A 57,860-nucleotide genomic window follows, 5' to 3' on the forward strand; every position below is an offset into this window, starting at 1 on the left:
GATGGTGGAATTAGTACAGGATTGTTTTTTTACTCAGTTTGTTAACACCCCTACCAGGGGAGATGCCATTCTTGATCTTGTTTTGTCTAATAACCAGGACAGGATTGGTAAATTAGATGTTTTAGAACCACTTGACAGTAGCGATCATAACATGGTTAAATTTGAGGTTAAGTTTAGTGCCCGAAGAGCAAAGTCCAAATCAAAAATATATAATGTTAGGAAGGCTAACTTCAATTGTATGAGATTAAAACTAGAAACCGTGAACTGGATGGAGTTAAATAACAAAACTGTTGAAGAGGCATGGGAATTTTTTAAAAGCACATTATTGCAAGTACAAGAGGACTTCATACCTGTTTCTAGCAAGAATAAATCTAGGAAATTGCAACCTAGGTGGTTTAATAGGGACATAAAGTATAAAGTAAGGAGGAAAAGGGCTTTGTTCCAGAGATGGAAAATAACTGATGATGACATAATAAAGCAAGAGTATCTAAATCTACAGGCTGAATTAAAAAATGACATTAGACGAGCTAAAAGGAATGTCGAAAGGAAGATCGCATTGGAGGCTAAGGATGACGTTAAAAGTTTCTTCCAGTATTTTAACTCTAAAAGAGCTCTAAAAGCTGAAATTACTAATCTGCAGGATAGTAAGGGTCTTATAATTGAAAACGACATTGACATAGTAAATGAGTTCAATGATAGTTTTGCACGGGTATTCACTGTCGAGGACACTAGTAACTTACCAGTTCTTATTACTAATTCAACATCGTCTATAACTAATATATATATAACTGAAGCTGATGTTTTGCAAAGCCTAGCTAAGCTCAAAATAAATAAATCACAGGGCCCTGATGGCATCTTACCTATAGTGTTAAAAGAGATGAGGGATATTATTTGCCGACCCTTAACATTACTGTTTCAAAAATCCTTATCTGAAGGTGTGGTACCTTCTGATTGGAAGCATGCCAACATAACGCCCATTTTCAAAAAAGGGGATAGAAGTAATTTGTCAAACTATAGGCCAATCAGTCTAACTTGTATAACTGGTAAAGTTATGGAGGCTATAATCAAAGAGAAAATGGTAGATTACCTGGACTCAAATAACATTTTGAGGGATAGCCAGCATGGATTTAGGAGAGGTAGATCCTGTTTAACAAATCTGTTGGAGTTTTTTGAGGAAGCTACTCAGGAAGTTGATGATAAGAAGGCCTATGATGTCATCTATTTAGATTTCCAAAAGGCTTTTGATGTTGTTCCCCACAAGAGGCTCTCACTTAAACTCAAAGCGACAGGTATTTTAGGAACTGTAGCGACTTGGATTGATAACTGGTTAACGGATAGGAAGCAGCGAGTAGTTATAAGAGGCTCGATGTCACAGTGGGCCTGCGTTCATAGTGGGGTACCGCAGGGTTCAATTTTAGGACCACTTTTGTTCCTAATTTACATAAATGATATAGACACCAATATATACAGTAAACTGGTGAAATTTGCAGATGACACCAAGGTGGGTGGTGTAGCAGATACTGAACTAGCGGCTCAGCAGCTACAGCGGGATCTTAATTTAATTAGTGACTGGGCTGACACCTGGCAGATGAAATTTAACATAGACAAATGTAAGGTACTCCATGTAGGGAGCAGAAATATAAAGTACAGGTATTTTATGGGACCTACTGAAATAAAGGTAGCTGATTATGAGAAAGACCTTGGTGTGTATGTTGATGCTTCCATGTCTCATTCTCGCCAGTGTGGGGAAGCAATAAAAAAGGCCAATAGGATGTTGGGGTACATCTCCAGGTGTGTGGAGTTTAAGTCAAGGGAGGTAATGCTAAGATTATACAATTCCTTGGTGAGACCTCACCTAGAATATTGTGTACAGGTTTGGTCACCATATCTTAAAAAGGACATAGCGGCCTTAGAAAAGGTGCAGCGTAGGGCCACAAGAATGATTCCTGGTCTTAGAGGAATGTCATACGAGGAAAGGTTATTTGAGCTAAATCTGTTCAGCCTCAAGCAAAGGAGACTGAGGGGGGACATGATCCAGGTCTATAAGATTCTAACAGGTTTGGATGCTGTTCAACCGAATAGTTACTTCAGCATTAGTTCAAATACAAGAACTCGTGGCCATAGGTGGAAATTAGCGGGAGAACATTTCAAACTGGATTTAAGGAAGCACTTCTTTACACAGCGTGTAGTCAGAGTATGGAATAGTCTTCCTGATAACGTAGTGCAAGCTGAATCCTTGGGTTCCTTTAAATCAGAGCTAGATAAGATTTTAACAACTCTGAGCTATTAGTTAAGTTCTCCCCAAGCGAGCTCGATGGGCCGAATGGCCTCCTCTCGTTTGTATAGTTCTTATGTTCTTATGTTCTTATAGCAAACCTGGATGTTTTGGTGGGCAAAAGACACAGGTAAGAGCCAAAGGAGGAGGAGCAGGTGGGAGCATGAAATGCAGAGAGGAACAAGAGTAGCAGGTGGGAGCAGGTGGGAGCAGGAGACACAGGGGGTCGCATTAAACATGCAGCAGTGGGGAGCAGGCTGGGATCCGCAGTAATTAGATGACAAAACGGCAGCAGCTCAGGAGCTCGTAGGAGATGAGAGAGGGTCACGCAAGTCATCCAGACCAGCACGTAATTTGTAAATGTCAATCACAGTGCTGCCAGGAGAGAGGAGGAGGCGGGAGAGTGACGAAAAGGGGACAAGAAGGAGTGAAAGAGCAGCAGAGAAGCAGAGATCCACACTAATGACCAGATTTGGGTGGTGGAGAGAGGTGCTGGAAAGGTGGAGATTAATAAGAGAAGCTTATTATGCTTCTGGACTTTTCCATGGAATTTTCTAGACATTTAGTGTTGCTGGGCTTTTATCATGGAAGGATATTGTGCTGTTTTTATTATAAATTTACAATGTGCTTGGACCTTTATAATGGAGGTGGGAATGTTGGCAGACTCTTTCCCCCCCACCCCCCAAAAACACACACCCTGGCAAAGGTGAGAAGAAGCGCAGATGTGTTTGTAAACAGCTAGGCTTCCGATCAACACCCCCCCCCCCCCCCACCAGAACTGCCGCCCCAGCCACCCATGTGGTCACACCCACGGAACTCACCATGGGGCACTGTGCCACCTCACACCTCCCCCTAATGAAGCCAGGAGCACTCAGCTCGCTGGTGTCGGGGAGCAGCCTGGACAGGCATTGTCTGTGTATCTCTCTGGGAGAACAATGGCCCAGCCGTGCTCCTGCTGAGGCGACAGGATCCAGCAGCATGGCGACATACATTGGCACATATCCCCAAGGCCGCGGACACATGCATCTTCCGGGGACATCATTCAGCAAACACTTCAAACAGCCCCGTTACAGTCCCCAAAAGAAAATGATTCAAGGGAGCAGGCAGGTCAAGTGATGAATATGTGTGGCAAAACTACGGTCAGAAGCAGAATGTTCTGGATACCCACTGGCAAAGAACCACCTTCGGCTTTGCCTGAAAATGCTAAACAAACAAAGCCATAATAAACAAAAATAATATTACAAATAAAAATATCATTCATCTTCTGTTTGAAATGTTTTTCACCTGCCATTAAACATAAAGTCCACTGAATGTGTTCATAGGTTGAAAAGTACAGACATGCAGATCATCTGAAGCACAATGGGATAAATGGGTAAGAAATTGTGTTTCCAAGTAAAACAAGTCAAGGTAACAGCTAAATACTGAAACCCAACAGACACTCAACAAAAAACAGCAAAGACTATTCATGAAATATAAAATAAATAAAATTAAACAATGACATTTTAACATTGAAATAAATAAAATTAAAAAAAAATTACATCACGCATATACAGTACACCAATGAGCTAAAATATCATGCTCATGCCCATGTGTATAACGTGACTATCTTGTAAAAATATTGCATGTCAAGTTCCGGGATATATTGGATGGTAAACTAACATTCAGTTTTTGTAGTTCACATATTGAATGCAGAAGGAACGGGTAGAGATTAAGATCTGAGTGACTTTGATAAGGGCTAAATCATTATGGCCAGATGACTGGGCCAGGGCGTTTCCAAAATGGCAAGGCTTGTGGGATGCTTATGGTCAGCTGTGCTGAATAGCTACTGAGAGAGGGCTGAGGAGGGAAAAACCATGAACCATGAACAGGGGATTCAATGCGGGATGTGTATGAAGGCTGTCCCCTGTGGTAAGAACCAATGGAACGGCTAGTGTGACACAAATGCAAATAATTTTAATGATGGTTGTGGGGGAAATGTGTCATGACAAACAATTGTTTGAGTCCTGTTAGATATGGCTCTCGCTAGCTGTGGTTCAGATTTGTCAGTCCAGCACATGCTTAACATGTACCCAACCGTCCCCATGATGTGACCAGGCAATTTTCTTCCATTTCGCCAAGGTCCACTTCCTGTGCTATTTGTGCACTTTTGTTAGTTCATACAGTACCACGCAGAATAGCCTTTGTACACATTCCACATTAATGAGTCTTGGCCTCCCAATATCCTGTTGGCAGTTCAAGACTTTTCCTTTCTCAGACTTCTCTCAGCTGGAACTCACCACGGCTGTCCATGAGCACCACAGACCTCACCACATCTCACGTTCCCACACAGACATACAGCGCTCTCTGCTACATCACCTTCAGCTCTGCCCATTCCTCCCACTAAATTTGCCCCCAGGTGTATACACTCACATTCCCACACAGACACACAGCACCCTCTGCTACACCACCTTCAGCTCTGCCCTCTTGTCCAAAGAACTGAGAACTCCCTGCACCAGCTTGAACATGAATTCTTGCAAAGGTTAAATTATTTTGCCTTTGACAAAGTGTACAATAAACCAAGAAAAAAATTACCTGAATACACCTACAAGTATAAAATCCTTCATATGGGAGAGATGTGTAACAGCGCTGCAGCACCTGTGTGACCTGAAGCTCTGCTCAGTGTGAGGCTGTTACACGCAGATGCTGTGCTGGGGTGGGACTGGGGGCCTGACTAAAGCCGGCAGGGACACCATGTGAAATCACACTAACAAATTCCTGGCAGAGGCTCCAGCTTTTAATTTCCCTGGGCAAGAACGGCCATGTTTTCCTGCTGTCCTCCTTTTCAGACTGACAAAAACAGCATGGCAGTATGTGTTAGGGGTGGGGAGAGGGGAGATGGAATGTATGTGTACACAGTTCTATTTCGGGAGGACCATTGTCTCTAGGCTTCAGTAAACAGACGTGTCTCCAGGCACCACAAGATGATATGCCACAACACCAGCAACCTCGGCAGTGTCAGGAGCAGAGTGGTCTGCCCGGCCCCCAAACAAAATGCTTCCTGAATGTTTACACCTCAACATCTGGGCAAAGCTGAGAGGCCACCACAGACACTTAAAGAGAGTGGCAGCTAGCATAGCCTAATCTGAAGGTTTTAGGTTCAAGCCCCAGGAGGATGCTGTATGCTCAAGCTAGAAGCATAACCTGAATCTACCTGGTAAATTATCAGACTTAATTAATGGGTCTAATTACACACTATTCATCACTCTGGTTAAGAATTCCATGCTTAACTAAAATAACCACATAATAATGATTTGACAGGTCTATGATGGAAAAGGTGAAACTTCAGAGAAGTAAACAGTACAGAGGAAACAAGAAAGGTGAACGACACTTTGAAAAAGATACTTGTGAAAACAGATTTGCCTTGCATAACTCAGCAAGTCTTTCGAAATCGACAAATACACCATATGTATATTTTTAAGCTTGATACATTAAAGTAATCAAAAACGCCCACACAATTCCTGTAAATTTAATAGAGAGAAAAAAAACAAATAAAAAGAAATGATTTTTATTGCTACCTGAATAATACATACCTACAGAACATTTTATTTAATGAAGTATCACACTGAACAATGTTCAAAATGTCTTTTAATTGGCAGACAATTAAACCCCCAGTGCTCTGCTTTGTTTATCAACTAACCCTAATTAGAAGCTCATTGAATGAAGCGCTTCTCGCTAAACATGTTTTTCAGTTTACATTTTAGCGGCTTGGTTCCACAGTGGACAGGCAGGTGATGGCATTGAAACTTTGAATGCAGACTCTGCTAACTTGTGTTCAACAACTATCTAATGCCTTAACTTTGCAATAATTACTCATCTAGGGAGTGTGCACACAACAATTTGCGTGGTAATTATGTCCTCCAATCTATTATATTAGACGAGCTACAGAGCTCAATCAACTCTTAGTGAAATTAATTAATTGATGATTTAAAGTGCAATTGACAAGCCCCCCGATCCTTACTGCAGCAGCCAGATGCTGAGAGGTAGATTACCTTCTCTTGCACAGCCCAGAGGGTTAATACAGCTTTACCAGCATCTGTCATCTTGGTCATCATTATTCAGGTTTCAGAAATCAGTACAGGCACAACTATGATTACACCCAAAATTAATAACAAATAATAAACAGGAAACTAAACCATAGTTTCCCAAACACCAAATTACATTAAATTTTATTACTACACCTGTTTACTCATTTGCATATCTTGCCTGGTAGCACCAGCCTAGTGGATTCTGTAGTATATATAAAAATCCTGAAACTTATATGACCAATGTACTACACAAAGAATGTAAGACCTATAATAAAAATTACATTAAAATATTTTATAATACATTCAATAGCAGTTCACATGTAATGCCATAGTTTAATTGGCCAGGTAACCAAGTAGCATGTCATTATATGGAATGTGTAAGGAATCAGCCTCATCACTCTGCATTACTACATCCATGTACACATGAACAAACACAGAATTAAATGTAGAGGTACGTGAAGTTAACTGTGGGTTTAACAACTTCAATATATTTAAATTTATTCCTACAAAGTACATCTAGTTTGTCAGCTAGACAAGAAGCAGAATGGCAAGTACCATAGATGTTTGTAACATATAGCTGAACGTACTTGAGGTGAGAGATTTTTTTCAGTTTGGTCTGTCTTATTAAGACAAAACACACATTTCGTGGTAAAACTAACTGGATTACTTGAATACACTTCTAATTTTTAGAAATCGCAGAACTTCATTCCAGTTACTCCAGCTATTGCAGAACTTTATTCCAGTTACTTATTTAATTATACAATGTATGATATTTGTAATCATTCTTTGATTGGTCATGTATACATTACCATTAATATTCATGTAGTGGATTTTTAAATCGTAATGCCAAAAATGCTAGGTGTCTGCACAATTTTGTCCACCAGTGCCAGGGTCAACACCCATCTGTCCCAGCCTTTGGTGAATGAATCTGCTATATTAGCGATTAAAATATTACTTATCTAGTTAATGTTAGCTTGTTTACAATAGCTTGTTGCATAGTGCACTGCAACTAACACGCCAAAGCCGTTTCCCATGCATTGTTTTATTTGTGACGACTTGGCATAATGTTAACTTAACATTAACGGCCACAATTAGCATATTGTTTAGCTGTACATTTACTAAATGAGCACTGTGCTACGTCCGAACTGACCCCACTGTATTTTTTGTATAATCAATTTCTATTATGTATTTAAACAGTCGTTTAAATTGTATTGTATGTTGATGGCTTGACTGTAAACAACATAACAAACAATGCAATAAATAGTTTTGAAGAAAAATCTGCTTTGTCATTGAACCTGAGAAAAACTTTGAAAATAACCATAATGACGCAGTCTCCATGCTACAATAATAATGATAGAAGCAAAGTTTTTCATTGTGGGGACATATCTTTATAAGTACAATTTTATTATTTGTGTCCCCTTCAAAAATTGCTCATGAGAAATTTTATATTTATTGTCCCCCCCTACTGTTAAATGAAATTTACGCCCATGGAGACATAGTCTCTCCAGCGTGTCCTGGGTCTTCCCCGGGGCCTCCTCCCAGTGGAACATGCCCAGAGCACCTGACACCTAAACTGACAGGCCAGGCAAGGAGAGCACTAATCAGAAAATCAGATGGGCCAATCCCTTACCAATTCACTTGGCAACAAAAACACAATGAACTACATATTTTTATCAGTTTTTAAATGACTTGTGGCATTACTAAGACCAAATGAACAAAGGGAAAGAAAAATCAATTTGCATCTACAGCACTTTTCCTAGATTGATCAAACCATGCACACACACACCTGTTGTGGAAGTAAAATTGGTAGGCCTGGGAGGGGAGGCATATTGGGTCTGTTATGTCTTAGTCCTTAGGCAAGAAAAGATTGTTTTAAATACTGTGTGAACTCACCTCGTGATAGCTGCCTGCGGTTAGTTCCACAGACCCTGAAGAAAGATCGGACCTTGGAGAGGCAGACAGCGGAGCAAGGGGGGGAGAAACCACCAGCAGGAAGAGACTCGAAGCTGCCCCAACTGGTGCATAAAGAGATATAGCTTTATAAAATAGTTGCAGTAATATATAATAGGTTACGCGGTAGTGTGCAAATGTATAACTAATCATGTTAATCATACTAATCATATGTTAACCATGTATTTGCAGTGATTCAGTGACAATACGTCAATGTGTTAATCATTAATCAATGTAACACCCAAACATTAACAGTGATTCAATGTCATATAATTAATATCTATATACATATCTCAAGTAGAGTCTAGAAGCCGAGCCAGATTCCAGTAAATTGAGCAAAATGGGTGGAGTTTACCTTGCTACCAAGGTGAACCAATGGAGCAGGAGAATTGTGATTGTTATACGTTTGAGCTTGGTTTGTTGGTGTTTTGTGACCAATCAGGACTTAGAAGTTCTTATTGGGAATTGGGAGTTATGGTTTATCAACTGGTTTCTCTGTGTGCTGAGGGTGACTTGGTACCGAGTGCCAGAGTGTGATGGGAGCACTTTGCTGGAATTGCTGGAATAAAAGAGATTTTCTTTACTCACCAAACTAAGAGGTCCAGACTGTTATTCTAAGTGACTCTCTGTGTTATCAGAGAGGTCGATTTATAATTTGTCTACCACACTGTCAGGCAGAATTGTCTCATACTGTATCACTTGCTGTTAACACTGAACAGGTGTGCTCAGGGCCATGGTAGATTTGAGTAGCATCTGAAAACAGGATCTACAGCATGTGAAATAACTTTTTTCTACCAGAATAGTGTGGAGCTGAGAAAATGTTATTGCATACCGTATCACATTCCATTGGGACTTGTAGTCCTAGTTTGTAAAATGGGTGACTGTAACACAACACTACTTTATTCTATTTCTACTGTTTTAGACCTGAGAGATAATACAACATAGGCAGACCATGGAAGAAGAGCAGGAATCTGCAATATTGAACATGCCATTCAATTGAGTGAATTCCAAATTAGAATTATTGGAGGTCATCATGTTTTTCCAAGGACTGCCCAAATCGGCATCACAACCATGGACTGCACCCTTTAACACAACAGGATGTGAATGAAACCAACCTATCATGTTCCTTATGAAAGAAATGCTGAAAGAATAAAAGATCACTGCATGAACAATATAATTTCAGTACCCATCCATGAATTGCTACCATACCCTGGTGGAGGGGTTTGTGTGTCCCAGTGATCATAGGAGATACCCTAGTATGGTCTCCCAAGGCAAATAGGTCGTAGGTGAGCAGCCAGATTAAGTGCAATTTAAATGACCCGAAGAAGAATAAAAACAAGGAACCAGAAACCTTGACCAGAACAGGGAAGCCAAGGCCCCGTCCTGGAGGTGGAGCTCATTGCAGGCTCAGCCTGAATGAACCATGTGGGACCCAGCGGGTGTTGAACTCTTTATCAATTTTGTTCATAATATTTATGGACAGAATTTTTGGTGTCAAGGAGGGTGTTCCACAAAGCAGGATTTCTTGTTTAGCCAGATAACTTGCTGGATTTTGTTTGGACTAAATTAACCTCACTTATGTGAAATTACATTCACTTATGTTTAGCTTGGACTACTTCCCCAATAATTTTTGGGAAATTTTCCAACAGGAGCAGAGGGAACCAGGGCAGAAAGAACATTCACACCACACTGTCATATGCGTCAGTTTTCACTGTGTTGTCTTGGGTGTATGACTGGTTCACTATCTCTATCACCTCTATCACCCTAGACCTCATTTCTCTGCATCAGAGTGGAAGGTCTATAACTGACATCCATGAGTGAAAGAGCCAAGTGATGGAGGGAGCTTGTGGAGACATCTTACTGGGGCATCACAGTGAAGTCCATCTAGCGGTGGATTAAGTATAAGACTCCCACACTGCTTGGCCAGGGCTAACATAGCAGGTGATGTGGATTAAATTTTATGGCTTGACCCAGTCCAGAGATACTGCATTGGAGAATGAGATCATGTTTATTGCAATTATGTACCAACATTCATTGTGTGATGATTACTGAGTTGCGGAGATTATTGTCCATATGCCTTGTTTCCACTGTGCTTTCATGCCTATCATTGCTTTTTTCTGCTGTATGGAGTTGGGAAATAAGATGATCCAAATGAGTTTTACTGTACTTGCACTGTTGTGAATTGCATGGTTTCACAATACTCTAAGTACAGTAAACACAAAACAGAAACTTTGCACAAAGCAGAAGTCTGGATATATTGCAATAAGAACTTTTTATTGTGGTGTTCTCAACCAATCTTTTCATTGTGTAAGAGGTACTATGGGATGCCCATAGATTCGTTGGATGGTATGTGCCACCCTGAAGGCACACTGTGATTTACATGGAAGTTGATGTGTGTAAGGTATCTCATTTTTTTTCTGATGTGTGGGGTTTGTGTAAACCATTATGTAATTTTGGGTTTGTGCTTAGCATTGAGAAAATGACATATTGTTTCAGGAAATGTTTTAAGCATTTGGGAAAAACTGAAACAACAAACTTTTATTAAAATTGAAAAAATTAAATCATGCCAAACTTATTTGTAAAAAAAAAAAAAAAAGAACATTTTGACAATACACAATGGGCGTATCATGTTGTTCTGTTGTTGAAGTACGGAGTTTCCATGTTATAGCATGATGAACTAGACTGTAGAGTATAAACAAGGGACTACAGAAATTTCCATTTGAATCTAGAGCACAATCTTACAGTGGACTTGTCACACTTTATTAATGTAAACATGTAATAAGCAACTACTTATTCCAACACTTAATCATCTTAAATAAGATTAAATTTCCAAAATATATTTTTGTTTTGTTTGAACAAGCCTACTGCAGCAGTGATTGATGACTGAGGCTTCATATTTCTATAGTGCATGTTATACTGCGAAAAATAAAACAGTAAAATAACAGAAAGTATCATGAGTGGAGGACAATTGTTACCCCAATGCCCTTTTAATCAGAGGACCATCTGTTTTCCTGAATACAGAGCATGACTCCAAAAACTAGGGAAAATATATTGAGAAACTGTTAAATTAAAAAAAAAAACTCTGAAGAAGGATCAGGTTCCTGGATGAGGAAGCGTGTGTGCATGTTCATTCCAAATGCATCAAATTATTATTTTTTAAAAATCAGGTTCAGATATAATAGTTTCGATGACAAAACACTCTGTCACTTAATGGAGATCCCCCCCCCCATGCAGGTTCTCTGTAGACTGAAAAATACACCAATCTGCGATCTGCAGTCACCAATCAGAGTGCAAAGTACCAGCCTTGTGTTGCTCGCAGAGCAGTCCGAGCCCCCAGCCACCCAGAGGTGTCAAATCTCCAGGGCCCTCATTCACTGGCTTCCTCCTCTCCCTCTAGGCTTTCCAGCACCCCAGTCATCACCTCAGACTTCTTCATCTTCTTCGGCATGTCTAGAGAAAGCAGTGATGCAGGGAGAATAAAAATGATATAAATGAATAATTCATACAGATTTAAATTTAAATGTACTTTATAGATGCTTTTCTCCAAAAAGACATACAAGTGAAGCAAGTAGGACATTACAAACATATAGCTGTCAAGGAGTCAACTAGGCATAAGTGCAACTAGGCTGAGCTTCCAGTGAATGTCCAGGTAAAGTATAAGTAGTATTAGAGCAAGAGCTACACTACATTTTCCAAACAAAGCAGGAACCTAAGAAGATAACTAGAAAGGGTGACTATCGGAACGACAGCAATCTCGGGACAACCCCGTCACTTTCTCCGCCCGTCTTATCATTACTCCTCCCACATTCACCAACCTGTACAAGTTCTAAATATACTGGATCGGTCAACTGGAAATATGAAAAGCAATTGAATGTTCCGAGTCTTGGTTGAGGCAAGCAATTCTGAAACTACACCTATTCATTAATTGCACATTCCACTTACATACCAATGTGCAGAATATTTATGCACCAATTAGATGGTTACTTATATTTCTTTATTTTAAAATGTCATTTATTTAATTAATATGTGCCTATTTATATTTATTTCTCATTTGCACTATGACCAACATTTTCCGTGACATAACAGTAAGAACTATAGATAATACATATAACAGATATACTAATGGCATAGATGGAGCCCTCACAGGCTTGATGTGCACAATTTAGGTTAATATTCAGAAGGAAATACTAAAGTGAGCTCATGAAATCCCTGTTTACTATTTTGAGCTCTAAAATTAATTTTCAATTTAATTAAATATAACATTTTGTTCTTACATAAAGAAAACATGAGAACAAAGACAAAGACTGGAGTGAAGGAATACTATGGGTTTTACGGTAGTAAATTTATTTGCTGAAATTTTTGTAATGATGCATATGTCTCCCAGCACAATTTGGTTTTAGTATGCTAGACCTGGCACTTGCCCAAATTAAGTTTCAAATAATTCCACGGCAAAAAGTAGGCATTATGGTCATCTAACTCAATAGTGTGCATGATAAAAAGTATATCCGTACATCTCTGAGCCATACATCTTTATAATAATCCATAATATAGAGATGGGCGATCCACATTTTTCAGTTCCGTTCCAATTCCGATACAGATTCGATACAAGAGCTCTTTTTTATTCTTCTTTTTCAAAGCAAGTATACACAAGTGGCGAATGCTTAAAATTTTAACACAGTTTTTCTCCCACTGGCATCAGTGCAGTTACACTTTTGCTGCGATGGCAGCCCCTCTTGTATCACAAGCTGCAGCGAGTTCGCAAAACAGTCCAATTAAGTTAGCGACTCCCAAATCATCCATTGCTTTGTTTTGTCTCGCAGTTGCGTGCGCTTTGTTAAATTGTCCATTAAACGCTATTTCCACTTCAAAACTTTATTTTACATAGATTGCAAATCGCTGTGCTACTGGTTTCTGTTAAAAGCGTATGCAGTCGTCCCTCGTCACTTCGCGCTTCGACTTTCGCGGCTTCACTCTATCGCGGTTTTTTGTCTATTGATTAAAAAGTTGATCGAGACAATAAAAAAGATGACATCGCTACGCATAGGAAGCATCTTTGCTCTTCGTAATTAAATGAGCAATAATAACAATATGATATTTATAACGTCTAATATTTCTTATTTTCTATTATTTTTTCTATTATTTTGGGTAATACGAGTGTGATTGTCATGACCTGCCTGTCCGATCCTCTTGTGTGCCACGCCTCCTTATTAACCACATATGCAACCCCGATTGTGACCAGCTGTTTCCTGTCAATTTGATTCAGTTCGAAGTCCACGTCAGTCTCTAAAACCCCAGGTCTGCCATTGACGTTTTGACGTTACATGTTCCTGTGTCCTGCATTTGGAGTGATTCCAAATAAACCCTTCAATCCTGATTCCTTGTCTCCCCGTTCCTGCTTCCGTGTCCAGCAGTCATAAAGTAATGTTGACTAAAGGGTGTTATTTCATGTCTGGAGGGCTCTAATAATGTTAAAAAACGTATTTAGAAGGTTGTAAACAGGTTTCCAATGCTCTAACTATGAAAATATTCGATTTATAAATAAAGAATCATACTTCGCGGATTTCGCCTATTGTGGGTTATTTTTAGAACGTAACTCCCGCAATTAACGAGGGACCACTGTAATACTCCCAGATCGTCACGTCTTATCTTACGCTCCTCGTGCTGCGAAGGGAATGCGCATGACGTCACAGCAGGCGGAAGTCACTGTACTCACACCAGAGAATGTGAGCGGAGCTGAGCGTGAGCGAGGACCGGTTTTTTTAATTAAGGCTGGAGCGGTCGCTCTGTCTCGCTACAATTTCGCTCCGATACTGCTCACATTACGATTCTGAGGCGTGCCCAAATCTACCCAGAATTCATCTGTACAATTATCAAGACTATTAAAGAAATTAGCCGAGATGGAATTCGCAAAGTATTTCACAAAGGAAACTGATTAATATTAATATTCTTATCAAACGTATAGATGACAATAATGTAGAGCAAGAATAACAAGGTGGTGAAACTGTTTCAGTGAGTAAAGATTCACTTTGGAATCATTTTTCTCAGAAACACGAGAGTGTTTTATGCGAACAGACGGAAGCCATAGCAAAACGTGAGCAAGTTTTATATGGTTGTAGTATATCAAGTCTATAAATTAAAGTATAAAAGCCTATATTGGTAAATATTGGTAATCAAATAAATTTGTTTTGTCATTCAAAGTAGGTCTAATAGGATTTTTTAAATTTCACGTAACGCTGTAAGTGAAATTTTATTTTATAGAGACGCAGCAGCAGCATCAACAGAAAAAATTGAGGAATTTAAAACGTAGATGCTTAGCCTGTATATTCTTTAGACTATTAAGACCATTGATTCCTTTATTTTTAAGCCTATTTTTGTGTGGAATGCCATTGCCAAACGTGTCCGTTGTTGCCTATATATGTTGCTTAAAAATAAATATTTTCTGAGTGGCAATGTTGCCGTTGCTCATATTTCTTTATGATATAAGGCTTTGGTTTAAGGTGACACAAATCGACAAGGAACACTGGAGAACAAATGAGTTTATCTTGCCTGATGGCTGAACTCACGTTAAACATAGTTAATCAATCTCTCCTATTCAGACACACACACACACACACTAATAAATAAATATACACAAAGTACTGGAACACCTGGCCATTACACCTACAAGAACTTTTACGACATCCCATTCTAAAGCCATAGGCATCAATACAGATTTGGCCTCCCCCTTTGCAGCTGTATTAACTGCCACTCTTCTGATAAGGCTTCCCACAAGATTTTGGAGTGCATCTCTGGGAATTCTTGCCCATTCATCCAGAAGAACATTTGTGAGGTCAAGCACTGATGTTGGACTTGAAGGCCTGATTCAATCTCCATTCTAGTTCATCCCAATGGTGTTTGATGGGGTTGAGGTCAGGGCTCTCTGTGGGCCAGACAAGTTCTTCCACAACAAATTCACACAATCATGTTTTTATGGACCTTGCATTGTGCACTGGGGCATAATCATGCTGAAACAGAAAAGGGCCTTCCCCACACTATTTCCACAAAGTTCGAAGGATAGAATTATCCAAAATGAGTTTCATTCACTGGAATTAAGGGGCCTAGCCCAACCCCTGAAAAACAAGCCATACTATTATCCCTCCACTACCAAACTTTACAGTTGGCACAAAGCAGTCAGGCAGGTAATGTTCTCCTGACATCTGTCAAACCCAGACTCACAAATCAGACTTCCAGACAAAAATGCATGATTCATCACTCCACAGAACACATTTTCACTGCTCCAGAGTCCAGTGCTGGAGCGCTTTACACTACACCATTCAACACTTGGCATTACACTTGGTGATGTGAGGATTGCATACAGTTGTTTGGCCATGAAAACCCATTCCATGAAGCTCCCGGCACACATTTTTTGTGCTGGGGTTAATGCCAGAGTTAAAAGTTTGGAACTCTGCAGTTATTAAGTCAACATAACAGTAGTGACTTTTATGCACTAATACCTCAGCACTCAGCGACCCCTCTCTGTTACTTTATGTAGAATATCACTTCATGGCCAAGCTTCTGTAGTTCCTAAATGCTTCCACTTTGTAAAAATACCACTTACGGTTGACCATGGACCATGAAGAAATTTCACAAACACCACACTTGAATTCACTGAGCTCTTCAGGATGAGCCATTCTTTCACAAAATTTGTAAACCTTGATTTTCCATTCTTGTGGCAATGGGTCTGAAGAAAACACCAGAATTCAATGAATAAGATGTTTGTGTTAATACCTTTGTCCATATAATGTATATTCATAAACACACACACCTGTATTTATATCTTTGTGGTCTTATATAATTTATAAGGGCAAAACCCTAATCCCAACAACAATGACAACCTTAATCCCTACCCAGGCCTAACCTTAACCATAAGTAACCAAACTAATACAAGACTTTTGGCATTTTTTCATTTTTTGACTGGTCACAGATTGTTATTAAACTGAGTTTCCTTTGTGTGGATCAAAAAAATGGTCCCCACAACATCCACACACACACACACGCACACACACACGCACGCACGCACAGCTGAGAGCTTGGGGTCGGAGTGCAGGGTCACACTATTTATCTGGCACCCCTGGAGCAGATAGTGTGACTAGTCTTAATGTAATCAGATTCACCAGATCTTTCTTTTATGTGCCACCACTGACTTGAACTAGGGTTAAGTGATGTGATTAAATTCCACCACAATACATTTAGCTGGGGGAGAGGAGGGTTAACCGACAAATTTCACATAAAACGCTGAAAATATTATTATTAAAATCCTAGTTTACACACTCTCCCCACCTTTCTAAAAATGACAAGATGAAATTTCTCCATGACGAGTTTGCTGAGTTCCCCACAATGGTATGGATAAAATTTGCCAAGTAGGGAGACTGGCAATGAAAAAAAACAATATAAACGTTATTATATAATGTTCAGAAAACCATCCTGTGCCCCATAGTTTGAGAACTGCTGTTCTGTACAATGCTTCTGGGAAGTTTGCACAAAGGTTCACATAACACATTTAGATGGCAGTTATGTTCACCAGAATTCAGCGGCAGCCTTCGTTTTCACCCTCTGCTGCCCTCCCTTGTGCAGTTCCAGATTTGGGTTGGTTTGGGGTCCATCACAGGGAAAATTTTGAGGTGCAAATTTTTATTCACATAATGTTTTTGAGAAGTGGCAATAAGATCAAAGATCAGAGTACAGAGTGATCCTCATTCTCTTGGCTGTCACTAAGAAACGTTGTTTCTGTTTCAAGAATAATTTTTCTCATAATTTGATCACTTACAGTTCATCACCCTACAATGCAACTTTTAAGGTTAATAAAGATAAATAAAATACTGTTACAGTATAATCCCGTTATAGTGGACTCGCTTATAATGGAATATTGTCTATAACAGATGAGGTCCGCTGGTCCCAGTGTTCTGACAAAACGTCCTACTTTATCAAAACATCCTACCGTAGTGCAAATCGATAGCCCTAACCCTAACTGTTACCCTAACCCTAACCACCCAAAATGCCCTAAAACCCTTACCTTAAACCTAACCCTAACCCCTAAAACTTAACCCTAATCCCAAGACAGTGGAACTGCACATGCACAGAAAGGCTCGATAGCACGTCTCGATAGGTACTGTAGGATGTTATGACAGAACACCGGCCGTGCGCCTTTACAAACATGCAGAAAAAGTATTGGATATAGCGGACTCGCATATAACAGAATTTTGCTTATAACGGACAAATGATTTGGTCCCCAGGGCCGCTTTTAGCTGTAGTTTTGTTGGGCTATAACGGACATACAGGCTCTGCCCACAAAGTGCGTGGCGTGCCGGTGATATCGAGTGCAGATACGTAATCGGGATTATTGAAACGATTCATCGATCGATTACAAAAAAATCCTCAATGCAAATGGAATAATCGATAAAATACTCGTTTACTAAAATAATCGATAGCTGCAGCCCTAATTATTAATAGTCAAATGCTGTATATATGTATGTATGTATATAAGCCCCTTTGCATATGTTGTAAGGTATATAAATGTGCTTACTCTTGAGTCTGATAAAACAGACTGCAGTCCTTATAAGAGCAGATTATGCAATAATGCTGCATTATGTAATTATTTGACAAAATGTAAAAAAAAAAAAAAGTAGAGCTAAGTAGTTTGTTACCACATACATAAGATCATTGATTGATAAATGAGTGTTTCTCAAAACTAAAGTATCTCGTAACGTCATTCATAAATTAATGAGTGATCCAACCCACTCGTTTTTTTCTATGGTCATTCTTTATTTGAACGTTTGCCTACTATTCTGTCACAGAGACAAAGAGGTCACCCAAAAGGACTCACAAAAACAAGCTGAAGAATGATGTTTTAACGATGATGATTATTATAATAGGTTAAGTAGTACTAACCCTTTCAGAAAATGATGAAAAGTTTACCACTTTAACTGTATTTGACTCTCCCTGCTGGCCCCTGGAGGATGCGCTCCCCCTTTGAATCTGGTCCCTCCCAAGGTTTCTTCCTTCTAGGGAGTTTTTCCTTGCCACTGTCGCCTATGGCTTACTCACTGGGGGCTTTGGGTGGGGATGCTGTAAAGCGCTTTGGGACAATGTAATGTTGTGATAATGCGCTATACAAAAATAAATTTGTTGTTGTTGTTGTTGATACTATCATGTCTTTATATTCTTAGCCTTACAAACTTCTTACCCTGAAAAATGGTTTCATATCACTCTAACTGACTTTTAAGAAGCATTTTGAGCACCAAGTGCAGCTCCCGGTTTGGTCAGATCAAGCCCTGAGCTGGAACCACTGATCAGAACATACTACACAAAGCCTGAATAGGAAACTGGCAAAGTAAGATCTGGGGAAGCAAAATACAGTGGTACCTCAGTTCTCAAACTCATTAGAACTCGAATTTCTTAAAAGTCGAACCAACCAGTTTGAAAAAAAAATTACGTAGAGCTCGATCTGAATCTCAGAAGTCAAACCGTGAACGCCTACCTAAGATAACTTAAGATAATACGTGCGGGGAAATGAGTCTCGCAGCACGTCACTCAGCGGAAACAAAGGGTAAAGCTTCAGTCTCAGCCTCGCATTAGCTGTGATAGCATCGTGCATGTTTACACTAACTGAATACATATATTTAGACAGTAAAAATACATTTAGACAATGACAGTAACAGTAATTATTATTATATAATAAAATACATTTTAAAATAAAGATTTCTTATTCATTATTTTAATATTAATAATAAACCATTAATACGTTTAATTATAATAATATTGTTGTGCCGAGCGGGGACGGAACGGAGACAAAGGCGCAGACGTCAGGGTATCGGGGAATACGGGGTTTAATTACAGGTAAGGCAGGCAAAACGCAGATGGACAATACAATGACTGGACTGGGGAAACAAACTGAAACGCGGACGAAATACAAAGGACTAATGACAACAACCAGAAACACTTGATCACACGGGGATTCTACATGGGGTTAACGAGGGGGCGTGGCACACGGAAGGAGCGGACGATCGGGGCAGGACACATTGTTTGGATACATTTATTTTCTTACATTACAAATTACTGTTTTGATAAATGTGCTTAAATGTGTTTAGTATAGTATAGGCTGTTCTTGTTTTATCTGGTTCATTTTGTGTTTAAATGCTAAAAAAACATATTTAGGTATATTTTTTTGGGGCCGGGAACCAATTTATTGGTTTTCCATTATTTCTTATGGGGAAAATTCGATCACACCTCAAACTTTTTAGGATTCGACCTGGAGTTCGGAACAGATTAAATTCAAGCTCTGAGGTACCACTGTACTCACATTCATCATTGGTCACTAAGTTAAGCCATTTACTGTATATTTACTGATCAAATAGTTAAAAATTCTGTACATGCAAACCCATCCTCTCAATAAATACAGATTTAAGGGTTAGGCTTCAGGGATACTGAGGTCAAAGCCTGAACAAGTATTACTAGGCATTTTTAAACTACAAGTTACAGCAATATTATACACCAGGGGTCTCCAACTCCGGTCCTGGAGAGCTACCGTCCAGTAGGTTTTCTATCATACCCGGCTTCTGATGAGCCACACCTGTTCTCAGGTAAATACCAGGAACAAGTGTGGCTCATCAGAAGCCAAGTGGGACAGAAAACCTACTGGATAGTATCTCTCCAGGACCAGAGTTGGAGACCCCTGTTATACACATATCTAGGGCATCTCAAACTACAAAAAGTAGTAGGCTATGGATGCAAAACTGCATGATTCTGGTAACAAAATTCCATGACAACCTCTCTCCTCCATGACAACCTCGCTGCCCCCTGACAATCTCCCTTTCCGAAAACTATGCCCTCACAACCACGATCATGGTGAATTTAAGTAGTAAGACAAGCATGGCTCTACAAGCACAAAGAAACTGGCATACCTCACATACACAGTGAATAAGAATTCCTCCAAAATTGTGTAAATACATACACAAAGCAGTCAAATAAAAATAAAGGACCTTGCTGGACAAGCAGACACAGAGGAAGCGTTTTCCTCGTCGCACTCCTGCTTGACTGACAGGTCATATAGACTAGGCCTACAGTACTGGGCCAGCAGGACAAACTGATGCCTTTTTTTGTCTGTGAAATCAATAAGCAATAATTAGGTTTGATTTTCCCTTTCAGCATTTGACCAGCTCCTCTGCGGCTTCATCCCATTCGCCGGCAGTAATGAGTTGTAGCACAATGACCACAATGGAGATGGGAAATTGGATTTGAAAAACAGTAATAGGAAGCGTCTTGAACCAGAGTGACAGGCAGAAGCGTGCGGCCAGTGAATCCCAGCCATCATTAACACCAACAATGGAGTTTGGAGGGGGTGGGGCTGATGTACAGGGTGCCAATTTATCTTCAATCATTTATACTTCCACATTGGCTCACATGGAGCCACCAAAGAAGAGCTCTAGTGCTGTAGGCCAGGAATCAGAACCAGTAATTGTCAGTCAGGACGAGTGTAACCAGAACTGGACAAGTGATAGAAAGCAGATGAATCACAAATATACAGGTGATGTAGGCAGTCTGTCAACACGTACAGGACACCTAACTAATGGGTAAGACTGCAGGGGGGAATTTGGCAATACAAGATGAACACATCATATCACACAACATAACTGGCTTTAGTGGAAATGGGGCTCAGACCCATCAAAACCCAGCCCCGCACGGAATGGCTATCCCAGGCAGCTTTTTTGAGTCTTTCATCTTTCCATCACTCCCTCAGTTCATCCCTCTCAGTGACAAGCAAGGCCAGCTGTGTCAGAGTGTGGAGATGGACTCAGAGGGCATCGATCGCCCAGCAGGAAACGCTGAAGAGGGAAAGCACAGCTCCGGCAGATTGATTGAGGAGGGAGCCTCCGGACAGCTAAAGATCTCTCTAAACAAACATGTAGAGAGGCGATCAATTGGCAGAGCAAACTCGCACGTTCATACAGCTCTCGAAGTGCCATTATGATGACACAGCTGTACATACTCACTGCCACCAAAAACACACTCTGTGCACAACCAATAAGTGATCACATGTTATCACGCGTAAAATGTCCAAGAGGGTACAGCTAATGTATGGGGATGCAGTATGTAATGATGACACAGTGTGTGATGTAACAATAGGGCTACATGATCAGGAAAAAATCTCATGCGGCATTGATACTGGTACACACTGCAGATGGAGTCTGTACTCACTTAAGATGGAGTCCGTACTCAAACTCCATATGCATGCAGAGCTGGAGGTGAAATTAATCTGCATCACTTCCAGCATTATTGTGTTGAACTATTTAACTGAATTGTTTACCCATTTTATTAAGCAACTGAATCACTAATTTTAATACCACTGAGATCAAATAAATTGGGGAAAAATCAGTTTCTTTAAATCAAAGCATTAACAGCAAAAAAGCAGCATATACAGCAGGTACCATGGGATAATCTTCACCATCTTCACTTTGGCTACGTGGCTCTCAGCCTGTGAGCAGTGTTATCTCCGTAAAAAAAACAACATTCACAAGTACTGGATTTTAAGCTCAAAATTGCTACCAATTAAGTTGACAGCCTTATATAAAGGGCTCTGATACCCTGCCTGACCACATGTCTGCAGCAACTGTGTAATTAATAATGGTCTGGGATCACATGTTTGGTAATGAAGGAAAAATATTCAGTGTTGAGTGCTGTGCCTCTCAAATGGTCTGTAGGCTGTGTTGTGCAGATGTTGGCACATTCTTCTGCAGTAAGGAAGGTGCTACACTCATAGCCATGCACTGGGAAATGTACCCAAAACCGACAAACATTTGAGGTGGGAGTGGAATGTGTTTTTTAAAACCACGTACATTTTTTGTGGTGCTGTTTGAAATATGGGTTCAGAATCAGCCACAATGGCAGAGCGAGTATCACAAAACACCTGCACCACCAACACTTAAGATGAAACTCTACCAAAGAAAGTTCCCTTTCAGAACTTCCCTGCTTTTCCTTACCTGTTCTTAGAGGAAACCCTTTGTTTATCAACAATGTAGTTCCTTCCTAAGCCAAAGCTGGCCACCTTTGATAAATACTGGTGAGTGGTTGGCATTTGTGCTTGTGAGTGTGTGTGATGTAATGCTTGTGAGCGTGTCACACATGATGTAATTCACAATGATCAAATGCTTGTGATCATGCCATATGTGTAGTAATCTGCCTTGATGAAATGCTTGTACGTGTGACACAGGGAACATAGCACACAGGGAAGGCCCCTCACCGTGGAAGTGCTGGGCAGTCTTCCTGCGCAGTGCCTCCAGTGTCTCCTCGGTGTCGGCCCACTCCAGCACCAGACGGCGGCCATACAAGTGTGTGCTGTGACAAAGCGTGGTGAAGGCTTTCTGTGGGGGAGATGAGATTGTCACACATAGAGACACACATGAGTTGCTTTAGTAATAGTCCCCAATTAAGCCTTTTTTTCCAAAGCCAAAACCATTACAACTGATTTGAGGAGAGTGAAAATAATTAGCAAAATGAAAGACTGACAGTCACACATGCACACACACATACACACACAGGTAGGCAAGTATCTAGCTTGCATCACATGCTTACTTCCTGGGAACAAGTCATTAAACCCCCCACCCCGGCTCTCACTCCTATGACCCTGCAGCCTGTGCCCACAGCAGTGGGCGGTGTATGGTTGCCAGGCGCAAATCCGACTGCATGACGCATGCAGATGAGCATCTATTTGGTGCCACTTTACTTAAAGAAAACAGCAATTAGCCACCTAAACTGCTGGCTGTTTATTTAACCTGACAGTGCCGCGCGCTAATGGGGGGGGGGGTCCTCTGACAAGGTGCAAATGCGGCATGCCGAAACAGCTGTTTGCAGCTGCCACAAGATTCTGCTGATGTACAGACGGGGAAATAAATCACATTGTGACTGCTGTTTATCTTGTCAAAGAGTGTTTATTGACAGGCTTCGACCGGCCCGCAGACTGATAGGCCAAGGCAGATGCTGTCCTGTGGCACTGTGCAGGGCACGGAGAGCGCCCTCAGGTGGTCACCAAGTACCTGACTACGAGTGGACTCGCCCACCGCAGGTCCGCAGGACAAACAGCGTGGCTGCATGAATAACTAGCTCCATGTTAGGAACATACAAACAAGTCAAGCCACTTTGCACCCTCCTCCCGCATTACAGCAGGCTAACGGTGCATCCATACCAAAGTCCAGACTTTGATTTAGGGCTGTGCAATATCTAAAAAAAAATATGCAATACAAAATTGATTCATCCCCACCACACATACAGTACACGTGTACCTATCTAAATGGGGGCCTTCCATTCATTTCTACGGGCAAAACCCTCATACCAACAATGACACCCTTAACCCCTACAGAGCCCTAACCTTAACCCTAAGCAGCCAAACACATTTTTACTTTTTTGATTGCATTCACACATTTTTATAAAACTGAGCTTATATGAGGTCAATGTCCCTAAAAGTAAGGAAGTTTCAGGTGATCTATGCAAACCAATACACACAAAGACCTGTACTCATATCTTTGTGGGTACCATCCATTCATTTCTATGAGCAAAACCCTAATCCCAACTACAATGACAACCTTAACCCATACCCAGCCCCTACCTAAAGTAATGTACTATATATCTGAATTTAATAATGTAATGTATATCTGACTCGCACCCATGCATAGACACACACACACAAACAACCAAACGGGGCACTTGAATTTTCTTAGTTGAAAGAAAAATGCCATGACAAAACAAATTTCAGATAAACCGCTAAACAGTTGGATTTAAAACTTGCCAAGCATGAGAGTTGCTGTTTAGCGATGCTGATCCTTATTTTTTAGCCTCTATAGAAGACAACTGATCGGCAGGCAAAATTTACTTATGATTTAAAACATATGAACCATCTAAAACCATATAAAGCAGTAGTTCACAAAATTACGGTAATTACAGCATCAGAAACATTTATTTGAAGGCTGAACTGAAAGACAAATCATTCATCTTTGTTATCTCTGTGTGGAGCTTAGAAGCCTGCTTTGCTGACAAAGGCGATAATTTCCGGTTAGTCACTGTCAGATATCGACATCGGGAGACTTGTCTCAGTCAATTATCGATAATATCACCTAGCCGTAATACTGAGAGCAGCCTCAGTCCCTCAGTATTAATACCAAATCAATGCTGTAAAACACTCCCATTTAAATATTATATTGCTTTGAAATTAACAGGCCTCTTTATGCATTGAACTAACTGCAACAGCCTATAATACAGTTCCAACATTAAACAAGTGACAAGAAAAAGTATGCTACTAGTTAACCCTCCTTTTGCACCAATAACCTCAAAAAAGTGCCTCTGGTATCTGCAGATCAGACCTGAAGGAATTTTTGACCTTTCTTCCTTGCAGAACTGCTTCAGCTGAGCCACATTTTTAGGTTTGGTGTGAACGACTCTCTCATTCCACAGCATCTTTTCGGGTTAAGTTCTAAGCTCTGACAGGACCACTGCAAATGGCAGGTTTTCTTTTTCAAACCACTCTGCAGTAGATTTAGCAATGCTTAGGGTCATTGTCCTGTTGCAATACCCAAGTTCTACTGAGCTTTGGCTGGCAGACAGCCACCCTCGTATTATTCTGCAGGATGCTATGATCATCTAGGGAATTAAAATTTTCCCCTTAACAATGGCAAGCCGTCCAGGCCCTGAGGCAGCAAAGCAGCCCAAAATCATGATGCTCCTCTCCACTGTACTTCACTGTTGGGATATTTTGATGTTGTTATGCGTTGCCCATTTTACAGCACATATAGTGCGGCATGTTCTTGCCAAACAATTCAAACTCAGTTTCATTAGTAAACTAAACATTTCCCCTGTAGTAGTGTGAAGGTGTTCTTTGTAAAACTTTGTAAAAACAGGCAAGCAGCACTATTTTTGGAGAGCAGTGACTTCCTCCACTGTGTCCTGCCACGAACATCGTGTCTGTTCAATGTTTTGTATATGGTAGACTCATGCACAGAAATTTTAACCAGTTCCAATGATTTATTCAAGCCTTTAGCAGTTGCACTACGTTTTTTTTTTTTTTTTCCCTCGGAGTATTCTGCATTGTATCTTTGGAGTCATCTTGGCTGGGCGCCCACTTCAAGGCAGAGTAGCAACAGTACTAAATTGCCTCCATTTACAGACAATTTGTCTATTTGGGGACAGATTAATATCCAAGTTCATTGAGATTACTTTGTAACTCATTCCAGCTTTATGAAAATCAACACTTCTTGATCGTAGGCCTTCTGAGGTAAATTTTTTGTGAGACGTTTCACATCATCAGATACTTCTTATGAACAGCACACACACACACACACAAACTCTTTACATACTCATTGACAGCTGAGACCTCACACTTCTCGATAAATTTGATTCCCCCTCCCACAAGATGATGGAAATTAACACTTCCTCAGACTGATTTTGTGTATACATATGTATAACTGTACACGTGTGAAGCTGGACGAGGAGGGATTTGTGTATCTGTGAGCATGTGTGAGTGTACGGGACCGGGTGTCTTTCTGAGTGTGCGTGTGCACGTGCAGCAGCTCAGGACGCTGCCAGTTGACAAAGCAGGACCCCAGGAGAGGTGTGATCTTGTAATGGTTGGGGTACATTGCATGGCTGGGGGGGGGAGGTGGGGCAGTCGTTACACTCTGTCATTAGGACCATGATCAGGCCGAAAGAGACCAGAGGGGGTACAGCAAGACAGCTGGGTCCTGAGAAAATTGGAAAAAAAAGAGTGAGAATCATTGATAGGGAGCAACAGAGGCCAGCTTTAGAGAGGAGATGGAAGACAAACAGGTCAGGAGTGAGGGGGGCAGACACACAGCAGAACAAAGATGAAAAACAGCAAATGAGTATCTCTCATAGCTGCAGGAGGCAGGAGAGACTGGAAAGAGCAGAAATCCTCGCTGCACTAGTGGTCTGATGGGCACGAGAGCTGAGAGCAGAGACAGGACACTGAAAGGGCCCCATGGCAGTGCTTATAGGGCCCCACAGCAGTGCCGAAAGGGCCCCACGGCAGTGCTGAAAGGGCCCCACGGCAGTGCTGAAAGGGCCCACACCCCCCAGCAAGCCTCACCCAACTATTACTGTGGGTCAAGGCACCCTGGGTGTCAACAACTCAGGCCGACAGAGGGGCCGTGTCAGGCTAGAGGCCCAGTCTGGGGACAGCCTCCCATCAGCGTGGGGACACTAACAGGCAAGGAGCTTACCTTGGCATCCTGCTTGGTGAGGAAGTCCACAAAGCCAAAGCCGCGGTGCGATCCCGTCCCACTCATTTTCTTGGGCAGCCTGACAGTCTTAAGCTCCCCAAAAGTCCTGGAAAATAGATAAGACACAAGCTCACCTACATAATATATCAGCTTGGGGTAATGCATTCACCTGCTGGTCAGCATAACCTGATTACTCCGAAATCACACATGGCAGTTATTTCACATGGGTCCCAAGTGAAGTTCCACAGAACATAATGTGATGTTTATGCCAAAATTACCTGCTTACTTTACTGTCGCGGCTCATAAGAGTGAGAACTACGACAAATGGCGAAGGACAGACAGAGACCGTTTATTGCATACTGAGGAGAGATCTGATTTAGCACATCGCTAACCAGCACTAAGGCACTGACACCCCATAGCATATTTGATTAGCCAATCAGAAGGTTGTTTATTGGGCCATGCATAATAATAGCTGCTGCATTGAATTATTTGCAGATAGAATTTCCAAAAGTAACAAAACACATAATTCTAAATTGCCGTCTTGGTTGGTCTTATCTCCAGTGAGGAACTACTTCTCTGAGACATGGTTCTTTGTACAGAAAGAGATGTTTAGAGAATTTCCATTCCCGGGTGGCTATGCCTGTATGGTACCCTCACAGGGCTTGCGTGTCCTGGCTGCATTTCAGTTGTCAATTTAGGCTGTGTGAAACTTCTGACTATTGTCATCTTCCAGAGTTCCAGAAATAGAAATTTCACTCTTGACAGCCGCATGGCATTTACAGAAGCATCTCCTGATTTAAAAAGTTTAATTTTTATTTCCAAATCAGACCTTTATACTTTCCTCAAACACTTGCAGGGGACAGACTTGTACTGTAGAAAGAGGTTAGTAAAGAGCAGAATCCCCCCACTCACCCTAGAGGCAAGCCCCCCCCCCCCCCAATCACAGCAATCCTGTTAATAAGCTTCCACAGTAGGGCACATTCCCTACAGGTCAGAACTTGGCAGGGAAGTGCAGAGTGAGACTGACAGGAAGCATAGGAGTACCAGAGGCAGCCCTCCACCAATGGATACGTTGCATCTACTGACATCAGGCTGTGACATCATCCCTGGGGTGGCTCACATTGCAGAAATACATTCTGGCACTGGATAGTGCTTCCAGACCCACTTAACAAGAAGGCAGCGGGTGAATGAGGGGTGGGGGGGGGGGCTGTTTAGAGACAGCTTTTAGGATTAACTTTTGACGCTGACTTTTGTCTGGGTGTTAATCTCAGGAAATGTCATGCTACCATGGGCTGGTGAGGGGGTGTCTGGAATATATACAAGCCACAGGGACAGAATTACAATGGAACAGCACATTAAAAATGCTTCCAACTTAAGTGTCTACTGTTAATCTGCACATACAGACTTTATACAAGCTGTTAAAAAAAAGTCTTTACTCACACCAGATTTTATATTTTTATTTTATAATGTATTTTAACACAAAACAGAAGAAAACATATTGGAACAGAAAATCTATGAACCAGACATCCAACATTTTATATATAGTTATTAATTTTAAAATGACTGATATTTGGATGACCACATGCCTGACCAGAATAGGCAGTTAGAAGATCGATGAAGGGATGGACAATTCAGATATTTAACATTTTTAATAAGATGATAAATCTTTCTCAACTGCATTCATTACAGCTACAATATTTAAAACATACCTGATATAAAATGAACAGTTTTTAAATTACTCAAGTCTAATGTACGTCACAAGGGAGGATGCGTTATTGAAATATCAGACTGCTATAAGGCAACTTATAATTGCACCTACCAGTGTGCGCAAGTAAATCTTAAGAGAAATCTAAGAATCTATTCTTTTTTCATTAGTAGGCTGATTATCCCTTGATATCTACTGCTCTCGATCTCTAACCAATTAAAATACTTCACACTTTACATATGTAATTTTACACATTTAACCCCAGATTTTCATTATGCTGTTCATGCCTATTCTGATACATTTTTACTTTTTTGTTTCCTGGGATTGCATATTAAATAATAAGTTCACCCTGTGGGTTAATACCACCCAAACTGTAATTTCTCTCTATTAAAACATTTAAACTCCTTCAATAACTGCATTGTTACTAGGATTTGTGCTATTCAGAATTATGTTTGAGAACACACACCTTTCCGGTTTATACTGTGTCTGGTAATTTTTTAGCAATACATAAATACTATTCCATATTCTTTGAAGGAATTCATATAGATGAAAACACTTTAAAGAACATTCTGGTTTAAAGCCTGGAGACCAGAGTGCTCTTCTCTGAGGCCCACTGCACTTTAACCATCAGAATTGGTACACATGCCGAAATATTTCTTAGGGATTAAGCTTGGTTGTGTGTAAGGACAGGTGTGTCTCGCCAGTACCTAATCCCCACATTTGCATATTAGCATTTACTAATTTACAGTTTAATCCTAACACATGCATGTATTTTGATCCATTATCTATCAGACATGCCACAGCATGTCCACTAAAATGACACATACAAGCAAACTCAGAACACTTTCAGTTAAAGATTAAAGATCATATTCAGCCATCATAATCTTATGCACCTTTTATTTTTTATTTTTTTTAAATAAAATTAAAAAAAAAACTACATTGTTCCATAACAATCATGCCTGAAATCCAGCAGGACAAAGATACCATCTATTAAGGCTTTAGCAGGGAGAGCACTACCCCACAGAGGACCACAGTGATCCTGCAGCTCTCTCTGCTTCTGCTGTAATTTGCATCCTGCTGCAGCCAATTAAAACCGGTGCGGCCATGTTAATTGAATGTAATTGTTTGAAAATGATAGACACAGAATCATGCTTCATTCGAATGGATTTTTAACTGGATTCTCATTAGGACAAGATTGGATTCAGCTACCTTTGGTAGCCTCTTTCATTTACCCACACAAGCACTCTTTCCATGGTGCTGTCTATATAATAAGGAAGAATATTCCAGTTCATCAGATAACTATCTGCATTTTCGCTAATTTGATGAGTAAAGTTCTGAGCTCTCTCTACCGCACATACCATAACACGCTTCGTTTAGACACTAAATTTCTTTCAGTCGTGTTCATTTTAATACCCTCCCAGGCATTTAAATGGTATGAATAAACTCTTAATACACAAAACTAATACAATCATCAGGACAGTGAAGCTGAGCACAAATAAAGCCCAAGCCAATGAGACAAAAGTCAGCTGCAGACCCTGCAGTATCCACGCTCACATTTCTAAGCGCAACAGACTCGGCAGCCGCCTTCCAAAAACCAACTGAGCCGTTTGCGCTGCTCAGTCTATGTCATAAAATCCTTTGCTTGATAGGATATTACTTTTAATAGTACACCATTCCAAAAGGGCGAAATGGTTGGGTGGAAAGAGGGAGAGCGAAGTGGGAGTGATACAGTCAATATGTGGTTTGTGGACAACAGTGATTCCAACATGCCATTTCTAAACCAAACAAAATGGTTCCTCACAGAGAGCAAGGTGAGCGGACCACTACACACACAGGCAAGCAGCTCCATCCATCTGTCCATCAAAAGCAGGGACACTGAGGTATGTTACAAGAGCAAGGGACACACCAGAATAAAGCCGTCAGGAAAGCAAAACTGAGGGACAGAGGAGGAATTGTGGTCAGGAAGCGTGTTCAGAGTCAATGACGAATGAACGAGTCCAAAAGACCTGGATCACGCTCAGGCCAATTGACAGTGACATGGCTAAGCACAGCCAGGGGGTGCTCGGCTTGGGAAGCATTTGAGGAGCTTGGGAAACAGGAGTGGAACAACTGCCCTGCCTGAGGCTTCTCAGCACTTGTGAGAACATCTAGCCACCAGCGAGACAACCTGTGCAGAGAAGAGAGGGCAGGACCCAACCATGGCAGAAAATCCTAGGTAGATTAACTATCTATTTAATGTTTTTAGACCACTAATCAAATTTGCAGTTTCAAACAGACGGTCGGCTACCTCAACTTTCAGAATGTCACTAAAATGCTATGTAGTCATTTATGACTAAGCTTATGAATAAGCTGTTATACATAAACAAAATTAAGATAAACTATATGCAAATACTGACACAGCTCATGCTGTTGGTCAATGGCTAAGAACGATTAAAAAAATAAAACCAACACTGCAGTAACACTGCCAAACCATAATGCAGAGCACACAGACATTTTATAAACCCCTTTACTGGACCCAGAAAGTACCACTGCCCCCTGCTGGTTCCAATTGGACACTGCAGGCTACCCCCATCCTCTGTAAATCAGTTTTCCCCTTGTTGTTGTCTAGGTGCACCAATTTCTCCATATTAGCGATGACTCATAATCTTCGAAAAATTTCTGCAACTCTGAGTGGCTTACAGCTGCAAAGTCAGCATACAGGTTGCATAATCAGAACTAGCACTGAGGGAGCCTGGTCCAGAGGTCCACTCAAGTGCAGCTTACATAAACCATACTACCCAATAAATGACATGTCTTATAACCAGGGATACAGATAACTGGTACGCAAGGATGAATTAGCTGTAAAACAGTTGTAACAGCGTAGACGCGTACTTATATGTACGTTTGCGCTGTTATGACAAGAAATGCATTTTAACCTTTATATGGCTAATTTGTACTTTAATAACAGTGTAAAGGTTAAGAAGCATAGCAATTTCTTGTCATAGCAAAGGAAACCTACATGATATAAGCATCTGCGCTGTTACAACAAAAAATTGCTGCCTGTGTCGCTTTACACAGTACCAGTTATCAGTGTTCCTGTTTATAACAAAAAAACTGTTTGGATCAGAAAATCAGGAAAGAATTACCTTTCATATCGGTTTGTGTGTATAATTAAAAAAAACTATTATTAGGCATGAATAAAAAAGTGACACCTAACAATGTGGTGAAAGATGAAAATGAAGATGCAGGATGTAGCTGAGTCCCCCTGCATAGGCTAAAGCAAAAACAGGAGCCGCTAGATAGAGGAAAGACCCGCCTCCCGGACCAAGGCCCATTAACCTGCCTCGACACTGCATTGGCTCCATCCATTACCCATCAGGCCCATCAGCGCCGTGTGCAGCCAGGCGTGCCACATAAAGATGACGAAGCATGGGCGCCTCTGCAGCAGGCACCTCCTTCACCAGTCACTCAGGAGATAGGGAGCGTCATAAACTTCTTCAGTGTAAATACACACACACATGAGGATGCACAGGAGCAAGGCTCGCCTCCACACACACACACAGATATACACAGACACACACAAGTTTGTAATTATATCTTTGTGGGGGCTGTCCATTCATTTCTATGGGGAAAACTCAAATCCCGATGACCCTTACCGAGCCCTAACCTTACCTATAAACAAGCAAACAAAAGATGAGACTTTTGGCATTTTTTGATTTTTGATTGCATTCACAGATCTTTATGGGCACCCGAAAAATGGTCCCCACAATGTCAGGTTTTTATCATACCGTGGGGGACATTTGGTCCCCACAATGTAATATAAATACAATCCACACATACACACAGACAGTTGTCCATTCATTTCTATGAGAAGAACCATAATCCCAACAATGACATTAACCCCTACCCAGCCTAAACCTTAACCATAATTAACCAAACAAAATACAAGTTTAGTTTTTTGATTGCAGTTACAGATTTTTATAAGTAAAAAGGTCTCCACAATGTTCACACACACACACACACACACACACACACAAGCTCCCGTCATGCACCAACCCCCGCAGAGTCACTTAATCACTCGGCTGCTTCAAATACAGTTCAGTAGAGCCCCACGGCACTATTGGAAATAAGCATAAACAGAATAGCAGCACAGATCTCAGCTGGGTGTGGCCCAAAGCACCATTAAGGTGCTCAGCCACATCATATACACACCTAAGATCAGTCAATAGTAGGGCTGCAGCTATCGATTATTTTAGTAATTGAGTATTTTATCGATTATTCCATCGATTAATCGGATAAGAAATACTTTTGTCTTAAAGAGCAATAGTAACTATTCAAAAAAGCAAAAATAGACAGGTCTCTTAAAATGAACAACTCATGGGTTTCCTTTTTAGGATCATTTTTAATGATTGAACTCCATACCACAACTGACAAAAAAACTAAACCCATTTAGTGCATTTATGTACATATTTGCTGTTTTTTTTTTTTTTTTTTTTTAAAGAAAACACTTTCTTAAATGCAAAAATAAATAAAATAATGTTAAATAAAATTACTGAAAAAAGATATACGTATATCTTAAACTAAGGCATAAATTAAAATGGCCTTTACTCTCTGTATTCTTGTACATTTATAGAAGGCATAAAAAAAGTTCTGACAGGATTGTATGTCCTGGATGAGGTAGAAATGGTGTGTACATGTTCATGTGTGTGTAAGTGAATGTGAGTGAGCACATTGCTCAAAATGCTGTCTGTCAACTCAGCAGCTTGCTGAACTGAACATGGTGAAGCTGCCCGAACAAAGCTGTCCATAAGACACTGTGATTTACTGAAAAAGAGAAGAAATAATAATAATTCAGTGTCTCAGAGTTTTACTGGCCCAAGGCTCTTGGGATAGGGGGTGGGTGGGTAATTTTTATATTATATTTATATTATATTATTTATATTATAATTGTGTCATATTATTCATATTAATCTAAATCTGCAAAATAATATTACTAAAGCCTTGAAATAGATCTAGTTGAGTACACCCTTTAGACTGACCCCTGCATGCTGCAGGTATCACTGCGACAAAGTGTGACGGCTGCTGTCAGCCTGCTGCAAGTTGCCAAATTTAAATATTGTGTCAAACTAAGCTAACAATTTATCTGCATACAAACAGCTTCTATTTTAACTTGTATGGTTTTACTGTAGCTTTGCTGATGTGGAAGACAAACGGCAGTGGATATGAGCAGCTGAAAACATCGCTTATCTTCACCTTTCAGCTTGTTGAACAGCTGGTTTGTACAGTACAGTAAAGGTTTAGTAGCGATTTTCACTGCTGTTGTGTTATTAGTGTTTTTGTTGAGGAAAAATAGGGGTTGCTTGGGCTGAATCTTGTTATACTTTTTTATTCACACATATGCCCATAAATACGTTTCTATCGCAGGTCTATTTTTAGCCGCAAATATGAGTGAAACGCTCATGCTTATCTTGTATTGGTTCCACTCTGTGGACTGGATGCATAGACTGGGTGCTTTCTGTTGAGTTGTTGAATCATCAACGTTTTGTTATTGTGGTAAGCTAATTCAGTTTTACAATGGATACACTGTACAGTATTTTCGCTTTTCTTTTGTTTGAAATGGTCCCAAACTTTAGACATTTTTCGTCTCTTTCTCTGATTTTCCTTGCTATTTTCTCTGTCTTCCTCCATCGCGCCATCAGATCAAACCTGCTACATGTAATGCAGCGCAAGCACACTGTGCGACAGTAATAATCCTCCGGGTGAAACACAGTGATTACTAAGCAGTACACAGTCGTGCGGATTACACGAAGCATCGAAGCAAAGAATTTGCATCGAGGATTTTTTGTAATCGAGATATTCGAGTTACTTGATGAATCATTGCAGCTCTAGTCAATAGTTTGACTAAGCCTGCTTGAAACCATCATTATCTATGATTTAAATGGTAGACACTTTGATCTTATGGTTAATGAGTTGTTCATTGTCCATAGGCCCTTTGCCACCGCAGGAACTTTTCAGGAACCAGCAACTTCTGTTGCATTCCCTCCACAGGAACTAGGCCCAATTGTCATTTCTGAACCATTTTTAATCCCTACTCCAGGGTAGGTACTTTTCGTTTGACTAGGAACTGCTGGGGTGGCGTTTATAGCCATAAGGATTACAGCCATCAGGATCATTCATCAACAAGGTAGCAACCCAAAACAAACCTGCAAAAAAAGTTCTATGATTCCCTGCTGAAATTTGTTAACTAATTGCCTCCGGTTTGTGAAGCTGTTTTCAGGTCAAAGGTGGCACTATTGTGGAACCCAACATTCAAAGACATTTTTTAGTTCTCAAACACTCATCTGGTACTCCTTTTGCTTTGTAAACTGTAAATTATTTCAGGTATTTACAAAAATAAATGTTATTAATATTACTATAGTAATAATAATGTGCAAAACATTAAACCTAGATTCCTAGTAAAATGTATGTATGCCACACCTTATACATTTATGCTTTTACTCTGTCTTCATCACATTTCCCAGGGCAGGAAGTTCTTCCACAGTGCACACAAACAGTAACCCGAGTCCCCCTTGTGGGCTTATTGTAGAATTGCAACATACATGGTCATATTCCAAAAACAGAAGCCACTTGCTGTTGCAGCCCAGGTGCATGCAGGGCACCAGAATGGAGAAAATGAAGTGCGGGGGGGCTTACCCGAAGAGCTCTCGCAGCTCCTTAGCTGTGGCCTGGAAGGGGATGTTCCGGACCAGGATCTTGGAGCTGGTCTGCTTTTTGGCCGCCTGCTTCTTTTGGGAGCTTGGTGGGACAGACCTGGGGGAGGGGGGGCAGGGCAAAGGCTCACAGCATGGACAGGCAGGTGGGGGGGGTGGGGGTGAAGTGCTGGGGGTGTGAGTCTGCCAGGCCTACGAGGGGCATAGGCATGGGCAAGGGGCCCACTTACCTGTTGACCCTTTCGGAAAGCTTCAGCTCCAGCTGATGCTCATCCACCATGCAGTGCTGGTGGGGTGGGGGGGGGAGAGAGACTAGTTACAGGTCACACTGAACCAAGACACCTCACCACTACATCTGTGGGGAGCTTACTCAAAACACAACCATTACTCTTAACATGACCATGGAAGACTGAGCAGGTGAAATGTACATAATAACACAATTTTACAGTACTCACAGCAGAGCACATTTACATTCTGTGTATACCTTTATACAAAACCAGACTCCATGCCAATACAAGACATGAATTATCCCATATTTCTTTAGTTATTACATTACAGGCTGAACCGCATATACCTGCCCCGTAGTCCCACGGGCCACTAGAGGCTGCTCATGCTCAGTACTGAGCCATGGACCAATGGAAAACACTGGCGGTTAAATCGAAAGGCATTAACAGTTTGAATATGCACTTTAGACATTTGTGTCAGCCAACATAATGAACTAGATAACACAGAAATGCACAAGTCAACTTGTGTCAAAATCCAGATGTCATTCAATATTGCAGTTTATCTTAGGCAGAAGACCAATAAATCATAATGCAGTATTTTCTTTCCCTTGAAAATGTTAGACACAATAGTCTTAAATACATTTTGATTACTAATATGTCACGTTGAAAATAAATTTACATTAAAAATTAAACCCAGATGAAGTGGCATTCTGAATTAAACGCACAGCCAATAATGACCTTGGACCAATGACAGCAGGTAGAACTCAGGTACCTGAAGCTGTCTCAGGGCCTTCTGTGCTGCCTTGGGGGTCTTATACTCAACAAAGCCATAACCCATGGAAAGCAGAACACCTGAGAGGTTAACATGGGAGAGGACAATTACAGCAGTGATTCAGAACATGATAGCGAGCTGTGATCTACAGCACAAAGAGGAGCAGACCTGTTTTATCTTTCTTTTTGGAGATGGTACAGCTCCTCACAGGACCACACTTGGAGAAGACCTGTTTATGAACAGAGGAAGAACACAATGAAGGACAGCATGTTTAGAGATTCTGATTAATAAAACATCACATGCCATCCATATTCTGGATCCACCTCCGCCAAGGTCTCCTCTTTGGTGTGGAAGTTCAGGTTCTTAATGAAGAGTGTGCAGCCTGGCAAACTCTCCTCCTCATCCTCACTACTCTCCTCTTGGGATAGGCTTTGGTCCTGAGATGGAGGGACTGAATAATGCAAAAAAAAAAAAATGTATGTGCGTGTTTTTTGCCTTTAACCCCATTCCCTTTAACAGTAAGCAAGAAGAGGGTTTTATGAAAATCTTATTATTGGCATTGCAAAACATATTGATTTGCTACATGGATGGTTTACATACTTTATTGACAGGAAAAGACTAAATATGGAACAAGCATGAAGAGAGAAATAAAAGTTGTGCTCCTTACCGATGCTAAAGCTAGATGGCTCTCCCAGGCTAGCGGTAAATAAAAGAGCTTTGAGTTACCTGGGTCAGTTTCCGCAGAAGGCCTCTCAGCCCTGTCCGGTGGAGGTGCGGAGAAGACCCCCATGGGAGCCCATTCCAAATACAGCGGAACATGCTGAAACTGGAGAAAAGGAAGTAATGTGATGCGAGTCAAAGATGTGAAGCACATGACATGAGCCAGAGAGAGAGAGAGAATGAAAGGGTCAAGAGCTGATGTGTAACCAGAGTGTTAGAGTGTTTAACCTGCACTGTGAATCTGCTCAGCAAATACGCACAAGCACCCCGATTAAGGGCATCAAATACACCAATCAAGAGGGAACCATTTTTTAATATTAATTAGAATTAAATTTAAAAGCTCTTTGTTTAACAGCTCTTAAAGCACATTTTTAGGATTCATTATGTTCTATGACCTTAACCTTTCACCTTCAGCCTTCAGGTCTAAAAAGTGCAGACATGATGATACCCATAGTCTCCCCTCCCCTCTCACACATAGCCTGTGGGACACACCTTGGTGTAGGCTAGCCTGGTAAAGGCCTTTTTAGCCTCTGTAGGCTCCAGGAACTCCACGATGGCAGTGAGTCCCGATGGGGGCAGGAGTACACGCCCAAGCGAGCCATGAGGGGAGAAGAGGGCTTCCAGCTCAGCAGCCTGGACCCCTGCCGGAAGGTTCTTCACAAGCAGGACCGTATTACTGCGGGAGCCCGAGGCCTACAAAGGGACAGCAGCCAAACACAGACACAAGCACAGACATAACTGACGAGACAAGCCGTCAAAGGTAGAAGACAGGCAATTCTGTTCAGTTGAATTAGTCTTCTATACAAAACCACTACAAGTTAGGCTACTGGAAAGCAAAATGTAACGTACAATATCACCACTCTAAGGGCAACCACAATAGACCAAACAGAGAAAATTACATAAAAGAACAGGTGAAAAATCTATTACCAGAGATGTTATTACATATGACAAACCCCTACCTGACTGAAGGAGTCCAGACAGATTTGATTTTCCAGTAGAAACTGCCGTGTTTCCTGGACGATCTGCGTCTCACCCAGGGCCATCCTCACAGCCAGACTGCCCTGAGACTCCTGAAGAGCAGGATCACGTTTAAATGACAGAGGGCATGCTGATGGTTCACTCACGCACAGCCTGCATATCATGCGACACTTCTGGACTTTAATGTCACAAAAAAAAATTTTCACTCACATGATTGAGAACTTGGCTTTTGGATGTGTTGTACTTCTCAGCAATGACATCTGCTACTGCACTAGTGCCCAGAAACAGCGTGTTCCAGTTGTGGGAGCTGAGTGCACCAGAAAAAAAAGACTTTAAAAACAAGGACACCAACATTACTGTTTTCTTAGCAAAAAGTCAAGATCCCTACAGAAGCATCCCTTCAAAGGCGGCAATGAAATTAACTTGGAGCTAGCACGTGCATTGCCATGGAGAGAGTACCCACCTGCTACTGGCTGCCTTTTGCTTGGCATCCCTCTGGTTTTTGTACGAGGAGGAGCCAGGACCCAAGGGGCCTGAATTCTGGTTCTCCTTCTTCATAGTGGAAGGCATGATGTGTAGCATGCGGCCCTGAGATTCACAAGCCATAAGATCACAGGGCATGCAGCCTCTTGAATTATCATTAATACTATGATCTCATCTACTATCTTGCCAGCAAAAAGCTTCATACTACTTACTATTATGTCTATGAGCAATGCTCCATATGAACACTACTCTATACAATTTGCAAGCTGCCCTGTGAAAGAATACCACAACAGAAATTAGAAAGTATGACACAATATTTCCAAGATAGGCCCACCTGGAAAACATGGCCATCCATTTCGGCAAGGGCGTGGACGGCATCCTCCGGAATCATGTAGGTGACGAAGGCGAAACCCTTGGGTTTCTTGGTCAGGCTGTCAATAGGGAAGTGGATCTCTGACAGGGGACCTTAGAAAAACAAGGTTAGGGGGACGGACGGAAAATGAGAATAAACTGCGTCTTAAACACTGCAGGACAAAACATCTCACCATTACTACCACATCATGGAGACACACTGGATGATTGGGATGATTTTCTGTGTAAAAGTTGTTAACTGAAGCAATTCACAAAGACAACAATTTACACAACACAATGGTTACCATGGCAACATACCATACTTAGTGAAGATGTCAGACAGCTCCTGCTCAGTGCAGGTGTACGGCAGGTTCCGGATGAAAAGCCTGCCTGACTCAGACACATCTTCCTCTTCCTCATCCTCCCTTAGCTCCCGCTGGAAGTTGCGCTGCTGGGCATGCATAGTCCCTGGCCGAGACTCTTTCTTGCTGGAGCTGGTGCAGAACACCTCAATGTAGCGCCCTCCTGGGGATGCAGGCAGTCATTCCACCATTAGGGCACAAGAGAATTTTGCTACCAGCTGCATTGCCTGTCATCACCATGTGAACAATCTGATATTATCCTTTGCTAATGAAACTCAAGGTCTTGCAGAACCAAGGAACACAGGCAGCTGAGGACCAAGCTTCAGAAAAGTGCTTTCCTATTAATATTCATAATAGGCTAGTAAAGTTTCAGCAGGCATCGTCTGACTTATGGTAGAAGAATCTCATTCTGAATACTGCAGTCATCCTACTTGGTTCAGGAATAAAAGGTCCTCACTACCATAATTAAAAAAAAAATTAAAGAACTTTTAAAAGCATACTTTGCAGTAGGAAATATCCCTTTGCAACTACAGATTAAATTAATTCCAAACAAAGCCATTATCATTAAATATTTAAGAACAATACTACATGGAACAATACTACTACTGGCTAGACTTTACCAGTCTTATTTACCAGACTTTACCAGTGTTATTCCTAAACAATTGCATTAACTCCTGGGTCTTACAGACTAGCATTTTAAACAATGCCAGAAATTTAAATGACAGGACACAGCTATGCTTCACCTATATGCCATCAGTCAAAAATGTTCCCACCCTTTACACAATCTTCAGTTCACAATTTAATACATTTACATGCAACATCTGATAATGACGTCTGGGTCTGTCAATCCTATAGGTGACATAGGCAGCACAGGGAACTTCTAAGGGGTCAGATTAAATCGGCCAATCAGTTTAACTGATAGAAAAATAGTCAGTGGCAGCCCCTGTCCCATCCATAGGCACTTTACCCACTCTAGGAACCTTTTCCAGGAACCAGGAACTTCTGCCATGTTCCTACTGCAGCAACTTGGAGTGCTTGAAGGTCCTAGGACAGGGGTGTGCAATCTTATCCAGAAAGGGCCACTGTGTATGGGAGTTTTCGCTGCAACTCCCTAATTATTATTATTAATTAGAGGACTGATTGGCTGAAGAATCCTCACACCTGGCATTTGAACAGCTGACCTAAAAGTTACTCCAAAAACCGGCATACACACCGGCCCTTTGTGGATAAGATTGCCCACCCCTGGCCACTGTGCAGGACTTGTATCTCTCATTCAAGATGAATTGATGCTGTACTGGCTGCAAAGAGAGGCCTTACATCACACAAATAAATTATTGTGATCTTAAACCAGGTATTTCAGTTTCATTGTCCAACCCCTGTACTTCTAACATTACCGATGCGGCAGTGAAACTTGTCAGCGCTTATTAGCGGAATAACGTTACATCTTTTTTTATTCTGTGGATCTACTGGCTAGATTTAATGATGAAATTATAAACGATACAGGCTTTATAAACAAGATATAAATAAAATGCTATGTCCAGTTAAATCCAGACAGGATTTGCCGTAGCGTATTTTCGGACTGTGCATTTGATCCCCCACAATAACTAATAACTAACAAAATGACTTGTTCATCCTCCATCATTTTTGGGTGGTGGTAATATTTGCTAGTCTAATCTATAAGCTTTTTGTGTCTGCCATGCTTATTTAGCATGAAGGTCTAAGTTCCTGTTGCGCGGTGGGAAAGCAACACATGAAAGTGGCCAGAAGCTACAAAAGTTTCCAGTTCAGATGACCCAGGAGCTGGAAACCAGGAACTAGGTTCCTGAACTTCAGTGGGAAAGTGCTCATACTACATCCTTGGCAAAGCCACGAATCTGGGGTCACCCACCCATGTAGTCTTTGTTCTTGAGAAGGGCCTTTGTGACCTCCTCCTGTGAGCGTAGGTCCACATACACATAGCCTAACCACAAAAAGGACAAGACAGACAAAATCAATGTTTAATGACAATGGATGCTTTTTATTATTAGGAATAATACTAATTATAGTTGAATTTATTTTTTTTCCATCTGTTAAGGCTATAACATAAACTACAACTAACTATAACATAAAAATTATTAATAGGACCAATATAATAGATAAAAAAATAAAAAAAATAAATTAGGAACAGTATGGGCAAAATCCTGTTTTCTAATGTGAATAAAGATATTAGGATACATAAACACATAACCTGTCATGTCGCCTTTGCTGTTCCTCACAATACGGATGGCAACAGGCTTCAGCGGAGTCATGAACTCTCGCACTTGTTGCTTGAAAAAACAAAGAGCCAATTAACCATCACCAAAGCACTCATGACTGAGTGAGACATGATTGTGGACTAAACAACATATTAAGTTAAGTTAACTAGATATTCTATGCTAGCTATGTCATTAACTTAGCATTTCTATGAATCTGAAAAGGCACCTGATTAAATGTGCAGAGAAACCACTATACAGAGGTCAAACACTTAAAAAACAAATATGCTCTTAGTCCCTTAGCAACCCTGCACCCCACTCGACCACTCACCTCCTTGACATTGAAAGGAGCACCACGAAGCTTAACTGTAAAATCCGTAGCGGGCTTCATCTGTGGGGAAAAGAATGGTGTAAGGAATGAAGGCATCACACTGACATTACAGCGATTCACATGTGAAAAGTACATAGTCCCCTTCTGAGTACTCAACATTTTATACTCAAAGTCCACCAAAAGTGGTACTCTAACATCAGGCCAGAGATGAGGAGTACTTCCGCTCAACATTTGATCATGAAAAGTTTTCAATTCCCGTACATTTTACTAGAAGGTTCTATGTATGACCTCTCACGGCAGGCTTGTCTTTTCAGTCCCCTTGAAGTCCAATTATACCAGAGGTGCATTACATGGTGTTTTACCTTAATGGGTGTCATGCTAACAATTAGAACTAGGAGAAAATGCTAAATAGTTAAATAAGAAAAATTATCAAGTTCAATGAAGCGTATAAGTGTTAGTATAGGGAAGATCAGCATTTATATCTCCTGGACTGTGGTAGGGAAGCTCTTAAGGAATAACTGCAGCCTAATATTTTACAGGTTTACATATTCAACATCCTTTAGTTTTTTTAACATGAGACCATCAGCAGTCTTGTTTATTTTGACTGGAATAGATACTCACTTGCTTTATGTCCATCTTGCCATGCCTCCCCTTCTCTTTGTGGGTGTGAACAGTATCTCTGTTGCCACTTTCATAAGCACTGTCAGTGCAATGGCTGACAGCAGACCCCCCCACGTCCCCATCATCACGCTCAAGCTCATCCTCATGCACGGTCGCCACCTTAGAGCGCAGATACTCCATGTCAGAAAGCCCAGTCTTCAGGGCATCTGTGGCAGAATCTGAGCAGGAATTACACGGGATCACTCAGAGTGGAGAACAAAAACACAACGACTTACAATGCTCAAAAAAACTGTACCAAAACTGGTATAGTACTTACAGAACTGTAATGTGTTTAAATGGACTATTCTTTGATGTAACACATACACCATAGAGCCAAAACATTATGACCATGTGCCTAATGTACTGTTGACACCAAAATAGCTTTGACCAACAAGGCATAGATTCATCAAGACCTCTGAAGGCATCCTGTGGTATCTGCCACCAAGATATCAGCAGCAGATCCATAAAGTCCCTTAAGCTGCGAGGTGGAGCCACCTCAGATCGGATTTGCTGGTACCGCACATCCCAGGATTCAGTATTCAAAAGAATTCAGATCTGCAGAATCTGGTGGCCACGGAAACACTGTGAACTCTTCATCAGCTCCGACAACCATTCCTGAACGGTTCATGCAGTGTGGCAGGGCACATTATCCCACTGACAGATGCGTCTGCCATCTGGGAATACCATTGTCATGAACAGGTGTATGTGGTCTGCAACAATGTCGTGACAGTTGTCATGCATCAAAGTACCCTTCACATGAATGGCCAGACCCGAAGTTTCCCATCAGAACTTTGCCCAGAGCATCACATTTCCTCCACCAGCATGTCTTCCTATAGTGCATCCTGGAGCCATCTGTTCCCAAGGGAAATGACACACACATACCCGCCTGTCCATATGATGTCAAACAAAACAGGATACATCACACCAGACGACCTTCTTCCGCTGGTCCATAGTCCAGTCCCGATGATCACATGCCCATTACAGACACTTCCGCCGGTGGAGACGGGTCTGCATGGGAATTCTAACTAGTCTGCAGTTAAACAGCCCCATATGCAGCAGGTTGTGATGGCCTTTGTGTTGTGATTCAGCTATTTCATGCGCAGCATTAAAATATTCCATCAGTTGCCCCACAGTACTCCTTATGCCACTCGGTACCAGAGAGGACAGCCTCCGCTGCCCCTGAGCATTAGTGAGCCGTGGGCACCCGACAGTCTGTCATCGGTTTTTGTTTTTTCCCTCATCCAACCACAGTCAGTAGGTACCGACCACCAGTGGCACCTTAGAAGCCTTGCTGTTATGGAAAAGCCCCGACCCAGAGTCTGGCCATGCCAATTTGTCCCTTGTCAGTCATTCGTTCTTCACACTTCCCATTTCCCCTGCATTTAACTCATCTTCTATGAAAACTAGTTATTCACTTGCCATTTAATATAATCCAGATGTATGCTTCTATGTGTGTTTGATTGTATGTATGTTATTTATGTCATTATGGAGGCAGCTACTAAATTTTGTTGTGCTTGTGAAATCCACTTGCACAGTGACAAAAAATCCTTGATCATTGACCTCTGCTCAGCTCACTGAGGTTTCCTCTGGGGAATTTCCTCTCATAGGCCAAAGTCAAATGTAGGTAATTCAGGTCCAGAGAGTAGAAGTCCTGACCAAGGTTTTGTTTCAACCAACAAGCTGAGTTTAAAGAGTCACAGAGTATTCAAGTGGTTGGTTAAAAACAAAATCTTGGTCAAGCAACAACTACTCTCTGGACCAGAAATACCCACCTCTGCCCAAAGGCATGTAGTTAGATCTGCAGCTCTAAATTACTCATAGTATGTGATTCAAATGTGTAGTACCAGTCAATAAAGATCAAAGATTTTGCTGTGCAGTGCCTTGGAAAAAGTTATTATTCCCATTGAACTTTTCCACATTTTGTCACATTAGAACCACAAACTTAAATGTGCACTGCTCAAAAAAATTAAAGGAACACTTTGAAAACACATCAGATTTCAATGATGAAAAAAATCATGCTGGATATCTATACTGATATGGACTAGGTAATGTGCTAGGAATGAAAGGATGCCACATTGTTTGATGGAAATGAAAATTATCAACCTACAAAGGTCTGAATTCAAAGACACCCCGAAAATCAAAGTGAAAAAATGATGCAGCAGGCTAGTCCATTTTGCCAAAATTTCATTGCAGCAACTCAAAATCGTACTCAGTAGTTTGTATGGCACCCACGTGCTTGTATGCATGCCTGACAATGTCGGGGCATCCTCCTAATGAGACGCCGGATGGTGTCCTGGGCAATCTCCGCCCAGTTCTGGAACAGGGCATCATTGAGCTCCTGGACGGTCTGAGGTGCAACCTGGCGCTGTCAGATGGACTGAAACATATTGTCCCAGAGGTGTTCTGTTGGATTTAGGTGAGGCGAGCGTAGGGGCCAGTCAATGCTATTAGTTCCTTCATCCTACAGGAACTGCCTGCATACTCTCGCCACATGAGGCTGGGCATTGTCGTGCACCAGGAGGAACCCAGGACCCACTGCACCAGCGTAGGGTCGGACAGTGGGTCCATGGATTTCATCCCAATACCCAATGGCAGTCAAGGTGCTGCTGTCTAGCCTGTAGAGGTCTGTGTGTCCCTCCATGGATATGCCTCCCCTGACCATCACTGACCCACCACCAAACCGGTCATGCTGAACAATGTTACATGCAGCATAACGTTCTCCATGACTTTTCAGACCCTTTCACATCTGTCACATGTTCTGTGTGAACCTGCTCTCATCTGTGAAAAGCACAGGGTGCCAGTGGCGGATCTGCCAATTCTGGTATTCTATGGCAAATGCCAATCGAGGTCCACAGTGCCGCGCAGTGAGCACAGGGTTCACTAGAGGACGTCGGGCCCTCAAGCGACCCTCATGAAATCTGTTTCTGATTGTTTGGTCAGAGACATTCGCACCAATGGCCTGCTGGAGGTCATTTTGTAGGTCTCTGGCAGTGCTCCTCCTGTTCCTCCTTGCACAAAGGAGCAGATACTGGTCCTGCTGATGAGTTAAGGACCTTCTATGGCCCTGACCAGCTAGAGTAACTGCCTGTCTCCTGGAATCACCTCCATGCCCTTGAGACTGTTCTGGGAGACACAGCAAACCTTCTGGCAATTGGCATGTATTGATGCGCCATCCTGGAAGAGTTGGACTGTGCTGTGCAACCTCTGTAGGGTGCAAGTATCACCTCATGCTACCAGTAGTGACACTGACTGTAGCGAAATGCAAAACTAGTGAAAAAACTGTCAGAAAAGATGAGGAGGGAAAAATGTCAGCGGCCTCCACCTGTTAAGCCATTCCTGTTTTGGGGGTCATCTCATTGTTGCCCCTCTAGTGCACCTGTTGTTAATTTCATTAACACCAAAGCAGCTGGAACCGATTAACAACCCCCTCTGCTACTTAACTGACCACATCAATATCCCAGAAGTTTAATTGACTTGATGCTATACTCTGATTAAAAAGTGTTCCTTTAATTTGAATGTTTTATTGGGCTTTTATGTGATAGACCAACACAAAGTAGCGCATGATTGTGAAGTGGAAAGAAAATGATAAATGGTTTTCAAAATGTTTCAAAAATAAAAATCTGAAAACTGTGACTTTGTATTCAGCCCCGTTAAATAAAATCCAGTGCAACCAATTGCCTTTAGAAGTCACCTAACTAGTAAATGTGTGTAATTTATTCTCAGTATAAATACAGCTGTTCTGCAAAGGCCCAGACCAAGGAACACACCAGACAGGTCAGGGATAAAGTTGTGGAGAAGTTCAAAACAAGGTTAGGTTATAAAAAAATATCCCAAGCTTTGAACATCACACAGAGCACTGGTCAATCCATCATCCAAAAATAGAAAGAGTATGGCCCAACTGCAAACCTACCAAGACATGGCTGTCCAAGGAGAGCGCTAATCAAAGAATCAGCTAAGAGGCCCATCATCACTCTGGAGAAGCTGCAGAAATCCACAGCTCAGGTGGGAATATCTGTCCACAGGACAACTATTAGTTGGATACTCCGCAAATTTGGCCTTTATAGAAGAGTGTCAAGAAGAAAGACATTGCTGAAAGAAAGCCACAAGACGTCCCATTTGCAGTTCCCATCCACAAGCCATGTAGGGGACACAGCAAACATGTGGAAGAATGTGCTCTAGTCAGATGAGACCAAAGTTGAACCTTTTGGCCTAAATACAAAACGCTATGTGTGGCGGAAAACTAACACTGCACATCACCGTGAACACTGTGAAACATGGTGATGGCAGCATCATGCTGTAGGGATGCTTTTCTTCAGCAGGGACAGGGAAGCTGGTCAGAGTTGATGGGAAGATGGATGGATCTAAATACAAGGCAATTCTGGAAGAAAACTTTTTAGAGGCTGCAAAAGACTTGAGACTGGGGCAGAGGATCGCCTTCCAGCAGGACAACGACCCTAAACATATACAGCCAGAGGTAAAATGGAATGGTTTAGATCAAAGCATATTCATATATTAGAAAGGCCCAGTCAAAGTCCACACTTAAGTCCAATTGAGAATCTGTGGCAAGACTTGAAAATTGCTGTTCACAGATGCTCTCCATCCAAACTAACTGAGCTTGAGCTATTTTCCAAAGAAGAATGGGCAATAACCCAAAAGACTTGCAGCTGTAATTGCAGCAAAAGGTGGTTCTACCAAGTATTGACTCAATCAAGCTGAATACAAATGCATGCCACATTTTTCAGATTTTTATTTGTAAAACATTTTGAAAACCATGTATCATTTTCTTTTCATTTCACAATTATGTGCTACTTTGTGTTGGTCTATCACATAAAATCCCAGTAAAATACATTTAAGTTCGTGGTTATAATGTGACAAAAGTTCAAGGGGTATGAATGCTTTTTCAAGGCATTGTACATCAATCTGGGCACATAAGTTATAAGTGCTAATAACACTTACTTTGAATCGCTTCATCCTCTTGGTCTTCATCTTGGCTAAGATCAGATTCACTGGAGTCAAAGTTGAGGTAGTCATCTTTAGCAGCTTTGGATATTTTCTTCTCCTGACTTGCAGTGCTGGTATCAGCCAGCTTTGGTAAGCTGTCATTGGTCCATGTGGGGCCTTGGGCTCGTTTCTGGTGTACAGCAAGGAACTCCTGAAAGCCCTGGTCCTGCTCTAGCTACAGGGGTGTTGGGAAAAATTCACCAGAGTTACACCATTAGACACGTGTAGTACTCTACTGCTGTGCTGAAACTATCATATACATCAGGCAGCAAATATAGGCTGTTAATATAAAGGGTGAAAAAAAACTATTAAAATCCAGCTGCTTTCTTGAAAGATAACAGCTTACAGTGATCAAATATCATGCTTAAATTCATAATTTACCCAAATTAGTGTTCTTTTTATTTTTATTTGTAACACTTTACAGTGAATAAATAGAAATGACCTACCTCTCCAACAACAGTTACAATTTCTTGCTTTTTCTTTTTCTTATTCTTCTGTTTCTCCTGAGATGTCAAATGCGAGAAGTTTCTAAAGTTCAATAGCAAGGCCAAGTAGCAGAATGTACATTTAAGTTCACCATAGTTACTGATATAGTATTAACTCCTGCCTGCTCACACACAACAACATATGTTTGTGCATGTCCTGCTCGCAAAGTTTTAACAAAGTCAATGTCCAACTAACACCCGGTGTATGGTAGGCTATAGGGCTGCACAATTAATTGTTAAAAAAAAAACAACAAAAAAAAAACACAATCTCATTTCTAAATTACAATGGTTCTTCTGCATTGCATTGCATCAGCTGGATCAAAACAAGCGCTCCTGCTTATCCCCAGAGTCTCAAGTGTTCCAGAATTCTGCATTGTCTTTAAAGGGCGCTTTCCCAGTATACCAGGTACCTTACTTTTGGCACTTCAAGAAGGTACCAAAAGTACGGGTACTTCAAGGTGTTGGTTTTCCGTTGCCATAAAAACTGCTACTGGCACAGAATGACATCACAGTGCAAGGTGGGGTATTTTGTACTAAATTGGAAAAATGGCTGTAGTATATTATAGGGCTGGCTGATGTGCGATATTAATACCAACATTGCATGTTGTGCATGTGCAATTCTTATTTGTCAGTCAGCTAGATTAAGATCAGGCTTTTGCTTACTTTCAATGTATACGGACATTATAGTGCGGGGAGGTTCAGTTTTGCTAAAACATTTTGATTTTTGTAATAGGAAAAAAATTAAAATTACAGAACTTAATAATTTATTATTCCTTTTCAATATTATCTAGTATATATTTAAAAATCAGTTTAAAGTTTACCTACGCTGCTTTTGCATGAGCACCACATGCATTCTCTGAGATCATCATAATTATTTTCATCCTTGCAGTTTTAATCACTCCTAGACATGTCCTTGAGAAATTTATGGTGAATTCCTTTTTTGTTTTATAATTACTGCATTATTTATTACAAAATTTATTACGAAATCACATTGTAATACATAGAAATTTTCCAAAACCATGTTGCCCTAGTATATTAGTATATTATACAAAATACTTTATTTCTTTTTATGCTATACTGAGCTCTGGATCTTCCGTTCAGATCGCAATTAAAGCTATTAATTATTAATAATTATTTTACCTCATTTATCATTGTTTTCTGAGTTCACAACTGTTTTCAATATGCTGGTTGTATTGGGTTTCAGAGGCAGACTATTGCATAACTGTTGGACAAAGAAAGTGTTTAAAGTCCCACCCCAAAGTACCAAAAACTACCCCACTGGCACTTTTGGTACTGGAACGTTTGGTATGGCTGTTTTGATTACCCTAACTGAATGGCCAATTGAGCATTTCCTTCCTATTGTCAGAAGTTGAAATGCTGGTCCTGGATCAATCATATGTTTGGCACAATCATGTTTTGTTGTTTTTCATTTTGAGGTTTAATGAGTGTAATTAACGTTTAAATTTTAAAAAATATTGTTACAGAGTATAATGATCTCAATTTTAAGCAAAAGAATCTCGATTCACATTTTGTTTTCAGAATTGTGCAGCCCTAGTAGGACATGTGTACATCCTTCTAAGATACACCATACTATGTGTCAATTGCAAGTGCTCTAGATAAGGGGCCCAGTCTTGAGCTCTTTCACCTCATGCTCCTTGTTGTTGGCTGGGGGTGGGTGGGTGTGTTTGCTCCAAGCCCTAGCCTTGGTAGGATCCCCAAAAGACTTGCACCATTCCACCTGAAAAATAAAGCAACAACCTCCAACTTAGTAGGGTAGCTAATGAAATGAGAATTATGGTATTTCCATCTTGTGGACAAAATCATGATGTAATAGTGTGTGAGTGCAAATGTAATGCTCTCGCCATCCTACCGTCACCCTGGAGGTGTCCACAAAGCTCTTGTTAAAGTGTTTAAGTGCCCTTTCTGCCTCCTCTTCTGATTTGAAGCCTACAAATCCGAACTTGCGGAACTTTCCCTCTTTTGTAAACTTCAGGGAGCAATCGGTCAGGCTACCAAAGGCAGCGAACAACCCACGAAACCGCTCCTCCTTCATCTGCCAATATAATCACAATTAATTGACTTCGATCAGTCGTCAACCATCCTCTTATTATCGGACACAAAATATATTATTACACATTACGATACACATTAAGTCGCGCGACACAAATAGTTTAACAGACCAAGGGTCCTCTAGTGGTATTAATACGCGTTGTTTAGTTATAACTATTTATACAGCACTGTTAAAACATCGATGTGGACATAAAATATTATAAAATTACTTCTATCTTTGGGCACACGATATTTTTTTGGTCTGATATGAGCTCCAAACACTTATTTATAAAAGTAACAAACATACTAACCCCGTTCGGGAGATTCTTCACTATTAATCTAGACATTGTCGATTATTATAAAGCGTGTTAGTAAAGTAATACAGAAATGAAAACACTTTAAAATAAAAGCATGAGGTTTTCAGCACGCCGCCATCTTGTCATGTCGATGCGTGACGACGTACATTGATGACACTATCATTACGCCAAAATGCGTCGCGTTTGTAGTTTTTCTCCGTTGCGTGGTGCATATCAATATTGTCTGAATTACAGGATATGCTACAATGTCCTTTATCTGTATCGGCTTTCATGCATTGTAATTAAGTGTCGATTGTTCTGTAGTGTAGTGAGTATTGGTGAAAGTCGCACAGTACATACAGAGGCAACTGTACAGGAAAGTTTTACTGGCATGTACTCACGGTTGCACTTTTTATCCGCGAGACGGCGCAAAAGGCCACAAAAGAGAAATTTTCCCGCGATTGATATAGATCCTCGGTCAGACAATGTACAAGCTTGTTACTGATGGATTTCAGCGTTGTTAGCAATGTTTTCTCTACCACAAACTACAGTTAGTCCAATTCGAATCTAATCGTAGTTCGATCTGACTTTCTTGATTAATTATGTTGCCTGAGCTATGTTGTTCCCCCAGCAGACCATAGCGTAGAACAACATGCTGGCCACAATGGACTGATAGAAATTTTCTAGCAGCCTACTGATCACATTGAGATATCTGAACCTCCAGTACCTGTCTCTGGATGATGACCAGTCTTAATGACTCCCTGGTATGCTGGATGGTGTTGGTGGTAAATTTTTACAGGTGGCATGAAACGGTATTATCATAGTCCAGGTCGATCATATTAGGGGTCAGGGACATAGAAGGTTTGTGGATGACAGATTCAGGGGGTCCAGAACTATAACATGTAAATATAACAAAGAGAATCTCTTCTGCAGGCCTTTTACAGATAATCCGATTGCAAAGTCTTTTTTTAACTGCCTCACTGCTCTTTAACTTCAAACTGGTACCTTGCCAACAAAAGGAAATGCAAGACATGCCTAATTAAAATAAAGCTGAGTCATCCGTACAACATGCTAGTCTAGCCATGTCCATCCAAGGTGACTGCCACTACTGCTCTCTTCCAGTTTCCTGAGGACTGGCAGAGTTAAATGTGAGAGTCAACGGATGAAAAGTCCGTTGCACCCCCACCCTGCATGTATAGACTTTGGTTTTGCTGCAAGGTAGAGCTGAGGTAGGTTGATGATAGCTATCTTGTCGGTTTACAACAGGGTTCCCCAATTCACTACAAAACAGTTTGTAGATTTACCTGCTCAGACGTACCTAGTAAACCCAGTAATTGCAGCTGTTTAAGATGTGTTTAAGCAGGTAAATGCAAGCTGTATTGGATTCTGGCCCTCTAGAACTGGAATTGGGGAACCCTGCTTTACACCGTGTCTGTACACATAAGGCAACAATGGAGCCTTACAACAAGGTAGCTTTCTCAAGGTTTATTAAAAGCACAGATACAATAAACCCACAGTGTTCACTCAGCCCCTGTGCACATCAGGCAAAATAAGTTATTTTTTCCAATTCGAATCTAATCGTATTCGAGTTATTTTTTCATAGGTATTATTGTGAGAGATGTAGTGAATGCAGGGTTGACTAGCACTGCTGTGTTTACTGATCAGTTCATTCCCTTCACATACTCTAAGTGTGTATGGGTATATTTAGACATATATGCACAGTTCTTGAATTACAGTAGATTAGCATGTTCTTTCTACCTTTCCCTTGCAAAAAGTGAAAAAACAAAGCATACTGAAGCATATTGCAGCCTTTTACGCATTTATTCCTGTAACTGTACTTTCTATACATTATATTCAATATATATTGTGTCAGATTTCCATTTCTGTTTATGTAAACAAAAAAAGACTCAGCATACTTCTAAAAACTACTTCTAAAAATACTTAAAAGTTAAAATGGAACATCTTGTAATTCTATGTAATGTTTCCTTTATCTAGGTCATTGTGTGGTGAGTGACGAAGTGTTCTTGTTGGGAGGGATCTTTTGCTAGTAGAATGCTATGGTGGAATGATTTGATTTTGAGATTGATATATGAAGTGTTTTGTTAGTTTTAGTGTATTTTGGCTGTGCCAAATTATGTGTTGATAAAGACAAGAGTATGAAACGTTTTAAATTTGGGATTGGGAAATGTAACCATCTGCAAAAGCCTGTAATGGAAACTATTGTAATAGCGTAATTCTGACATTACTTTGTGCATTTACTGTATGTTAGAGTCACAGAAGCTAGACAAACAGCCTACATATTCATCTTTATGGGTGAGGCAGTGGCCAAAAAGCACCCGTGATGGATGCTCTGAGAGAGGAGTGCCCACATCACAATGTGTGTGTCGGCATCCTCTGACAGATTATTGTTACATAAACCTAAAACTGGGCCATACAACACAGAGCACTTCACTGCATGACCTCTATGGAAGGCTTGTGCCCGGTAAGGTGGTAGGGCAGGTGAGGTGAAATATGCAAACGTTTGTAATTGTATGAGATAGCGTAGCATTTCGCCCCTCTGTGGCATTCGGAGAGTGTATCCTAGCATGGTGTCACTTTTCCTCTCGGCCTGCTCTCCATTCCTCAGTCCCTTAGAGGAATCTTCCTTGGGGAGGAGGAAAGGTTATGCTCACTGTATAAATGATCAGATGTCACACTTAGATGCAATGAACACTTGGTACCTGGATAGATCTCCAGAAGATTGCTACGGATGGATCAGCCATGCCAAGAGACCCTTTTCAAGTGTATTGTGAGAGAGGACATAAGTGAGATGTGAATGGGAACTTCTGGACAAATGCTGGATTGATTAGCATTATATCTTTATTGACTGGTAGATATTCTATATATTGTGTATTTATATGTGTAGTTTATATATTGCAGTACTATAATTACTGTAAATTCATTTTGTTTACTTTAAAATTACTGTATGGGAAACTATGCCAAAAATAAGCATATTGAAGTATGTTTTAGCATTTTTGGTTCATTCCCATAGTATATGCCATAGAACATTCGATACGATAATGAGATGCCATTCTTGTCAAAAATCATCAAAGATACTTCAGAAACAAATGTATATCTCTTATAGTGGTACCTACTGTTAGTGTTTTTAGGTTATTGCATTTACAGTGGCAAAGCACTTTCACTGTGAGAGAACTTACACCAGTGTCTTAGTAGAAAACAGGTACATGTTTAGTAGTTTTAGTGTACTTTGGATGAGAAATTAACTGTTGTGCAAGCTACACATTGATAAATAGAACTGCATGCTGGTGTGGCATGTGTGTGGCAAGGAGAGGAGATGTCTGGATGCATGCTGGTGTGGTATGTGGGAGGCAAGGAGAGGAGATATCTGGATGCATGCGGTGTGGCGGCGGGGAGGTGAAGAGAGGAGATGCCATGATGCATGCGGTGTGGCAGGGGGGAGGCAAAGAAAGGAGATGTCTGGATGGATGGTGGTGTGGCGTGTGGGAGAAAAGGAGAGGAGGAGATGTCTGGATGCATGCTGGTGTGATGGGGGAGAGGAGATGTCCAAATGCATGCTGGTGTGATGGGGGAGAGGAGGAGATGTCCAAATGCATGCTGGTGTGGCAAGAGGAGAGGTGGAGATGTCCAGATGTATACTGGTGCGGTGGGAGGAGAGGAGGAGATGTCTGGATGCATGCTAGTGTGGCAGGGAAAAGGAGGAGATGTCAGGATGCATGCTGGTGTGGCAGGGGAGAGGAGGGCGAAGAAGATGTGGAAGAGGCAGGGGAGGACAACAGTATTTGGGAGAGACCTCTGGCCTGGGGCTCTATAAATTGCTTTCTGATAATACTCCTTGTTAAAACCCCTATTTAAACAAACTGGACTGAGTTAAAACTGCCAAATAATGTGGTAATTTCAGGCAATGTCAGGAACACATTGCTGGCTATCAGTGACTGCCACCATATTCACTGTAGAAGCTATACCACAGCAAGCCCCATGACCTGATGTCTTTATCGGAGGTCACAGGGGCTGGTTGTGAGGATATCACCATGGGCTGAGGATTCCTGAGACTAGGTGCCACATGCAAGAAGCTTTTTCCCTCTGTGCTTTAGAAGGCATGACACCAGGAGTGAGGCTGATTTAGTGTTTGTGCTCTCTGGTGTACATCCCACCTCAGGGATTGAAGCAGACTCTAATGGCAATCCATTAAATTATACTACTTATCGATTGGAAAAACAACTAAACAGACTGGCTGTCATGACATGAATGATAAAGGAATCGAGGGCCGGCATTGTGGCAAAACAAAAGGGGGTTTATTGAGATCAACAGACATAAACTGGAAATAAACCAGATTGCGAGGGATCAAAATGGGTAGACAGGAGCAAGGAAGGGCACAGGCATCTCAAGGGAACAAGTCAATTACTGGACTGGGGAACACAGGACTGGGAAGTACTTATATACTAGACTAACAGGGGAGCTAGCGAGAAGCAGCTGAGAGTGATTAACACAAGGGTTAGGAACAAGGGCTAAGACAAACGAGTAACAGGGAGGAGACAGGAGGGTCAAGAGGACATAGCAGGCAGGACGTTTCACAGGCCATTGGCTAGGACATTATACAAAATGACAGGGAGTACCTCTATAAGTAATAAATATGCAGATTTACTTTTTTAACTTTTGAATTTATGTGAACATGAAATTCTACCTGATTAACAATAAGATGTAAGCTACAGAGGGCCAGCAGCACCAGAGAGCGCCATGGGGACTGAAGGACTGGAGCAGGAGGGTGCCGCAGTTCCTCTCCTCAAGGCTGCAGCAGATGAGGTGTCCAAGCAGACCTTACCAGTCAGACAAGGGTCTGGGCAGCTGGCCCGAATAGTGTGTTCCCGTTTCCTTCTCCTGGAGACAGAGACTTAGCCAGCCCCTCTTCTGGTCCTCAACCAACACCATTGACCACACTGAGACTTATGACCGGGTTGATGCAGATGTTCGGCTGAGGCGGGGGCCCATGAAGTAGATCTTAGGGCAATGCCCAGAGGGTCCCACTCCAAGTCCTCTGGCTGGGTATCATCAGGGTCAGCCCAACCTGGTCTAATGGCAGCCATGGAATTGGGTGAGTTGGGCCAGGGAGCCAGCAGGTGGATCCACAGCGAGCCGAGTGGCTTTGCACAGTGGAGAGTCAGCTGGCGGAGGAGCCTCATCCAGTGGATAGCCAGCAGGCTGAGAGACCTCAAGCCGCAGGGAAGCAGCAAACTGAGTGGTTTCAGGTAGTGAAGAGCCGGCAGGCTGAGCAGTATCACCTTTGATGATTCCTCACACTTCAGCCAGTATGCGCCAGACCTTCACCACCTCTTGAGGATCCGCACCTTGGATGAGTTTCACAAGCACCCCCTCCATCAAACAGAAGAGGGCCTCAGACCCAGGGATCCTCCAGATCCCCGGGATTATGGTGCGCTCCATTTGCCCTCGGAACTTGGATTCTGAGTCGGATTCCAAGTCTTGAAGCCGGAAGTGACGACATGCGCGCTCCTGTTTCTCGGAGATCCGATAAATATCTCGGACAGCACAGAGGATCCCTAGTTCAGAATCCAACATGGCTGCGCCCTTTATCAACAGAAGGGAAAGTTGTAGTTTTATCCTGTTTAAGCACTACTTCTCATTTGTGGCTCATTAAATTGGTCGCACACATTATACCGTCCAACTTATCTGTGGACGTGTTGCTATGGAGTTTTATACATAAAGCACTGCGCGTGATGTGTTATCAACTGATATTGCTAACAATGGCTAACAATTAACCAGGCTAGAATTGGATTTCATAATTAGTCAGATTATTTGTCGGATTTAAGGTAGTTCAGGCTAATTGTAAGTGAACGAAGATAAAGACCATTTAAACTGAGGTACCTTAAATCCGACAAGTTGTTCAGCTAAGCAAAAAATCTTTTTTTTTCATATGGGTCCATGATATTGCTACTTCTGTGGCAAATGGAATGCATCCGACTCAGTTTTCCTGAGTTTTTAGCGGATGTGACGTAATCTCGAAATCCGAAAAACAGATCCCAAGGCAAATGGAATGCACCATTAGTCCTCAGCTCCAGGGTGGTGTCTAGGAAGGAAAAGAAGTCCTTCACTTGATGCCAAGGCAGCTCCTGTGGCTCTGGCAGTCCCTTTGACCCCCAAATCCAAGGCACTCGGGGTATCTGGTCAGCATGATGCAGAGAGGTGTGAAAGCTGGAGCAAAAACTCAGGCTGCTGGGGTAGTCCAGGAGTTAAGTCATTCTGTTGTGTCGGGCGGGACTAAGGATGCAAGAGCAGGCATGGTTGGAAAACTAAAGGTGGTGTTATTGATTCAAAGGAACAAAGACTGGAAATGAACTGCATCTCAAGGAATCAAAACAGGATGACCAGAGGAAGGCATGGCAACAAGGAATAGACGGCATGAGAGTATGGTGTCAATGACTGGACTGGGGAATACTTATATACAAGACTGACAAAGGAGCAAATGAGAGGCAGCTGAAGTGATTAACAAGAGGGCAGGAACGAGAGGTAAGAGAAATGAGTAATAGGCGTGGCTTGTTAGGGTCATACCAGGGAGGAGACAGGAGGGATGGGTGAATGTGGCAGGCAGGACATGACAGCTAGCTGCATCAAAGAATTTATATCGAGCTATACAAGTCATTTTGGCACAAATAATAAATGAATTAATGGGATAAATAAAGACACAGTAAGCTAGCTGATATCTCCTGAGAAGATATGCAATGTGTAAATTGAGCTCTTGTAAAATCAAGCCCAGTCTGATCAGCAAGCTCTGGTGCTTGGGAATAATCCTTTACAATATAGAACAACTGTACTCAGGGAAATGTGATATTTAACCAATTTAATACTTAAGCACGGCTCATGTGGTGGTCTAGGCATAAATAATATGATATTTACATGGTATACTGTAAAAAAAATGCCCGTAAAAATACCGTAAAAGACAATCAGGTAAAATACTGTGTCAAATATAGAAAAAGAACTGTAAAGGTAAATACAACATATTTCTGTATTTAATACATTGTTTGACTGGACAATTTTTAAAAATGCAGTAAAAAATACTGTAAAATTCCTTAAATGATAACGGAAAATACTGTAAATATCAATCAGATAAAATACTTTTTAAAATATATCAAATATTTGTAAGTATAAAGTTTATCCTTATTTAATACGATTTTTAGTTGTAACATGAATTAATTTTTTTGCTTCAGTTACTGCTGTAATCTGTAACAGGATAATGACATGTTAATATGTGTTAAAATACAGTTTTAAATATGTCGTTCTACAGTTTATGGACACAATTAAGGTATACCGTTATACATTAAACAGTGCTCCTGTAATTTTACAGTGCCGTCGGTGAGCTAAGCGACGTCTGGCCTATTTGCATGTGTCCCAGCATGCCGCACTGTCGTGCTGACAATGGCCGCTGTCTATATCATGCATGTAGTTAATGTTCCAGGTTCCATGCATTGTGTGTACTAAGTTTAAGCTTTATCCCCGTGTGTTTGACTGTGTAAAAGTAACCCACCATGCGTCGTTCCCATTGTTCGTACAATGATCCTCCCCCTGATCCTCCAGTTAGAAGTAATGCCTATAGAAGAGCTTTAACCTGAGTGCATTTGTGACGTAGCATCATGGCCGTAATCAACGGATAGGCCTACTATAATACAGTAGAGAATCTACACCTGTACATTTTACGGTTACAATTTGTAGTTTTTAACTGTTAGTTCTACATAAAAAAATCATGATATTTTAATCTGAACATGTTAGGAAAAATACGGATTTAAACAGTTTAAATATACAGAATAATAATACATTAAACAGTACTACTGTAATTTTTACGGTGAAATTCTAGCAACCACAGCTGCCAGCAATTTACCGTAAATTTAACGGATTTTTTTTTTACAGTGTAGCACATACATGTACATGCATAGATACCAACATTAA

At 41.2% G+C, this 57,860-nt stretch overlaps 1 protein-coding gene across 1 annotated transcript; it reads right to left on the reverse strand.

Moving 5' to 3' along the window:
• Positions 1-10,542: 10,542 nt before the first annotated feature.
• On the reverse strand, positions 10,543-50,054 carry rbm19 (RNA binding motif protein 19). Its single transcript, XM_023845451.2, has 24 exons — positions 49,902-50,054; positions 49,412-49,594; positions 49,187-49,279; positions 47,503-47,559; positions 47,012-47,231; positions 42,017-42,234; positions 41,396-41,455; positions 41,061-41,139; positions 40,722-40,793; positions 38,790-38,996; positions 38,455-38,585; positions 38,101-38,225; positions 37,848-37,944; positions 37,619-37,729; positions 37,152-37,352; positions 36,666-36,765; positions 36,263-36,390; positions 36,108-36,168; positions 35,940-36,019; positions 35,174-35,229; positions 34,927-35,043; positions 26,550-26,655; positions 22,565-22,685; positions 10,543-11,739 (listed from the first exon to the last, which is right to left on the reverse strand). The coding sequence occupies exons 1-24, from the start codon at positions 49,935-49,937 to the stop codon at positions 11,657-11,659; spliced, it is 2,742 nt and encodes a 913-aa protein (XP_023701219.1). The 5' UTR covers positions 49,938-50,054; the 3' UTR covers positions 10,543-11,656.
• Positions 50,055-57,860: the final 7,806 nt, after the last annotated feature.

Source organism: Paramormyrops kingsleyae, chromosome 2, assembly GCF_048594095.1.
Source record: "Paramormyrops kingsleyae isolate MSU_618 chromosome 2, PKINGS_0.4, whole genome shotgun sequence".
Lineage (NCBI taxonomy): Eukaryota > Metazoa > Chordata > Actinopteri > Osteoglossiformes > Mormyridae > Paramormyrops > Paramormyrops kingsleyae.

Coding starts and splice junctions, on each gene's coding strand:
- rbm19 (XM_023845451.2), bottom strand. CDS start 49,937: ATGTCTAGATTAATAGTGAAGAATCTCCCGAACGGG. Junction 38,997..40,721: donor CAAGAACAAAGACTACATGG/GTGGGTGACCCC, acceptor CTGCATCCCCAG/GAGGGCGCTACATTGAGGTG. Junction 36,169..36,262: donor AAGAGGAGACCTTGGCGGAG/GTGGATCCAGAA, acceptor GTTCATAAACAG/GTCTTCTCCAAGTGTGGTCC.